The sequence below is a fragment of the Neopelma chrysocephalum genome, unplaced genomic scaffold (assembly GCF_003984885.1).
Source record: "Neopelma chrysocephalum unplaced genomic scaffold, ASM398488v2 Primary Assembly neopelma1_69, whole genome shotgun sequence".
Lineage (NCBI taxonomy): Eukaryota > Metazoa > Chordata > Aves > Passeriformes > Pipridae > Neopelma > Neopelma chrysocephalum.
In genome coordinates, this window is record NW_020897729.1 from 1,152,503 (window position 1) to 1,224,591 (window position 72,089).

At 43.4% G+C, this 72,089-nt stretch overlaps 3 long non-coding RNA genes across 4 annotated transcripts; 1 reads left to right on the forward strand and 2 right to left on the reverse strand.

Moving 5' to 3' along the window:
- Window positions 1–17,060: 17,060 nt before the first annotated feature.
- LOC113968755 lies at window positions 17,061–28,296 on the reverse strand. Its single transcript, XR_003534643.1, has 3 exons — window positions 28,214–28,296; window positions 18,654–18,785; window positions 17,061–17,143 (listed from the first exon to the last, which is right to left on the reverse strand). It is a non-coding gene; the product is annotated as an uncharacterized LOC113968755 (long non-coding RNA).
- A 4,379-nt stretch (window positions 28,297–32,675) lies between these two features.
- LOC113968754 lies at window positions 32,676–37,015 on the forward strand. Its single transcript, XR_003534642.1, has 3 exons — window positions 32,676–32,785; window positions 34,535–34,661; window positions 36,918–37,015. It is a non-coding gene; the product is annotated as an uncharacterized LOC113968754 (long non-coding RNA).
- Window positions 36,960–48,170, reverse strand: LOC113968753. Of its 2 annotated transcripts, none has more exons than XR_003534641.1 (3): window positions 48,007–48,170; window positions 47,743–47,871; window positions 36,960–37,040 (listed from the first exon to the last, which is right to left on the reverse strand). It is a non-coding gene; the product is annotated as an uncharacterized LOC113968753 (long non-coding RNA). The 2 variants fall into 2 exon arrangements; XR_003534640.1 differs by lacking the exon at window positions 36,960–37,040 and adding an exon at window positions 46,401–46,451.
- Window positions 48,171–72,089: the final 23,919 nt, after the last annotated feature.

Genomic DNA, 72,089 nt, shown 5'->3' on the forward strand with positions numbered 1-72,089 from the left:
CAATAAGGTAACTTCCCTTTTGCCTGCTCTTGTCCTGGGACCAGTGGAGGAAGCCAAGTCCTTGCTGAACATGGCACAGGCTGCCTTTTGAAGGCTGGTGGCTGAGGGCATGCATGTGGCTGGGTACAGCAGAACAGACAAGGTGCAGTAAATCTGTGCAATAACTGATCTTTTAGTAACTTTGCTCTCCAGTATAGATGGACTACATGTAGCAGCCAATGTCATAGAAATGGACACAATTTGGTGATCAAGAAGGTAAACAGAAAGGGCTGGAACCTAATGTGGATATTCTGTTTCATGATAAGAACAAATACATACATTAATAAATGCTTACAAATAACAAACAGTGCTCTAGTTTCCTTATACCAATGGCCCTATTGATGAGGTAGGGAAAAATGATGAACAAACAAGGGTTTCCCTCTCTCCTTTCTTTTCCAGAAAAACACAACTATGTGAATTCAGGTAATCTGCTTCTGGTGATCTGTCCTCTCTTTTTCATCTTTGGATCCTGCCAAGCAAAGTTCATAAACTTTCACTTCTGACTTGTGAAACTTGTTGTGGAGTGTGTTCCTGAAAAATTATTTAAAACCAGAACAACAGAGCTCCTATCCCAAATCAAGGATTCATCTGAGAGCCTGGCCTGAGTCTGTCCAATGCTAAGTGGAAAATCACTGTATTTCTAACTCAAGTCCATGGCATCCTGGAACCTGGAGATTTTTCTTTTCAACTCAATAATGATCATTGCAGGACTTTTCTTTCATCCTTTCCTCCCACTAGTTATTTTAATGAGGGGAGAGCTGTAAGTGTATTTCCTCTCCAGATTTTGGAAACTGCTGTTGTAAAAATGTGAATGGAGATTCACTGAGAGAGTCCTGCTACTGCTCAGGTGAGTGGGAGGAAGCTCTTGAGTTCTCCAGACCAGTCCTCCAGGGCAGGTCAGTGATCTTGATGTTCAGACCATCTCTACAATCTCTCCTTCCATTGGGATAGTTGTTACACACATTTGGGAAGTGAGAGAAAGAGACCACGAAGGAAGCCATGAGCCTGGTGAATATGGCAATCAACTTTCACTGCCTCCTCACAAGGGTGAGACTGCATCAGATGAGAGTGCAGCTTCCTTTGGAAGGGTGCATTATGCTCAGCAATAACACCTCTTCATCCTGAACAACCCTCTTCTTTCAGGTTGAGAACTAACAATCCCATAATCCAGGCTTGCCTCCTTCCCTTGTGGGCTAACCTGTAGATCAGGGCTGTAGGACTCTCACTGGTTCATGAGCACCTTGCCCAAAGCCAAACCATAAATATAACCTGTTTATATCCCCAAAACCAAGACAGAACTAAAGTACCTTTGCAGGGCCTGGCCTATGCTCTGTAAATTTTGCAGGCATTGTACAACTTTGTGTTTTCCAGGTGTGCGAGGTGGGAGATAGGAAGAGTGGGAATACTATGAATGCCCTTTCTGACCAAGAGCAGAGGGATGTATCTTGGAGCTGTCAAACAGCAACATGTTGTGGTGGGCACTGCTCAGCATTCCTCATACTCCTCGTGGAAGCAGGGGCAGGATGCAGATCCCAGCCAGCACACTGCCTGAAATTACACAGACATTGAATAGAAATTATGGTTCCCTTACTAGTAAAGAGTGACTCACATTTCTACTGTTGCCCAGCTCTACAATTAAGAAATATTGTTCTGATGGAGCACAAAATACTCTGACTGTCCCCCTCTCCTGTGGTTGTCCATAAGCATCTGTTTTCTTTAGGTACTCACTATATCAGTGTCTCAAGAGTTAAACTACCTGGAAGAAGGGGATTTTAGTAGAAGATCCGGAGTGGTGAACATTATCAGCAGTGTTAATCTGTCACATCTTTCCTGCACTGTACATACCACGCTCCATCACTCTGGCATGTCATGGCCTGCATTATTACAAGATGTACTGAAGCTGTAGCCAGCCATAGTTTGGCATCTCAGTGAACCTTCTGATCCAAGAAAATACGGGAAGGAAAAAATAATAATGCCATTTTCAAATACAAAAACCCTACTCAAACCAACCCATCTCTATAAAAATCAACCAAACCAACTCCAAAACTTCTAAGCAAGCACTAAAATAGAATTCTTCAAACACAACCGTAGAACAAAACTGTTGGAATTAAAGGTGAGCTAGCCCCTTGATTGCCCACCACTAAGGGATGCCAGATGGCTCAAAACCTAGAGTTTTTCTTTGACATTTTCCCCTCATATTCAAATACATACAAAGAAAAAAAAATATTTGTTTTCCTGTTTCCCATTTCCCAATTCTGTCAAGAGCTCAGCCAGCAGCCAGGCTGGCCTGAAAACTTCCCATGTTATCTGAGCTTGGAAATGCAGCAGACTCAAGCTGGATCAGTCTTTGGAGCTGACACCACTGGAGTGCCCAGAGTCCACACCCTAGAGCAGACACTGGACTGCAGACACCAGATGAGAGGGAAGGCTCTTGGCCCTATTGTTGTTGTTGAGCTCCTGGAAAGGAGCTAGTTAGAGGAAAAATGTTCTGGATAGGATAAAAAAGTCTCACAGGAATGGATGATCTCACTTGTCCACACACACACACCCAGATGTACAAATATATATAATTAACTGGAAAATACTGTGTGGTACAAAGGTTTCTTCAGCTTGGGATCATCACAGTTGGGCTAGTTAAGGTTAGCAAAGCCATAACAAAGAATACTTCCCACACATCTCCTGTTAAGAGCCCTTCTACCACATCATAGCATTTTAGTAGGCATTTATATCTGTTGATAGGTACCTCTATGCTTTTCACACAGAGAAAACTAGACATGTGATACAATTAATAAACGTATATGTAATAGCCTATATAGTCATCAGTAGAATAGATGGGCTCTATGCACACACATGCCCTTATATAGACAGATTTTGGACCCCTTTAAACTGGCAGAACAGAGGGAGAGCCATTGTAGTAGCTGGTATTATGGGATTTTGGGGTTTCTTAAGCAGCCCCATGACAACTTGGACATAAATCTCCAGTTTCAAAGGTGTCACAGAACATCTTCTGCATCCCTTTCCCTATTTCCTAGACGGTGCTTCCTAAAGGGCACAGCAAAGTGCTCCTTGGAGCACAACTGAGGCCTTACCAGCTCACCAAAGCAGCGAAGTCATTGCCATGCGTTACTGGGGTGCCATATTGTATAACAAACCAGTCCTTGCTCTATTCTGTTTCAAAGAGATATACTGTTTTTTTTTAATCTGGGCTTGTTTGTTTTAAATGAAGCACATATGCCTCTATTTGTTTTGTTGTTTGGATGGTTTTTGGTTGGGGTTTTTGAGTTGTTGCTTTGTTTTTTGGGGGGTTTTTTTGAGGTGGGGGGAAGGGGAGGGCAATTTTTTTAGGGTTTGGTTTTGTTTTGTTTTAGGAAATGCTATTAAGTATTCTCACATACTTTCCACTCACCCTGAAGATGAAGTTGTGTCCTTGAATACAGCTGGTGGTACCCATGGTTTCCACCTTGGAGGTGTACATGGGCATCCTCAGCTCTGGCCAGGACATTCTTATTCCTCAGGAGCTACAGTGTAAGAGAAATATCAAACTTTTTCCTTGCAAGAAGCCCCCACATCATCTCTTAGAATTTTGCAAAAACCAAAACTGTCTTAATATAACAAAGGAATGAGAGGGAGAGCAAGAAAGGAGCTGTGCTATCTCTGCTTAGATAACTCCAGAAGCCACTACATGCTTGTAGCATTAAATGGAAAAAGTTCACTACTTCCACTGTCCTGTTAGTGCAGGACCTGGTCTGTTGTTTGTCTTGCACTGAAGAAATAGGCCAGTGTTTCTCAACAGGAAGGCTTGTCTGGATCCCAGACAAAGAGGGCTCAGGAACACCAGCCCTCAAATAACCTAACCACTCACTCATCCCAACGCTTTACACATTCAAGAAAACTCACCACCACAGCTGCAGATTTCATCCAGCTTCCCCACAAAACAGTTAACATAATCCCTAATACTAATGTGAGAAGCCAAGAATGGTTATTTTTTAGGTAGCAAGAATGCCCCAAACTTTACTGGTGTTACATAACTTTTAGCTTCTTGTTCCAAGCTCCAAGCTACTGAAAAGCTTGTCTGTTTTTTAAGATTCCAGGTCATTCCTTTCTCTGTGTCCAAGCTGCTCTTCCAATATCTTTTTAAATTGTGTGCTTGTTTCCAGCAAGTGGACTCCAAGTGACAGGAAAAACTCTGTAAGAGAGACTGTCTTCTTGCATATAAATCTTACTTTGAAAGGAGACAGTATTTTTAAAATTCAAGGTCTGGATTTTTTTTTCTACAGTATTTTTGTTCTGCCACTTACAGAAACACTTTGTCTCTAGAAGGAAGATGCTTGTTGAACTCTAACCTGAAACAAGAGGCACAAGATAAAAATTCCCTTTCCTACACATTTTCTGTATGATTAAGGAATTTTCTTTTAGTCTGTTTAGAACTTTATTATTTGTCTACATCCACGTGCTCAGGATTTCTGGTTGGGAATGTTACATCCCCCTCAATACAATACAGCACAAATTTTTGGTTTTTTTGGTCTCACTCAAAGATGTCCTAAGATGCCTTTACCATGCTTCACTCAATCCTAAATCAGGAGCACTGGTACTCATTGTACAGACAACTCAGAGACACTTTGAGGTTCAGCTACACATTGCAAGAATCTTGACCAAAACATTATTTATTACTGGTTACTCAACAACAACAACAACAAATATAAGTTTGCAAGAATGAGTTGGGAGTGTCAAAGGCAGAAAAGTTCTACCCCAAAGGCTTATGCTTTATACAATCACAATGGAGAAAGAGCACAAAACAATAATGAGAAGCTCAGAAAATGACTTAATATCTCAGACAGTGGACAGGTTTCAGATGGGTGCAAACATACTATCTAAAGCCAGCTCCTCATCCTTGATGACTTCTTGCATCCATGCCTTGCTCTGATGGACTGGCTGGTAGAGCTTCTACTGAATGCCGTGTCTATCACCAGGATCTGGAAGCAGAACAGAGCTGGAGAACAGCTAGCAGGCCCCTGGCCACACACTTAAAAGTCACTTAAAAATTCCCCTCTGTGAAGCCTGGTTCTGTGGGCTTTTCTTTGTTAAGGGACCCAACTTACCCCCAGCACAATATGTTGTATTATGGAGACACCAAGATATTTGGGGACTTTGTGTGTAACTTATGGTAGCTCTTAGTAGGGTCTGACATCCTGGACAGAGGAGACACAATTTTTGCTCAGCATTGTGCCCAGCTGGTTGCACTGACCTTTGAGACACACCTCCAGATGTATAGTTCATTATAAGACAGAGAAGGAGATATAAAAATTCAAGGTGGGGCACTGCCTTGATAGCTGGCTGTTCCTTTCTCAACACCAGAAACAGCAGAAGATCTGTAAGACATGGAGACAAGTACAGAACAAATCAGCTTTCTCATCTGTTGATGCTTACACGACCACAGTCAACACAAAAACAGGGAGAGGGATTCAGTTTGCCTTATAGTGCAGGTATCTCCATCCAGCCTGAGCACTTTGGGCTCATGTCATAGCTGGTGGAAAAAAACAGGCATATTTTTAGGGGAGATAAGCCAGGCTTGTTTGGGCTGTCAGGTTAAAGTGACTCAGGCCCTAGACACACCTCTTACTCTTTGCTTCTTAGAAGGGATGTCTAGACAGCTCAGGTGTAGGCGTTGCCATGTCCACATTTGGTGGGATAAATCCCCATTGGAGAACCACATGCTGTACCAAGGCAGCCCTCTGATACCACCTTGGTAAGCAGGGCAGGGGGCTACAAAGAGGCAAAAGAGGTCTAGATTCCCATGGGGATCTAGTGACCTCACTCCTGGATGTCTTGCACGGCCACATGTGGCTGCTTGCAAAAACCAGTGCCCAAACCGCAGCTCTCCTCTGCTCCTGGTGTGTTTTGGTAACTGCTGTTCCCCTCTTGGAGCTCTGCAGAGACAGCAAGGAGCCATGCAGCACGGAGGGCTGGTGCTCCCAATTAACCAGCCTGATGGATGGGCTTCTCCAAGCAACTCTCAGCATCTGGATGAACACAGGCACACTGCCCTTGCTGTTGCATGGTCTCCAGGGCAACATCCGCAGTGTGTACAAAACAGGACCATCAGGTAGCTGCTTGTGTGACACTGAACATCATCACAACCTTTTGTTCCTGGCACAGGGCACAGAGAGATGAATGAGGCTGATATGAGAAATGCCACCACCCTGCTATAATGGATCTCATTCTCCAGTGTCATTCTCCAAAGCTGACTATGTGTCTACATACACACATACACAGACACGCAAACACACCTCGCTGCCCTTTGTCTCAATATTGTTCAGTTGTACCAGCACTGCTTAACTTAAAAGGAGTTAAGAAAGCCCTGAATCTGTATCTAACACATTCCAAGACACCATAATCTCTTTTACTTTTTTTTTTAAATTAATTTTCACTACTTATGGTCCAATCCTAGTGATGTCCACCTGTAGCAAAGGGCATCAATCATCATGTTTATATTTGGAAGTGGACTGAAATAGTTTGGGATTAAATACTGGCCAGAGTATAGTTTTCATAAGAATGTCTAAATGCAAACAGAAACTTGGAGTCCGGTCCTACGTCTCTTTGTAGTCAATTCCTTGAACAGCCAGGTTGCAGTAGTAACTCTGAAGATATTTCCAGTGAGAGAACAAGTGAGGTCTGGAAGATCCTGCAGACAAGTTGCCTGTCCTAAATGCAAAAAGGACTCCAAAGAGAGGATTTAACGAATGAGATTTAGTGTCTCACACAGTCAGCACTCATGTGAAGAACTCTACGCTCTATGAATCAGGTACAGTGATTTCGCCGAGCACCCTGGTGCTCTTGTCTGATGCCCAGTAGGTTCCCACTTGTCCAGATCATGGGAAGAGCTGTTAAACAGCTTATTTTAGTCTTGCCACATATATCAAAGTTCAAACAGCTGGACCCCTTTTGGTACCTGAGCCTATTATGATGACTATGAACTTAATCAATCAAAGGAATTTTCAACCACTGGGAGCCTTCCCAGAGGCATGAAGAAAGAGCAGCCCTGAAGTCAAGGGACAAGGAATGCACTGACAAGTAGGTATACAGGGACTTGCACAGAAATATCTGCATGTGCATGTGAGGGGAAAAGACAAGATGAACTAATCCCTTTCCTCGAGGCTATGTCTTTACTCTTTCAGACTGGCACGTGTCTTCTTTGTTTTCGATAATAGAGGTAATTACATCTGAAATGTTAAACTGTAAAGCCATCATACAATTAAGGGAATTCAAACTGCACAGACCTATGGGAACATTTAAGGATGGATTATGGACAGAGATTCTGAAAATCATGCTCCTTGTTTTCCATCCCTTGACTCAAAGACTCAGGCAGTTTACTGCTTTCCCCAGGGACTGTCTATCTTCCAACCACAAGATAAGAGAACCACACACTGATTCCAGTGAGAATCACTAGTGTACTGTGGTAAAACAAAACACTGTTCAGAGAGGGGTTTATGGTTTGGGTTTCCTTTAATTTTTTTTGACCCTTCTTATCACTAAACAAAAGCTTGTGGTCTTTCCTAGATAATCACATTTAAGCTCTTATAAAACCACATGCCTGGATAAAGCTAGTCTTATGCAACTTGGATGAAGTTTTTTTTTCCCCCTGTAATTATTATTGAAGAAATCTATCATATTTTGCAGGGAAGCCTAAAATACAAAGCACTTAGTTAAAAATACAGACGAAGCAGTGCATTTCCAAGTCCTCCCACCCTCTACTGCTTATATTTGCAAACAAAAGAAGGAAGAAAAAAGGAGTCCTAGAAAAGAAGACTCATTCTTTCCTCATGGGATCACCAATGACACTCACCTTCCATGGGCAGTGAAGGAGGGAGTGCCTGGGCTTACCCTGCAGTATTGCCTTCACGGAAGCCTCTCCAGTTCAATGCTGGAGCTCTGGCGCTGGTGAAATCAGGGATCCAAGCCATGGAGGCCTTAAGTACAGGGTCTGATGCCCTTCACAGCTCTCTGTATTGGTGGCTGCTGGCCAGGCTCAGGCCCAAGGCATCAGTCCTTGCTTAGAAAGAGTGAGCTTGGACTTGCTGCTGCTGGGATGGTGCCTATCTGTGCACAGCTGGCCTGGGCTGCTGGGTCAAAAGAGGGAAAGGCACCATGTCCTTCCTTATAGGAGGGGGACAAGAGGGAGGTTTAAACACAGCCTCAGACATGGGCTTCACTAGAAAAAAAGAGTCAGACATCAGGAACTAGAGATTGATTGGATCCTGCTGGGTCTCTCTGGTTCTTGGTGTCCAGGTGAACTGTATCTGACATTAAGAGCGGAGGAAAGAATCATTTGCACCTTTCTTTCCAAGAGCTCTTTCCAAACCAGAACAGAAAGCGATTTTTTGGGGGTGATCTTTGGGCAAAGAATGCCATTACTTACACCCCAGTCACTCGGGGAAATATTTATTACCAATAGGCTTTTGTGGGGCAAGCCCAGGCAAGGAAGATCAAATCGTTGCTTCAAGGCATCCCTTGACTTATAACTGCAGAAATGCCAGCAACAAAAAAGTCAAATGCAGAATGGAATATGAGTGTTCAGGGCTTGACTCAGGAACCATAAGGTTTGGTGAGGTATGTTTGTTTTACTTTGGGGTCATATTCCACATAAGAATAAAGGCTAGAAACACAGTTAGGGTTGTTTGGGGTTTTTTGTTTGATTGGTTGTTTTTTATGAGAACTGAATTTCTTAGATAATAACATCATTTTTTTGAAATAGCACCACTGCAAAATGCAGGATAAAATTATGAGAACTGGCTACATAGTAACTGCTATTGCCACTTCTACATTGCAAAAATGTTGATTAAAAACTACACAACTTTCCTCCATTCACCACATTTGGATAGTTAAACAAACCAAATATCTTCGTATTTAGAGTATCATCCAATCTTAGTTGAAACCTTTTGACTGTCCTGGGTTTGTTCCCTTGCTGGAATAAGTGGAACAAGTACTCCACCCCTCCTTTTAAATAGACTTAAGCTGTATCATTTAAGTTACTTGGAACAGGGTGCGGGGACCATCAGGAAAGGATTAACTGTAACAGAATCTTTCTGAGGTTAAAAACTGGGCAAGCTGGCCATTTAAACTCTGTGATGAGCCATTTGCCTGTAGCAAACCAACTTTCCAAAAAACCAGCCTAATTACATATGTCTACCTTCAAGGTGATGCATGAAGGTTTCTGTTGTTACTGGAAGGTGCCCCAATGGAAATGCCTCCACAAAGCTTTTAAGAAGCCACCAACTCGGACAGAGCTGATGGGTGGACTGCAGACTAGGATTTATTTAGTGAGAGGCGTGAAAAGCCAGCAATCTGGCCCAGCATTCCCTGGATTTCATCTCTGGCACAAGAAGGGTTTGCATGCTTCCTGCTTGTGGCTTCTATTTTAGCCTGTATTCATTGCTGGGATGCTTCGACACAGCTGTGCTGGTTCATTAACTGCCCAGCATGTCACTCAGCCCAAGCAAATGGCTTTGGGGCAGTGTTTTCCAACCACTCAAGGGAAGGGTAGACCACTCTGCGAGGAACGGAAGGTGTTGGTCTAGGAGATGTTTGAGAATCTCATGGGATACATTTCAAATTAAGACCATAGAAGAAGATTCAAGCAGGAGCAAGGCAGCTTCCCACAGCAAAATGGCTGGGACTGATATGAACATTTCAGGGATAATCCTCAGCCACTGAGAAACCCTACTGAGACACAGAGCAAGATCATTAAGTGATCAATGAAGCAAGATCTCCCTTTGTGTTACAGCTAATATCTCTAGTAGAGAGCTCACTGCTCCTGTGGCTTACCCTGTAGGCTCAGAAGCCAACAGTTTGAGGACACCAAGAACAAGGGAAATGGATCCACAGTATCCCCACCCTTTTCTGGTCATCACATCCCATTGTCAGGCAAGACCATTCACAAAATTAGAGCATGCTCAAGCCTTGCCCTTGGATGCTTCGGTTCAGAAGGTGCCCTGCCCTATTCCAGAAGCTGCGTCAGAGCTGTGCTGAGCTGTGCAGCTGCTCGTTGGGTGCTGTTTCCAAAGAAACAGGGTCCGTATTCTGCTGCAAGTGACTCATGTTGAGATCATCCCACTCAGGAAGAGACAGAAGGAGTTGTCCCACCTCTTCCTCCAGGGAGAGCTTGTGGTGTGGAGGAACAAAGCAGGTGCTGCAAGGGGGGCGTTTGGGGATTCCTGCTGCCTTGCTCCTTGGACTCCTGTTTTGTGCAGAGGGAAAGGGAGACAGCCCATAAAGAAGACACTGCCCATGCTATGGCATCCATCACAGTGACAGCCCTCAGCCAGAGGCAGTCTGGGAGAAGCATCCCCAGCATGCTGGTGTGTCTCTACTCCTCTCCCCAGCCTTGCTGTAACCCCTGCGCTGCCCCACCACAGCACAGTCTCCTTGCTCTTGCCTCCCCATGTGCATTAAAACAATGCCCTGTAACTGCTCACTTCTCCCTTCTCATGGGTAGTTTCTGGAAGACTACTATGGGCCCAGGTAGAATGAGGGACTGTGGTTACTTGGCTTTAAAGGCAGAAGATTAGGAAATCCACACGACTCCACAAGCACAAAGTCTCCATGACTAAAAGTCTCCATGACTATTGCCGTGCTGGTACCAACCCTATCTCAATAACCAGCCGGGGAGGGGTCACTCATTCCAAACATTTCCCAAGGAATCCAAAACTAGTTTTAGTTTAAAAATCAGGCTCAGACAGAAAGAAGTGAGCCCAGTACCCCTAGAGCTGTCAGTGCAGTCCCCTATTGTAACACAGCGTTGCTGAGCATGAACCATTGAGAGGCCTATCCTCACATCTAAATCTCTAGAAACACAGTTGCTGAAGAAAATAAGGACTTTGTAGTGTTCCTTCCCAGTCCATCCTGGTCTGCTTGTCACTGGGTTGTTCTAGCCTTTGACCTGTGCCATTACAGTTCTTCTCAAATTGGATCCCTGGTAGTCACCTCCCATGCTCATGCACTCACACACGCCTGCACCACGCAGGCTGCTTTTGCCTGCTGTTCCAGGCAGTCATTGCTGTTCCAATTGCCCATTAGAAACCCAGCTTGGCCCAAAAACTAAAGAGATTGACAAAAACACATTTTGCTGCTCTTCCTGCAAAACTCTTGAACTCCTGAAAGTTGAACACATGAAAGCAATCTGAGGTTAGTGCATAATACACAAACCACATGAAAGACTTAATTTAGCATTAGACACATGTTACCAGAAGCAGGTTGAAACTAATGCAGGGTTTGCATTCAGGTCATAAAAAACAGCCCTTACATCGACTTGTGAGGCGTCCCTATTTAGTGTACCTTGATGGGAGACTAACTGTAAGTGCTTCAATGCTGATACAAGTTAAATACAAAAAAACACCCTTCTCCTTCACTCTTTCTCCCCGCTTTGTGAAAAAGATACATCTGCAGGACAGCCTCTGAATGGTGACAGAGAATCCAGGATAAATATGTGTCAAAACCATTTTCTGTTCCCATTCCAAACCTACTAAAAGGCCACACCAACAAGCTGAATCCAAGCACTCTGGTAATCCTATAACACTATTTTTTAGCACTGCCGTAATATACCTTAAAAAGCTGTTGCCAGTGATCCAGTTGGTGCACTAGAAGGAAGACTATGTGGTGCCCAGTGTTGCCCACTGACTGTGTCTCTGGCATGGAAGGAGGAGGGTAGAGATCAGCCTCCAAGCAGCATTAAGGAGCCTGAGTTCTCTCTTCTGATCCTGGAGGAAGCCACACACAACATGATGTTAGAAACTTCTGTCCTCCTACAGGAGTCAACCATGTTAGCACTATTTTTATAGATCCCAAAGCCCAGCCTCTCACTTTAAGCCAGAAAAAACCAACAAATTCAACATATTTCAAACAAGATGAGATTCTGAAAATAGAGCTGTGTCGCACCTTTAAAAAGTGTGTTGGCAGAGGAACTGGATTTACTTTGAAAGTTAGTTCGGTATGAAAGAGCTACACAGCAAAATGCTAAATCCCTTTAGAGAACAGAATGAAATAAAAGCAGATATTTCTTCTCTTAACACCTTGTCAGCAAAATTCCCCTTCTTGGGCAAGACTTTTTTTCTTTTGCAAAATTATTGTGCGAGTTTGCCAATGAAGCTTTTCTAAGAACAACTACCTAAGCAACATAGCTGCTTTCTCACCCTGCCTCTCCCAACACTTGAACACTCCCTCCTGTAGGCCAAGTAGAAAATTCTTTCCCTTGGGGCCTGCAATGAAACTCATACAAGTTATCGGGAGAAAATGCTGCACTGATGTGGAACCCAGTTCCCTCTTTCCTCTCTTAAGTTCCTGACCCTGACTTTCAACTACTGTTCTAGTTGGAGTCTGAGAAATTGATTTATTTCTACTCATGTGCTTTAAACACAAACCTACTAAAAATATGAAGATTGATCAACTCAGAGTTAGGCTGAAAAAAATTCCAGTGTGACCGAAGGTCTAACTTCCTAATGATGAACTGGACAAACACAATTCAATTGATTTTGCAGTCTGCATTCAACTTAGCCTTTAAAAGAAAAAGCCTGGATAGATATGTGAATATTAATCAAAACACACTATCACTGAGAATGTTTATAGAACCTTTCTGTAAACTGAGCTATCAGTAAAGAGTACAGAAGAGAACAGTCTATATCCTATTTTTAACTCTTTATTCACCAGCTGAGAATAGCTGGAAGAATAACAGAGGTATCACACACTGACCTTAATTAAGACGATGATTCACCCTTTTCTCTCTGAACACAAACATAATAGCTTAGAGCTGGAAGGCTCACATGCAAAGAGACTTTGGGTGAAGAGGTAACATCTGCCATGCAGGGCCTCTTTTGAGGGAGAACATAGGGGTCCTGACAGACACATTATCCCAGAGAACACATGCAGTCTCATTCGTCTGTTTTTTTCTGGAAACCTAGAGAAATACAAGTATGAAAGGTATTGGTTTTTGAAAAATCTGGAAATCCCAAGTTAACACATCACTTTATTCTGACATTTATAAAATCAGGGCCTTCATCAGTCAATATATTTCTTTTACAAAAAACCAAACCTTATAACATCAAGAAAACAGAAACAATTTTTTTATTCTTCATCACCTAATCTTCTTGTTCCTGCTGAAATACCCTTTCAGAATAGCTCCAGAAAGAATGCTTGTCTTGTAAGAATTAACATGATGTATTTCAGTATTACTTTTGCTTTGGTTGTATCTTCACAAAGTTATTTTCAACAGCAACCTTTTGCTTGACTAAGGAGACCCAATATTGACAGTATACTGAAGAAGGGAAAATATCTTTCCAGTTTTATCTTTAATTTGTTCCAGAGGTCTCCAACTGATCCAAACTAAAGTCACTTCTCTAAAAAAAAGGATATATCTTAAAAGGTATTATTAGTGATATTTCTATCATTGCTTCACAAATATATCAAATGTAATCATCACACAACCTATTTTGAATGCCTAGAAACTGCTGATAACTAAAATATTCATATCACTTTACAGTCACGATAGCAAATACCTTCAGATGAACTACATCTCTATCTGCCACATTCATACACACCTTAGGTTGGTAAAAACATTTCCTTACTGCACTGCAAAGCTCCTGGATTTGGACTTTAAAAGGTGGTGAAAACTAAGAGTACAGAGTCAGCTTCAATCATAGCAGAGTCTGAGTCTTACAAAGGTGCTTTCGGAGAAAGCATATAGACATGAAAGTAAGCAAAAACCCCTTGAAATAAAACATTTCAGATCAAGGCTTCAGCAAAATTTCCTTGTTTCAGATCATCCTAGTGACAATACTTTCCTGTAGAAGAAAGCAAAGTGGCCTCTACTTGGTAAGCTCAAGGCTCAGAAATCAAAGCAGCCCAGAAGTGAAGTGGGAAAAGCCACAGATCTGGTTTGATTTGAAGGGTTTTGAGTGCTCCTAGAGAAGCAGGCCAGAAAGTAGTATTTCTAAAATGTCAAGAACCCAGATCCAAGGCTCAGACATCCTCCAGACTTGAGGTTTGATCGCATTCAAAGAATATTTGGATTCAATCCCAATTCAGTGAACACCGAAATGTGCCATGCCCATTTCTGTTTTTAAGAGGAAGATTTCAGGCAGACTTCTTCCTCACAGGGCATAGTGTGGGAAGTAGAAATGCAGAATTTCTCACTGTGCCATTGCAAATATGTTTTTTTGCTGCCCAGGAAAAAAAAATCTCTCTTTAGAGAGGTAGGCAGAATAGTGGCCAAGGCCACAGGGCACCACACAGACTGACTGGTAGTCAAAACTGCAAGGTCAGGCTTTGTTAGAGGGAACATCGGGGTAGGACCTGGCACCTACCAGAGAGATGGTTCTTCTCTTCTTTCCTCTCCCTTGTCCATTTCAGAAATGTTGGTGGATCTTCTGCCAGACTATGACTTTGAGCCTTTGAGAGAAGGAGCCTGACTCTCACTGTTCATTCAAAACCTTCTGTCCTGTCCCCTGCCAATGGCTGTGTGCTGATATGGGAACTGTAAACATGGAGAAATGGTTCTAAAATTAACATCCAGTCCCTAAGCTTTTCATAGGATCAATCAAAATCTCTCATACAAATTTTTCCACAAATTCTTCCTTTTCCTATCCAATCCTACAGTGAAACTGGAGAATGAAGTTTACGATCAGACAGCAGAATTTGTATCTGAAGGATGTTATGCCTCTAGATCATGAACAACTTGGAGTGAGAACTCTGATCTATAAATTAACAAAGCCAGAGGACAGCCACGGTCAGATAAGTTAATAGGTTTGATTTCTGAAAGGATACCAGCAACAAGACTGCTTTGAGTGAATATCCTGTATGAACTAGAGTGCAACTGATGGGAAAAGCATCCAATCTCTGCTGCAAATGATGGAATAAACCATAGCCCTGACTTTTGCTCCAAGAATGGTTTCCACTGTTAAATGTTGAAGACCTATATGCAGTATGAACTCGTCCAACTTCTAACTACCAGTTCTTACTGTACTATTGCCCAAAGAAGCTTCTGCTTCTGAATTTCTATTCCTTATATAGCATACTTGAAAACCAAACTTTTCTTGACTTGTTGTTTGGTAAACTAAGGAGATGGACTGCACTGTAAGGCGTGTTTGCCAATCCTTCAGTCATTCTTGTGGCTCCTCTCTGAAAGACAGCCAGTTTTTCAACATCCTTCTTTAATTGTGGGTACCACAGCTGGATGGAGTGTTCCCAAAGCAGTTGCACCAATGCCAAACACAGCAGTAAAGTGATCCCTGGGTATATAGACAGGGAATATCAAGTGGGCGTTAGAAAGGATCCAAGGATTGTTTTAGACCCTTTGGCCACAGCACTAGAGTGAGAGATGACACTCAGCCAATTATGCATTCAAACCCTCAATCCTTTTCCAGATTCCTGTTTCTCAGCTCAGTCTATTCCATCTGGTACACAGATCTCAGATTTTTAATTTCCTTTACCTGTAACATCCTGAAGAGAAAAATTATTTGCTATTTCCATTCTATCAAGAGATCCAATGAATGAACTAGAACAGATCCAATATGCTGAACTAGTCTTCCTGACATCTGCTAACATCAGCAGTGTGGCGTTCACCCCTTCTCACAGTCACTGCCACACCGTTAAGCAATTCAATGTAACAAATGGATGCCACTAGTAACTCAGTTATTTGATGTGTTTACACTTCAAATCTATTTACAAATGCCACTTTGAAATCTGTAACTGAAACAGTTGGAATCCATCTGCTATTTCTTATTTGGTACTGTATCATTTAAGTTTATGAAAGAATATATATGGGAGCAAGTTAAAGGCTTATAGGAACTTCTTACATCAATATTAGTGTAATAATCAGGCTGATGGATCTTTTTTTTTTTTAAATCTCACTGAAGCTGACCAAAGTTAGTTTCCAAAAATCAATACTAGATGCCTCTTCACGTGATACATTTCTTTAGTATGTCATTCCATATGTATTCCTTGTATATCCTTGAATTTCCTTGAATTAATATTAATGTTAATTATTAATGATCATAGCAATCTATTTAATATATTGATCTAAATTTAGATTTATTTAGCCTCTAGAACTTCCACTGTGTTTCTTATTAGAGCAAAAATAAAGATCTATCTATAAAAATAAAGATCTTCAACTTTGTACTTCTAGGATTTGGAGTTAGAAAACCTCAGTGATTTGCATATGTAACTTTAGAACCTAATTTTTAACATACCCCCAAGTTCCAAAGAAGTGAAAATTGGTCCACTATCCAGAGAAAACATTAATCTTCTGTTTATTCACAAGATGCAAAGAAGGCTCTTTTTGTGCCACTATTGTCAATTCTATCACAACCAGTCAACCAATTGAACTCCTATAGATTATCTAGTTTAAACTCTATTATTTTCTTTATTTATCTGATTTTCCAAGTGACAATGTCCTAATCAGACCTTCCGTGGGGCACCAGCATCGAACTCCAATTGGACATTTGTGGACAAAGGAGCAGAAGCAGTTTTCATGCTTATGAAAACAAAGAATCCAAGCATCCTGAAAGATCTGGTGCACAGTGCTTTTTTTCAGGCCACAATTCTAGTGTGAGTATTCCCATATTTCCTTACTCTCTAAAAAGCTGCAGGTTACCTTCTGCCTCACTGATGGCAGACCTGCTCTGCACTGCTTTGAGTGCTGCCCCCGGAAAACATGGACTTCAGATTACCAGGAGTCAGCTGCTGAGGGAGATGCTGTTCCAGAATTGTTAAGTTTGTGATTCTACTGAAGGTCATTTTCTCCCCATCTGCAGGCGAGCACGGCCCGACTGGCTGCTGCATTAGAATAAGCAGATGCTATCAGCACCAGCAACAAATTATCTTCTGAGGTTTTGTGATTTCGGGAGAGTAGCAGGTTGTGGCAAGTCAATTTACATTGAGAAAGGAGAGGGAGCGAAAAGGAGGTTATATCAGCATTACCAAGCAATCCAGTACAAGGGGAAAGGAACAATAAATTGAAGCTGGACAACTAGCGTGAAAGAAGCCATTACCTGTGCACCCATATCACTCCCAGTGAGGTACATAGAAAACCAAACGTGGGCATAGGGAGGTTTCACACCTGAAAAGGATTCATGTATTATGGTCAAGTGGTAAAAACCCAGAGAGAGCATGTGCATATGCATGTAAATGTTTTGGGAGATGTAACTGTTCACATGAAACAGTTCCTTGCACCAGGACTTGGGGGTGTGCTGCAGCAGGAGTGGCCAACCCACTGTTTGTTTGTTGTTTCCAGGAGAGCACAGTTCTATGGCTGAGATCCCAATCCCAGAACCAGAGTGGTGGCATAACTGCTTCTCTGCAAGAGTGGGAGAGCACACCTCCTTATATATTTTCAGATGTGCAAATATTTTAGCCTATAGTATTATGCATAAGTACCTGCACGTAAACCAGCAGAACTTGCTGAAAGACATGGAAGAACTTTATAACAAAACAAAGAATGGAGCTCCATGTTCCTAAAACCCAACTTGAGGTTCCAGCGAACAAGACTTGCTCTACCTCTGTGATCCAGGCTAGTCTCTGCTACTTTCAGACACAGAGCACACCCCTATTTGTGCACAGAACTTTAAGATAAGCCTTGAAGACTATGTAATATATTCAGGAAAAGTACCCATTAAAGGCAAGTCCTACACCTCTGCTTTTAGCCATTGTATCTCTCTATCCATTTCACACTGGCATGCAGAGTCTGCACTGCTTTTTTCCTAACATTTCCTTCAGTGTTTTAAGAACAATCCATATTTCTGATTGGGACTGGGGAGCAATGAAGCCATCTGCTGCAATATTACTTGCAGAAGATATCGGATACCAATTTCAAAACCAGTCTGGCTTTATTACCACAGTGAAATACACTATTTCAGCATTTTTCTGTCAGAACAGACAGACAAAGCTTCCATACATCTCCATGCAGGTGACTCTTCCTACCTCTGGACTCAAAAAATCCTGTGATCTACCTCCCTTCCCCTATGGGCTCACAGAAATATTTATCCCAGCATCCTAGGGCTTTAGCCATGTTGTTTATTACTGTCAAGCAAATATCTGCAGATATTGATGAATTTTGATGTTTCACTCACATCAATCCAGAGATTCCTACACAAACTGGCATTAGTTTTCATTTGCCCAGCCCAAAAAGGAAACGAACCTTACCAGTCCTGAAAGGCTTCTGCACAAATGTGAGTGGGTAAGCCACTCGTACAACTCAAAGTTATAGAAATTCTTTTAATTTTTCTATAAGATCACATTTATATTTTTAGACTAGAGGAATACACAAGATTTAGTCATCATTGACCTTTGAGGGCTACATTAGAGCTAGAGGCAAAAAACTAAAAAACCCACCCATTTGCATAGCATTACAAATATTACTCTGTGTTCAATTCATCTTCTTTTTTTCTGACATGACTTTTGATCATTGTCATATGACTGTGAGGTTTAAAATGAAGCTGTCTCAGTTAGTCTTTCTAAACACAAGAATTTGTAGACATGAGGCAGTTCAGCAACTCAGATTCAAAGCAGGGCATCAGCCTTTAGGTACCTATGTGTTTTCACCTGCTGTCCAGATCCATCAGTTCCCTTACCTGCAGAGTGCAATGAAACTTCTACTGCAATTCTTCCCCTAATGTTAACTACAGGTCTCATAGGGTTTCACTGGAGCAGAACCAATCCTTCCTTCAAATGATTTGAGGGATTTCTCATGCCTTCTCCTTTCCCTATTAAATAACCAATTCAGAACAAAAAAAATATATTCAATAACATGACTCTAAGAGTTCTCAACAATTTCAAGTCAGTAGCCTTTCAAATTCTAGGGCAGTTATGCATGTAGAGTTGAAAGCAATCAGTACAAATCTAGATTATTCTTTGAAGAGTCTGTTTGATGTCTCTTTTTCAAACTGCTAGGTGAACCATAATACAAACAAAATCAGGCTGCTGATTCTCTGATTTAAGAGCATTCAACATTAGAAATTAAAGAATCCAGTCTCCTGACTCATTCACATGCCTTTGGACTGCTATCAAACCTGGGGTGGGTGCAGCATCTCATCTTTCTAGCATAATGTTTACAATATTCTGCTCTTCCTCTCTCAAACACTGCTGAGGTTCCTTGATTTTTCAATTCAGTTCAAAACAGGAGCAGTACTTTTTCTTTCTCTTTTCTAATATCTGTTTATATTTTAGGGAAATCGAGGTGAAATGGCCCATGATTAGCTTTTCAGGGGCAGATATATAGATCATACTATAGGCAAATCGCTACATTGCTCAACATTTTAATCATGCTGAAAAAAAAATCTCAGCAGAGGAAGAAGTCCAAATATTCTTGCCAGAAAATTGGGCTAGCACATTTAAAGCACAAAAGTTTCCATAGCCAAGACATTCACATCTGGATGCTTTTAACTTTGTCAGCATGGCCAGACACCCACTTGTATCTGGATGTTGTGCAATTCCAGGATGAAACTCAAACTCCTACCATGAATCCAGAAGAAGCAGCCTAACACTGCCATCACACCCTTTCTTGTAAATCTTTGGTCCTAGAGAACTTCTTCCAGCTCTAGGGTTTGGAATAACTTGTTTTCAGACCAAAGCTGTCTTCTCCAAACCAAGTCCTGTATCCTGGCTGAGTTAGCTGGAGTTAAATCAGCATAAAACTAAAATAGCACAATGGAAAGTCAGGCTTACTGTTAAATCATGCTTCTATTTTTATCTGGCAAAGCACTTAAGCATGTGATTGAGATCCACAGAACTTAAGCATATGCTTAAAGTTAGTCCTCTGTTTACATGCATTGTTAACTCAGGGCTTATAAATCAATCGATTTTGTGAATCTGGCTGAAATACTGTGATTTTTAAAAGGAAACACAATGCTTATCTCCAAATATGAAAAGGGATCCATAGGCTGAGGATGCAGAAACTTGAACATCAAGCAGGGAAAACTGAGTACTAGCAGTTAGGCCAAAAGCTCACAAAAGGAAAAGGAATATGTCCAAGTGAACTGCTGGACACCACAAAGCAGGAAACAAATTTTGGAGTTAAGTAAGTTCAACCTTTGTAGAAAAAGGACACAAACATGGTGGCACAGGTAAAGCCAAGCTTTATCTAGCCCAGCAGTTGACCTGCAACACTGCAAAAGCAGGTACTTAACAGACACGATATAGTCCACACACAGAGTGGTCACAGTCTTCCAGTTTCCAGCCATAGCAATTTAGGGACTTGAAGCAGCTTCCAAGCCCACACAGGCCACTGTGTTTAGTAGCCTCTGATGAATGGATTCTACAAGATTTTGGCTGATCCTATCTTATATTTATTTCATTTTGCTGTTTCCAGTATCCATCATCATTTCCACAATAAAATATTAAAAAGTACTCCTTTGATTCAATGCTACTATGCATTCAGTTTCTTTAGCTCCCTTAGTTCTTGTGTTACAGGAAGGAGGAAATGATCAGTTCCCATTCACCTCTTCCATATCACTCATGATTTTATGAGCCTCTGTCAAATGCTTCCTCATTTTCTAGACTGAAAAGCAATGCTTTATTTAGACTTCTCCTTAAAAACGTGATATTTCACACTTCTAGCTACTCTTATTGTTCTTTGTAATGCCTTTTCTACTTCTAACACATCTTTTTTGAAACTGAATGAACAGTCCTGCATGCAGGAACACTACAGGAAGATCATTATCTCTGTCTCTCTCCTATACATACTGAAGTGGCATAAGCTTTTTGTTTCGTTGTCAATTATTCCAAAAAACTCCAAAAATTTGTCTTTGTAATTTATAGGACTTCTAGTACTTGTCTGATATTTCTGGAAAATGAGCAACAATGACTTTATTAAGCATTTTCCTGAACAGAAAAAACACAGAAAACAGCTTCCTAGAGGCATGAATGGTCAAGATTATTTTCCCTTGTAAGATTTATGTATATTGACACTGACTTTTGTCTGCCACTGTACTGCCCAGTTTCTCAAGATCCTTCTGCAAAGGACCAAAAAGCTTTATTTATCACCGTGACAGTGATTTTTTGGCATGACTGAATTCACTCCCCTCCCTACTAATTCTTTTTTCCAGGCAGGGCTGTTGAAGAACACAGTTGCCCTGCCCCAGAAACTCTACAAGGACTGCCCTCCCCCTCCTGCCCCCAAGGGATCACTATAAGGAACATAAAAATTTTCTAGTGTGAAAATTGGCTACTTACAGCTATCTTTTCTTTCATACCTTGGTGAGACCCTTTCAAAATTCATTCAAAACCCCAAGCACACTATATTAAGTGTCACATGCTTTTCCAGATGCTTATTCATTCCTTTGAAGATCTCCAGGGTTTGCAATGCACGCCTTTAATTTACAAAGGTCGTGTTAACACACCCGCAGTATATCGTATTTTCGTATGCTGCCACTAAATCTGTTGTAACTTCCTTTTAATTTTTCCTGGTAGAGAAGCCAGACTTCAGTCGCCTGCAGTTCTTTTAATCCCTTCTGGAACTCTTCTTGAGATTAGTGTCAAATTAGTTACCTCCTCTGGGATCAGGGCTGACTGAACCCAAAAGTTTCATACCAGAGTAATTTAGAACATTTGAGTGAATATCATCCGTTCTGGTGATTTGCTATTGTTAATTTCATTCATATCTGTTTTAAAAGCTCTTCTGTTAACAATTCAATTAGAGGCCATTCCTTGGGCTCAAACCTTGGAGGACTTCCCATTTGCTGTCCAGACAGTGCCTCTGCTTGCTGACCTCGACTGCTCCTTTCACACCTCGGTCACTTGCTGAACCCACCATTTGCAACCAGACTGCCAGCTCCTGTTGTATTTGGAGGAACTTTTGTTATTAGTTTCCATGTCTTTTATGAGTCACTCCTCAAAATATTTTGGTTTGTATTGTTACAGGTTTACATTTAACTTGTAAGAAATTATATTCCTCTATGCTTTCTTTGCTTAGGCATGTTTTCCACTTTTTAAAGGACACCTTTTTATTTCTAATAGACCCCCTTCCTCCACTCTTTAACACTAGTAACTTCTTCAGGGGGTTAGGTGAAGTTTGGGAACTGATGAGATATGTTTTCTCCACTTTACAGGCATGGTACTTACATTCTTAATTATTGCTCATTAATGCTTTTAAAATAAATTAAATTTCTTAAATATTAAAATGCTTTTGAAAGAAAAATACTGTCATGGTCTTTAAGGTTTTTCCTAATGTTATTATTACTAGTGAAGTATTGAAATCGACCATGCAGTGGTCACTACTGCCAAGCAATTCTTCAGTGCAACAGCTACAGTTTAAATGACACTTAGTCAAAAGTGTCTTTTCCCTTTTGTTGGTCTGTTTAAAAGTGTAAATTAAAATTTGCCCTTTATATCCTAAGTAGGATAAATCTTCTCCCATCTATTTTCTTGCATACTCTCTTTCCATTGCCTCTGAGCTTTCTTAAGAATTTCATGGATATTTTCACTGCCATGGTCAGATGTTTGAAAGGGTATGTTTGTGATAATGTTTTTCTTGATTTGGCATGGCAATGTTCAATCCATAGAGAGTGGGTGGTAAATGATGATACAGATAACTGATTTATCTTATTGGACTCTGATTTCCAACTGACTGTGAGTCACTCCTCCAACGGCAAAATCTATTCTTGTTATTTCCACATAATAATTATCCTGGTAGCACAGCATTGTACTGATTAGCTTCATTCAGTAAGATTTCTGTGAGGCCAGTACATTGAAATTCACCCATCCTCACTTTATATACATTTAATATTTATAGAAAAGCACGGATACTTTTGGTCTTGGTTTAGCTGCCCATCTGCATGTGCCTGGTTTAACTGTGGATTTGCTTACACTGTTGCATTATCTGAACATTATTGATGGCTGTTCTATCTTGCCATGAAGGCACAGAGGGAAACCTGTCATCAGGATGAGTGTATTCTTCTCCAGGACCTCATCTCAAATAATTTTAAAGACTCTCCCAGTACTTGTTTTCATTCCCAGTGCCATCAGCCTGGCTACCCCTGTTTCAGAAGAGACCATCCCTCCCATCCATTCCTGAGCATCTCTCCTGTCTTCTTCCCACACCGCTTCCTTAGACACACATTGTGTCTCTCATTGTCTGTGGCAAGTATTTCTTGAATGCTGTAATGGAGTTCCTGTTTTTTACCATCCCTCCTATCAAAATGTTGTGTTTTGCCTCCTGGACCTCTCCCTTGTATTTCCTTGGTGCTCACACAACAATGACCAGATATGACACACAAGGAAGGTCACCAGCTCCTCTCCAGTATCCTCTCAGAGGCTGCTCAGACACCACAAGATACAAAGCCCCCAGAGCATAGGCAAATCACTACATGCTCCATCCTGGCCTTGTATTCCCAGTTATCAGTCCCACACAGCTCCACAGCCTGGCCCTTCCTCCCCAGTGGGACTGTGGTTCTTCCAGCATGTGTCTTGTTAAGCGGATACACAAAGTTGCCTTCTGGCAAGAGAGAGGGGTCACATGGACAGTATCTTCTGCACACGTTTACTCATTCAGTCTGAAACACAATTTTATGATTTGTCTTATTGTCTTCTAATTCAAGCACCACCAACAAGACAAGCCAATTCTCCCAACCAAATCTCTTCTAAAAGTCCACTGTACATTCATCACCCAGAAAACAGAAAGCTTCTTTTATTGCACACCTAAAACCAGCAAAAAAACAGGTGAACATGTGTTTTCCAGAGAGAAACTCTGGTGCTTATACTTCCTATCACCACAGCCCTCACTTTCCTGTGCTTAGGGAAGTTTTCTTCTATTTAGAAGCCAGCCTTCTGGGGAACACAATTGTGGTTTTCACATTTTTATTTTTATTATTTTCTAAAGACTGACCCTGTGTTTAATTTGCAGAGAGCACATGGTACAGAACAGATCAAGGAGTTTGGCACAGAGACAGGAGGTACCTTCAACCCTCAGTCAATTAAACATGAAATGTAAAACCTGGCAAGTCTTGCATTTAATCCTCTTTGCACCCCTTAACACCCTGCCAAAGATCAGAAATACTTCTCTTCTTAAAAAGAATAAAAGATTTCAGAACACATCATCAACTCCTCCCTTCAGTCCTCAATACTGACAGTGTTATCTCTACACACAAAGCTTCTCCCCCTTTCTCCAGCTTGGCAACAAAACCCAAGCTCAATGAATATTTTATATGTGTGTGGTTAATGGAGCATTCTGGCTCCAGTCCATTAGGAACCTTACACAACGGTGTATTAACTGCCTCTCAATGTAACATTTTGAGTCTGTCCAAAAGGGATGTGAGTTTGCCAGTTGAGCCAACACACTATTATTGTCCTGTCAGCCTAGTTCCTGTCTTCAGTTGAAGAGCAGGGTCCCCTGCCACAGCAATTTGCCACCATTGTGCTCCCAGCAGCAACTCAAGAAGATTAGCCCAGATCCAAAATCTATTTTCCCCTCTATATTTTGAGGTCTGTATCTCATGCAGGATGGGGAATGCCTGCAGTCTTTCCCCTCAAAGATATACACAGGGATAAGCAATGACCTCACAGATTAACATAAGGGCAAATATAAAGCAGTTGAGATCTTTAGTTTTGATGGAAACCAGGCCCCCATATTCTTTGGTAGCCTTAAAATCCACCTGACTGATTGAAAAATTGATAGCAGAATGACAACATTTGACAAAGTATTTTTGACCTTCTCACTTTAAAAACCTCCTCTGTTCCTCTGGGCCATCACAGGCAGAACACCATCTCCATCAAAATCAGCACAGACATCTCAGCAGTTAGATGGGCACAGGTCACTCCCCTTAAAACATGGGACAGTATAATTCTATCCTGCACATAAACAATACCCCTGGTAAATGGTCAAAATAAGACAGCTGCTGGATTTCTCAGATGAAGAGCCCTGTGAGAGTTAGGGGTCCAGATCTGAATGCTCACCTATGCCTCCCTGACAGTTTGTGGAGTGCGCAGGAGCTTCCAAAGTATGAATCATCCCAAACTAAGGCAGATGTCTAGGATGGGTAAGGTGAATGGCATGGGCTGTTTATCACTCCTCACTAAGCAAAGAGAGAGTCTAGATGACAATCTTAAACTTTATGTCTAAGCTTTAGATAACCAAAATCAGGTGAGATGATTCCCAGCCCCAAGGTTTGCAGACTCATTACCAGGCAAGCCGCAGACCCTGACAGACTTGGGGCAGAAAATAACAAGATAAAGAAAAGTGCTGATGTGGAAGGACTGATCTCATTCCTTCCCTGCCTGAAAGTAGAAAGAGCTGATGCTTCAGAAGGCAAAGCCCATCCTTTGCTCTCATATCATTGTTGAAACACAGTGGAAGAAAGGGAACACTGTTGCTGGATTTCACAGGACTCTGTAGTGCTTTCTACAACACCTACACGAGGTAGTTACCACCCACGAGGGTCTTGGGAATTACAGGCCAGTAAACAAGGCCTAGAGGAGCCAGGGAGAGACTGTTGGCCAAAAAATAGATGAGGTGAAGGCTTTTGATAGGTAGAGATCGCCTCTAGACAAATAGTTCCTCCTTACCCAGTAGTCCCTGCACACCCATGACTAACCCAAAAGGTCTGGAGTTGAAGGATGTGGGGAGGGGTCTGAAAGACACATAATGAAGGGAAGCTCCATGCAAATTTTGAAGGCATTTCTTACTGCAAAGATTTGGAAGAAAAAGCAATAGTTTCCCCAGGGGCACTGACAAGATCACTGTGTCTCATGTCACACTTAAGAAAGGACAGGCACTGCACAAATGTAATCAAAAGCCATAAATCTGACTGACCAGAAGCTCAGCTGCTCTGAACCCAGCTCTGAAGTCAGGTTGTTTCTCTCTCCCGAGGCACAGGCAGCAAATCAGTCATTCTACCAGCAGATAATTCAGTTTCCAGCCCTCCCTCTTCTCCCTCCCCGATCCCTCAGCATTCCCCCCCACGCCCCTTAGCACTATCATCAATGGAAAGTTTTGAGAACTAGCTGAAAACAACCAAAGCACCTAATTGACTGAAGAAGGGAAATGGCAACTTCCATCATCTCAAAAAGCTGCACCTCTCTCCTACTCATCTCAAAGCTGAATAAAGGAATTAAAAACACAGCCTGGGGCAGCCAGCAGAGATTTACAAGAAGCAGACATTAGTTCTAACTCTAAAGGCTGGGCGTGTGTGTGAGCCAAGAGGAGCAAACAGAGAAAGGGAGCAGAAACATACAGTCTTTGGATTTAAAGAGGAGGAAGGAGAAAGAAAAAAAACGAAAAAAATAATCAGCAGACTCTAAACCCTTCCTAATAAAACAAAGATCATCCTGGCAACATGAAATGCTACCCTACCTTGTTTATTTATCGACACAAAGAAAGAAGCAAGTTGGCACCTCAGAGGGTATTAAATGCTGGTTTTTTTGCTGACTGAATGACCTCAGCTGAAATATTTTCCATGACAAGAACCCAGAAGATGCTGGCACAGTGTCAGACAATAAGATTTTCAGAGTGTATTTACATTCTATCCATGGCCCCAGGCTGTTCCAAACCCATAGGCAGGTGTTGCCTTTATCTGTTCTTTGCTCACCTGGCTCCCTAGCAAAATGTTCTGAGACCTGTGGCTCAGCTGCCTTAACTGTTTGCTGCCTGGTGCTTAGAAAGCTTCAGAGACATCTGGAATCCTGGCAAATAGAGATGGAGACTCCATTTGCCCCTCAAAGCTGATCAGTGAGTGGTGTGTAAGGAGTTTTTGCCAACAAGCAGAAGGAAAACAGTGGTGATGCAATGGTAGAAGACAGCTAAAACCCAGACAAATTCATGCTGAGAAAAAAGATACTTTTTAAAAGAGGATGGGAAAAGGTGGTTCTTTCAAGGATGCACTGCATTTTCCATCACTTGGAATCTTAAAGCTAGGTCTGAATAGTACTCTGAGAAGCAACACTCAAGATCCTGCAGAAGACCAGAGGAGAGGGTCACAATTACAGCTCCTAGCCTTGAAACCTGTGCAGGACAATATTCCATTGTCAAGCACAGGATGCTCACCAACCCACATCCCTACAGCAGTGGATAAAAGGGAGGGATCCAGGCTAAGCCACAAAGAACCACAGGATTCTGCCTTTCATCTCTATGGCACAAATTCACTACATCACAGGTTTCCAGCTTCCAGCTACATGTTCTCCCATAGACTAGCTCCTGACCTGGTCTTCAGAAAAACGATCTGTTCTATCCCTGCGGTGGAAACGGCCTCCTCTTTGCTCACTTTAATTTGGCTTCTAGTGCACAACTCCTCTCTCTTGAGTAATAAGCCTCCAGGAGATGCTGCGAGAGGATACGCCCTTCATGCCGCCCAACCAGGAAGAATGATAATTGCACTTTTAACAGCACTGTGTACAAGGCAGCCACCAAAGCAGAGGAAGCATGAATTAAAGCAGGATAAAAAGGAGGGGCTTTACCATCTACCTAATAAGGTATTATTCATGCTTTTGGAAAGCTTCCTTTCAGAGAGATAAAAACAGACATAATAGGCAGCCATAAGCAACTGCCTCTAGAAAAGGAAAGGCCTGCCTGCCATCTCACAACTGTATTGTCATGCTGGACTCACCTTCTACCTTCCCAACCTTCAGGTCCCCCTCCCTTTCCTATCTTCTTGCCGTGTGTCCTTGTTTAACCTGTTTTGTACTCAAGTCAGCTCCCCCTTGCCCATGTGCATGGCTCAGGTCTGGCCCACTCACACACACACCTTCACTCCAGTTCCCTCCAGTCCCACCACCTTCACCCAACCAAGGAAAATGTCTTTTTTCCTTTCTTCTTCCCTTTCTCTCACTCCTGTCTTCCCTGCAAAGTTCTTCAACTCAAATTCACTCCAGGCCTACTGTGTGCAAAGCATTTCCCCTTTCACATCCCTTCCCCAGCCCACACCCATCAGCTCACTCATGCCATCCCACATCAGATAAGAGGCAGTCATCTGCTAACTGTGCTTGTAACTGTATTTATGTATTTGTCTGGCCTCACTTTTCACCCAGGAAACAAAAATGTGACCTTACCCTCCAACAAATTTATAATAATAAACTTCCACTCATGAGCCCAAAACAATGCTCAGTTTTAAACATCTCCACAAAGTAAATTAACCACTGCTCACTTGCATAATGTGTCACTGTCCTTTTCAATCCTGTCCAACTGGTTATCATAATGTATAAGTACCTTGGAGCCTTTGCCATTTCTGAAGCTGTTCTATGCACGCTGTGCAGGATTTGCCATGCTGGGAAGTGCACCTCCAGGAAGCCTTTCCTGCCAGGCAGAAAAACAAACAAACAAAAAACACACCCAGATTATACTTCATAAGGATTTTAGGTTCATGGCAAATGGAATCCTAGTGGAAATTTCCAAGGATTCCAACAAAGTAATACAATTCAGTCCCATCACATTTGGCATCCAACAAGCAAAGGACCTGTGAAAGCTCTGTAGGCACCTTCAGGTACTGAAATGCCTTTGGAAACAAGGCATGGAAACTGCAAAAGAGGCATTAAATGTTTAACCAGGTCTGTGGGCAGCTCTTTGGTCTTGATCCCTGGATAAGATCAGATGAACACATATAATAAGACCACCACACATGTAGATGTACAGAGAACAACTTTTCAAAGCTGTCCCTTCCCTGGCTCTGGACTCCCAGCCATCATTACAGACTGGTTTAAAAACAAACCACAAAAAGATCTAACAAACAAACCCCCCCCCAATAACCAACCAATCTGTAGTCCTTTTGGGATGAAATAAATAAGCTATGAAGAGCTCCTCTCAGCTGTAACAGTGAGGATAGAAATGGAGGTAAACTAACCAGGTACTGCACATGGTATCTGCCACCTTCCATTCCCAGCAGGAGCTCTGAGTAATGCCTGCATTCAGTGTTGCTGCCACTGTCCAGCCCAAGGACATCTTTTATACAATGCCTCACCGATAATCCTGTAAGGATTTTCAGCTCTGTCTTGTACAGCATTTTAATTACTCACACTGTTTCAGGAGCTCAATCATTTACAGAAGGTATTTTCATCCCACTAATTGTAGGTTTCCCAGAGGACTCAGTACTGTATTTCATGTCCTCAGTGCTATTAAATGCTCTAGGAAAGCATCCAGACTTCCAGAACTCATTTTTTTGTGTGTGTGCATATAGTTTTGGAGAAGAAGAGGGCAAATCAGGGAAAGGAAAATTTTTAGGCATTAAACACTTTCATGAAAAAAAAGTCAAAAAGACAATATTTTAGATAATGTTACAATAGCCTCATCGAAGTTAGGTCTGGAACCTACAATTTCTAATACTAATAAGCACACAGGTACACCCCTGCACTGGGAGAAGTAATTTCTTTAGTTAGTAGCTAAAGGTTATATCTCTAGTGGCATCCACCCTAGGGAATGATTTCCAGCCTCCCAGGACAGGTAGTACAGAACATCTCATGCTGACACCACCCAGGGCTATCTTGGCTCTAGAGCAGAGCGACCATGCCCACAATGTGTGGCACTTGGCCTTGTGGCCATAAGACATAATAGTTGCTTCTGTGTGCGCTTGAGGTCACCATGCCTAAAATAATTTGAGTTGTGTGGCAGCCCAGGAAGGCAATGATTTTACTGCCTGACACTCAGGGTTGTGCTGCATGTCCTGCAGAAGGAGGGGGTGGTGGCAGGGTACAGCCAAAGAGCACAAGGTCTGGGATGGCTTGGAAGGACTGGAAGGGGCAGATGGAAGCCAAATGTCACAGTGCTGAGCTGCCTTCTGGGAGCAGTCCTGCAGGTCTTCTTTTGGTGGGGTCTAGCTGGTTCACCTTAACACCAGACATGGAAATGGGCTTGGAAGCTGAGATGTCTGGCAGTGTAGGCACATTTACTGCAGGCTGTCACCCCCCCTGAGCAGGCAAACCATTAGAGAGTCAGAGACCCACAGTCTCCGAATGCAACAACTCAAGCCGTGTATTTTGAAGGAAGGAGAGAATGGAAGTTTCCAAGTGTATCTGTATAGCATATCTGAAAAGTAATAATTGTATGGCACTGCATTCCCTGGAGTGCTGGTAACGTCATACCTTCCCTTGGTGCCAAGGAAATTTAGACACAGCCCAAGGAGAAAACTGCAATTCTAGTGGAAAAAGTGCTGACATCTGCCAAGTCCCTGAAGCTCACCACACTGGGAGGGTATGGAGACAGCAGGTGGGAGATCTATAGCCTAAAGGAGAGCCCCTGTTGCCAGCACCTTCCTATTGGGTACCAAGGGCTCTAAAGTCAAGACAATGTTCAGCCTTGTTTTCCATGATCCTGTAATGGTGGAAAAGGCTCACGAGTGCTGTCCCACAGATGAAGGCACTTGTACATGAGATGGGCAGTGGCAACCCTCGGTATACATGCTCTTAGTTATGTGAAAGGCAGTTTGGCACCTTGGCTCATAACGGCGGCTGTGAGCTGATCAGCAATAAATTATTAGATTGATGTACCTCAACTGTGACCTTGAGTCTTCAGGAAAAATAGTCTTCATAATTGTGATCTCTGGACTGTTGTGGTATGCAGATCCCAGAAGGCAAGTCTGGTTTACTCTGGCTCTTAGCAAATGAGGATCTGCGTCACAAAACCCATTATCACAGTTGGCATTAACCAGCAATCATCTTACCAATTATCTCTGCAAAAATACCCCGTTGAAATGGCCCAGGCAAGCCAGAAGACCCCTTTACCTTAAATAGCGACCTGTGGGTCCTGTCCTGACAGCAATTTTATCCTGAGAGAATTCACTTTCACTACCCACAACCCTGCACCCTGGCACTCTCACCTGGCATATCTGACTGGGGTGGACCAAGGAGTATTCCAAAAATGGAACTTTTACATCCCCCGCAGGGGTACAAAGCACAGTGCAAACGGCATGACTCAGATGCTGCCTGGAACATGTAATGAGGATATTAAACTAGATCATCATTTTATAGGTTACTTTATTTTTAATTGGGAAAAAAAAAAAGAAAACACACAAGCCAACCAACCTACATATTTGGCCTTCAGATAAATTTTTTGTTTTACGTGACAGCTTTTTCCTCTACTTAAAAATTTGCATAAATACTGTCAAGACAGGACACGCATGGTAAAGAATATGCAAAAGCCCGAGCTAAGCCCAGCTGCCTGCCTCTCCCACTGCACTTTGCCAGGACAGCAGAAATCAGTGGGGCTAGTACAGAGAGCAATCTCCTCGTCTGCATGTCACTAGGCCAGGGACTTGGTCCTGCTGGCACACAGCCTTCCCTTCAGTGAGCCCTTCAGTGACAGACCCCAAACAGAGAGCCTGGTTCCATTTCACTCAGCCCTTTTCCTGCATAGTCACTGTGATGGTGGGAGGGGAGTTGCTTATTTTCCTGTGGAAACTGAGAACAAGAAGCTTCAATGTGACCTCCCCTGCCAAGAGGGGAGAGCAGAGGCAACACAGGCAGGAAGGGCAAGGATGCTGGAAGGAAGGTGTCAACATGAGGTTGTGTTTACCCACACAAGGGCACCCTGCATGATTTCACACAGATTTAATTCAGCTCGTGCAAACTCCCGTGCCGATACTTACTTGTGGTTCAGGGAGGTTTATCTCTGCTAACAGGATTAGGAAAGGTTTAAGCTAAACCAAAAGAGAAGAATGCACACAAGTGCACTCACAGCTTTGAAAACAAACAAATACTGAACAAATCTGCCTTTAGACATGGCCAAAGCAACCAGAGCTCCATTCCCAGCAGCCCTTCACACAGAGAGCATGTTGTCTAATGACATCCTCTTTGCTGCTTTTCCTGCTGCACCCCTACCTTACCACCCACTCAGTACAGAAAATCGCTGCACTTTACACCTACATGCTGCTTAATAACTTACATCAGTCCAGAATTTGGCCCAAGTAGCCACACTGGCTTATGAAGAGGTGTGCAAAACAGCTAAGCAAATTTTTTTTGTCCCTTTAAGAGGGCAGTGGGCAGCAGAGTGTGCCTGTGCTGTAAGAGCCTGGCATTGTGCTGCAGCAGAAAGAGCCAAAGGCAAAGCAGAGGGAGGCTCCAGCTGCTACCCCGCATTCAGCACAGGGAAGCCATTGCTCAAACCAGGCACCACCAAGGCTTCCAAAAATCCCTACTGGTGGGAAAACACCTATTTAAACAGTCATTTTATACTGATAACACTGGCACAGGTTAATTGAAAGGGCATTTGCTGCCTGTCCGAGTAATACTGCTACCATCTGTACTGAGCTCTGCAGCGATTCAGCTGGAGGTACAATGTAACCCAGCAGGGAAAGCAAAGTTTATTGCATCCTCCTGGAAGGGCAGGGTGGATCTCCATCTGCAGGGCGTGGTTGCTTTGAGGTGGAATTTGGTTGGGACTTCGGTGTAATAGCAGGAGTCCCGTGATGTTCATTCTGGAAAGGTGAGGATGTTGGGTTTACATTTTTTCCAAAAGGTTAGGAGTTGTGGTGAGCCTAATCATCCTGGCATGTCAGCCTGTGCTACCTAGGGGGAAGAGCACCACCTTCTGAATTACCAAGTCAAATTGACTGTAGCAATCAACTTCTCCTTCTAAGTCCCCTTCCAAAAACAAACAGGCCCAACCCTGCTTAACTTATGAGATCATAGCCCAAGGCAGTGGAGCTCTCTGGGCCATCACTGCCTCACCCATCATCTACAAACATCAGTTGGGCAGGGATGGTATAGATCTCTCCCAGATTTTACATACACAGCGATCTCTGACCAATGACATTAGCCCACTAGAAAGTGCCTGCAGCAGCTCTCCAAGGTGGTAGGTAACCAACAGAGCCATGGAAATAAGGACAAAGCAGAAGAGTTGTCAGGAAAATGTACTGTGCAGATCTCTAACCTCTCCTGGCTGGCTCAGAGTGAAAACCTCTTGCCCAAACTGGTGCTTGTCATTCAAAGATGCCTTTCATGAACCTTGCCACAACCAAGGCTTTGCTGCTCAGCTCTACTCCAAGCAGCATATTCATCTCCTCATCATCACTTCAGAACCCATTTGCATTGTTAAAAGAAATTGGTTTTCCCTTGATATCTTCAAATCAAAGCTGCCTGAGCTAGAGATCTTTCTTTCATTAAGGCATGTTACTATCCTTAATGAGTTTCTCAAATGCATAATCCATACCTTACACTTCATAAATCACGAAGTCTTATTGTCCTACAATCCAGGCCTGGCTGAACACTGAAGTAAAAAGTTCTCATTGAGTTTTTCTTGAATGTGGCCTTTTCATAGCATTGGTTCTCTGACATCAATGCAGAAACCTTCACCACTGCTTACAGAATTAACTTTATTGACCCACGCTTTACACGTGACAAAACAGAGGTCTGACAATCTTCAGAGGTTCATGAAAGGTCAGACTGTGACTCTGCCCCTGAGCTGGTACCAGAAGGTCTGAACTCTGGACCCAAAACAGCTCTATAACCACTATCTACCAATTTCACTATCTACCTATTTGTTGCTTTGCAACACAAAGAACCATGAAACACAGAAAGACTAGGTGAAAAATAACTATTAATCTTCTCCTAGACAGGGCAAAAGTGTTGTAGCTGGTACATCTGATAAACATTTCATAAGTTGCATCATCTTGGGTGTTCTTCTTGACAGCCTCGTTCTTAGAAATTAGTTCCATTCAATAGTTTCACAAAGAAAATCAAATTAATTAATTGACAATATGTATACTACTCCTGCAGGCAAAAAAGCTGAGAAAAGCTGACATTATACAGAATAGAAGATCAGAATTCAAAATTATCTTGATAATCTGCAGAAATTGGGGAGGGGGAAAGTTTAATTTAGTAAAAATCAGTACAACATACTGTAATTGTAGAGGCATCCTTCCTCCCTCCTCAACATGGGTAAGTTCTCGACTGGTGGATTGCCTCTAGCCTCAGACTCACCCTTCAAAAAAGATGTGGACAGGTTGCAGAGTCCATGGAAAAGCAGAAGGTTGGGATACATGATCTCCAGCAACCACATGAGCTGGGGTGTTTAGGCAAGGGGAGAGCTGGTTAAAAGGGAGCAAGAAGAACATCTTCAACTGTGTAAAGGCCATGCAAAAACTGCATTAACATTAGGGCTTCCAATCAGTCCTCCTTCAGCGGCTGTATGATAAAGTTACTTTTGATTCCTGGACCCATCTCTGTAACAACTGTATGATTTATGGTTAAGAAGGAAGCTTGAAATATAGTTTAAGGGTAATCTACAGGTTAAAAAAGTTGAAGTTAAAAAAAACTCTGAAAAAAGTTTGTCTTATGTCATGATTTGACTTGTGCTGAATGAGAAGATCCAGAATTTTTGATCACAATTTGGCAATGCTCACTTACTTCCCTAAAGGGTTTTTGAATGGAACCAGCATTGTATCAACCATGTTACCTCTTACCACTGTCTGTTTTCACTGACATGGGTATCTTGAGCCTGATGCAGCTTTCCAAAGCACCCAGGCTGCACAGGGACATGGAGTCCCTCTATTATATTGCAGCTTAGCACCAAACTCTTCCGTATCTTCTTATCTTTCTGCAGAACTTTCTAAAACTCAATCTGATGTGCTCTGCACTGACTTACGTAGGTCTTGCAGTGCTCCTCACCTCTCAGATTTCATTCTCTGTGCCCTGCAAACATCAACATCCAGACTACGTTTTCCCTCCAGGTATGAGCTTGGCTTTCTCTCAGAGTAGTCTCATTTTCCTACCTAGATGCACACTTGCATTTCCTTAATCAAGAGCATGAACTTCCATTAAATAGGAGAGTCTGAATGACAAGTGTTAGAATAATTTTTTTAACCTATCTCATTCAGTAGGCGCCTTACTTCCCTGCAGACCGGGCACCGCCTCCACCCTACTCAAAAAGCTGTGCCCTTACTGACACCAGCATCTCATTTCTATCCTCATTTTCAGCTCCTTGTAGACAACAGAAAAAATAGCAACTTGTGCGGATCACATCTAAAACCACGTGCATAAGTTCAAAGATAATTAGCCTTTTAGTTGTTAAATGCTGTGCAAAGCACACATTTAACAGCTAAAACTGATTTTAATCTTTGCTTAATTCTTTTGCCAGAGAGTCCCATTCATAGTGAGGCAGCTGTCTAAATATCTTGGCCCCTTGGGGTGAGGAGACAGTGGAGCCTCTTGCAATGCTCGTGGGTGACCCCAGTTGGCTTCTTGCACTGAGAACTGCTTCCAAATCAGTTGGGTCAGAGGATGCTTGTGTGGCTAGACCTCTAAAGAGATGATTTATCTGTGAAGTGCAAAAATTCTCTCTTTCCTCAGTTCGGGTAGTCAGTCTTGAACTTGTAACAGAAATTTGGGTAGTGAGAGTGGCCAGATTAATAACAAGTAATGGCCATATTAGTGAGGAAGTACATGGATTTAGGCCCCATTGCCTTCATGCTGACCAGGCATGAAACAACCAGTCACTGCATCCTTTGCCCCATGTAACATTTTCCCCCTTGACTCAAAAAGGCCCTGAACAGCCAGAGGGCAACTGCAAACAGTGGGACAGTCACAGAACTGTTGTACCCAAAATGCAAGACTGATATGTTTTCTTTCATAACACCTATGAGTGCCTGCTTGTAATTAAACTCCCCCAAAAAATTAAATAGAATATTTTTTTAATCATCTCAAATTTCCTTCTGCAGAATGTGAGTAGACATTAGTGCTTTCTACAGCTAGGCAGTGTACACACATCCACACAAAGGGATGACACAAAAAATTATTGAATCTGCTCTCTGCAACAGGCAGTACCATACACCAAGGTTTATTTACCTCAGTGCCTTAATATTTTCCAGTATTTAGGGAACCAAGACAGTACTGTGTAATCAGATGATTACCCCTGCAAATGGGATATGTAATGTACTGCGATGGGAAGGAGCTGAACAAAGGAATTTGCCTACGTGTGCAGTGTGATTATATTTTTAGTATTAAAATGCCTTTTTTTAATTATTTTTCTATCTTAGCTTGACCAGTTTCTCTGTTATTGGCCCTCAGGTTCTAAAATATAGGGAGTGGCATAAAAATTGCATTATTTTCAATATGTTCCTGACAGCTAATCAGGCAAGGCTCTCCATTACAATCACTTTCCTCCATCAGACTCTTGGAGACCAAGGTCTTGTATGAGGAACAGAGATGAGAACTGTGAAGCATAGCTGGGAGAGGACACAAATTGCAAGAGACATTTGGAAAGCAAACAGTCACCACAAGAGAAGATTTTCCCTTCAGGCATATGTTCAGCCAGTCTAAATTGCCAGTCAGTCCCTCTGCCAAATATTTCCCAGTGGGTGGCTCTCAGTGGCCCCCTGCTCAGCACCATACTTCAGTCCCAGGTCTCCTCAGAGACATGGTGCCAACTGGGAAAACTGAGGGCTTAGAAGTTCAAATGCCCTACAAATGGCAGGGAGTGTTATTTAGCTATCACTTACCTAGGCTGTACAGTTAGCTGATACACTGCACAGCATGTTTAAGTGGGAAAGCTCTAGGCAGAGGAGCATTACAGTTAGCCATGAAAATTATCATGAAGAAATAGCTTTTTTATTTTCTACCAGGTTCCCTATAAACCCAGTATATCCAGATCTAAAAGAGTGTTAATTCACACAAGAATGATAAAAGACTGATCTTGAATAAAGAGCCAACAGGACTCAGGAATCACACCTAAGAAATTACAGAAAGACTTGTCTAGAAACTGGGATATAAAAAATAACAACAAATCTATTTGGGATCCTTCAGGCTTGTCTGCAAGCCTTACAGTCACCTTCATAAGAGTTCACACCCACACTATGATTATACAAGCCCTCTTCCATTGCAAAATCAAACAAAACCCACAGTCTATCACAAGACAGGTAATAAAAATATGAGTGAGAGCTGTGCTCCCCAAATTGTCACTATTCCCAATTTGATATACCTTTTCCCAGCTTGATCATCCAGGAAATTCTACTCTTTCCTTCTGGAGTGAGGTTGATGGTTGCTGAAGGCCTCCTACAGCTCACCAATGGGCTCAGCATTTGCAGGATACAGCTTCAGATCAATGTTCTCGGCTGGATGGATAAAAATACAAATAAATCAAACCACAACCAAAAAAAGCCTCTGGCAACCCAGAAGAAAGCTTATAGTCATTATATTCATCTGCAGGATGTGAACTTTCCATGTCCTTACGGATTTCTCTTATTAAGCAATCATCAAGCACTGATAGGAACTTTTTGCAGGAAATGGGAGTACAATGTGTTTGTAAGAAAAACACCAATAGAGCAGGCAGCCAGTATAAGCCACTTGACATTTCAGGAAATTAAGTTATATTGTGGTCCCAGCTTATAAGTTCAGCAAGACCCATGAGAGAACTCTTTGGAGACCTGCTGTGCTTTCATTTCAATAGTGATGGGCACACTGGCTCATTGAGGGCAGTGGCCGCGTGTGCTCTGTCACAGCCGTCCTGCTGCCCTTCCTCTCTCCCGGCAGCTCCTACGCTGCTCAGAGTCTGCATGCCCCAGCCAGCTTTGTCCTTTAGATGCTGAGCATGCTGTTCTGGGAGTGCAAAAAAAAAAAGAGGACTTGGAAGGTCAAAAAAATCCAGTGAAAACAATAATAGAGTTTCAGAGAAAGCCTCAGACCTCTGTCAGGCAGAGCCGAATGTATTTTTGGGATGCCAAGTTCAAAGCCCAAAGCATCTTACCCCTAGATGACAGATCACTTGGGGGTTGCAGGTATTACAAGTACAAACTGGAGATCCAGGGTCAGGCACTGAAGCTCACAGGGAACAGATTTATAGGCTGGTTTTGTCCACATCATTGCCAAGAGGGCAGAAAATAGGAGGTTGAGCAATAGCAGTACATGGGCCAGCTGTGTGGGATGTGGAGAGACACCCATCCTGGAATGGAGAGAACAGCCACCAAGCTGGTGTTGTTCAGCCATATTCCTGGTGGAATTCCTGCTGATAGACATGGGGGGAGAAGACAGTGAGCCACCTTGTAGAGATATATCTTCTTTTCCTAAGACTAGCTTGAAGCTGGCTGGGGAAGCTGTGAGCTGCCACCCGTGAGCCTGTGTCCCAATAGCCTCTCACCTGCTAAGGTGGCAAGAGAAAGACAGCTATAGCAGGCACAACACACCCTTCCTTTGTGAGGAGGACAGAGAAGAGGGACATCTGGAATCTGCTGGGGACTGTATTCAGGCAGCCCCTTTCTCAGGGGAGTGCCACATATGCTCTGCTGGTCGAAATTTGCCTTAAGAGACCAAGGGCTGCAGAGGTGCAAACACAACTCTGGTCCCCAAGGCTCTTGGAGGCTCTCCACATTTTCACATCCAAAAAGCTTGGTCGGTCTTGGAAAGCTTGCAGGATTGCAGCCAGGACCACTACAATTCCCAGTCAAAGGTACCTCCAAGGTGTCACATAGGAAACTGCTTTCTCCTCCTGTTAATTTGGTGTGGGCTTAGGGTCTCTCAGCCCACTGAAGTGATCAGTGCTTGCAGTATGTGGCTTTGGACTGTTTTGGGAAGGGCAGCTGCCCCACTACTACCCTGTGTACAGAGTTGGGCTAAGGGCAGCTTTCATACCCAGCTCAACCTTCAGCTCTGCTCTGTGACCTCAGGCATGCAGATAAAACAGAGCCCTGAGGAGATGTAAAGATCTATTTGAAATCACCCAGCTGAGCAAGAGAGGATCAAGAAGTAATCAGTGCCTCTCAGTCCCCATCCTCCCCACACAGCCCTACTCCTAAAAGAGGAGCAGTCAGGGACGAATCAAACCCAGCACACTCTGCCCATTGAACACTTACAAGACTGTAAAACAACCCAGCTACAGACCAGCCTAGTAAAGAAACAGAACCCTTTGTGGAAGAGCCATTGAGAATTCCATCATATTCTGACCCCAGTAGCATCTACTCCATCATTTGCAATGGGATCATATAGGGAACTGAGATTAGCTAAGTTAGTTAGAGCATGGTGCTAATAACACCGAGGTTGTGGGTTCAATCCCCATATGGCCCATTCACTTAAGAGTTGGGCTTGATGACCCTTGTGGGTCCCTTCCAATTCAAAATATTCTGCAATTCTATGAAAATCATGTGAAGGTAAAATAATTAAAACACTAATGCTGCAAGTATTCACCTCCATAAAGGTGTGGAAACCTTCAAGTTTCCTTTTCATTATACGGATGAGATCCTGCTTTTCACTGGCACAATAGAAAATAGCCACAAAAATTCCACACACACAGCATCAGACCCCGCGACCAGCCTCAACACGCAGAGCGTCAGTAATAAAACACACCCCTGCAGGGATTTAGCACTTTGGCTTGTGCTCAGCTGGGGGACTTGGGCAGGACTTTCACTCTTCAGACTTAAAAAAATATTAATTATAATCAGGTCTGTCATTATTTCAACCCCCGCACTCCCCCTTGCCTGTTAGCAAATGGAAAAGGAGCTGTGTGCTGATGGGATTGTGGGTTGCATGAACAAGATGGGGCTCTGTGTGTGTGTGTACTGCTTTTGCCCTGGAAATCAAACAGCAGCTTTAGCAAGGGCATCCTGGGAAGGGCCCTCAGGTGCCAAAAGAGAAATTCAGGGAAACATTCTTTTATTAAAACAATTACAACAGCTGCTGCAGGTACTTCCTTATGCACACATCCAGGCACCCCTCCTTCCTGTCCATTGCACACATTCCCTCTGCCACAGATGCTCTTGCACAACCAGATGACAAAGTAGTTTTCAACTTAAATCTATGCAGGACCCACGGCCCTTCTCTTACCAACCTGCCATACCTCCCTGGTGCATTTGTCCTCCTCACCCCTGTCCTACCCAATGAACATCCTGCCTTCTCCTATCCTCTCAGAAGAGTCTCTGAAGTGCACACTCGAGTGAGGTTTTGCTCTGGCACCAAGAGAGACATTGCAGCCAAGAGGGCTAGAGGCTAGAGAGTGCACAGGGTCTGAAATGACCAGATAAGGCAGGGACTTCTCAGGGATTCCTGAAATTATCTCCTTTCTTATAGAGTATCTTACTCCATTTCTAATTGTCTCTTTCCATGAATTGCAGTGGTGGTGTCCTGCAGCACTCACTGATCAATGGTTAAGTGAGGGGTAATGCACCAAAGTTTGAGAATTAGCTCTTTGCCAAACACCTTTGCGCTCATTCATATGCATGGAAAAATAAAACATCCACCTCCCCATAGAAGTTTGCAAGGCTGTTTCCACAACACCTGGAAACTTTCTCCCCCAGGGTCCTGGTTAGACTAGTTGCAAGGTGCCATTCCTGATTTTCCACTACACCCTTCCATTGCACTGTCACATTCTCCTTTCAGCTCTACTCCACCCACATGTCTGAGCTATCCTGTTTTGGCCTTTCATAGGGTATCTAGCCTCAAAGCTTGACAGGGTCTCCTTGTTAGCTGCCTGTGTAACCTACCAACATGGGGCTGTGATCCACATCTAAAGGCTTCAAGAGGGAAACTGCAAACCCATGATACCAAGGGCCATGCAATTATTCTGTCTCTCATTGGAAAGCCTGCAAAGAGGCAGGAAAATGCAAACACATTGGTGTATCTCCCTTCTTTTACACATACTCCTCTCCTTTACAGTTTACCTGCATTGCAAATGGAGTTTGGGAAGAGCATGGGACTCCAGGCAGGACCACTGAGCAGGCCAGGCCATCCCTGGATATGCTGCATGGAGCCATACCTCTATGTTTCCCACAGCTGGCTGCAGGGCTTAATCTGTAAATTGATCCAGATGGACAATTACAAGAAAGATTAGGCTCCAACACATGATGGAGGGACGACTACAGACACACAGCACTGGAGAGTGGTAGAAGACCCATAGCCTAAGACTGCTGGCTTCATTTTCACCTTCAGTGTTGCTGCCGTTCACACTTTGACCTGGCTGTGCACCCTGCCACGGTCAAACAGGTAGCAGATGTTGCTCTTCAGGTCTGTTAGCATAACATCTTTGCTCTGTGCAGGTGTTGGCAACCACACTTACCTACAAAGCAGGGCAAAATCCAGCCCAGCCTGGAGAGCACCGCTCTAAGGTGATCACTGGAGGCTACATTTCACCTGGCAGGCACCACCCTGCAATGGGGCACTGTGGTACTACAGCATGTATGGCAAACACCATCTTGCTCAAGGAAGGTGCTTACTTTTGTTATGCTCTGTAGCTGGTCCATCTACGATAATGGTTTGCTCCTGTTTCCACCAACTCTTTGTTCATTTTGGGAACAATAGGAGAAGCAACACATCATCATGCTCCAGGAAATTTCCATTTACCTTAGGGCAGGATGACCTCTCTCTTCACACAGATACCAGCAGGCTCTAATACCAGAAACAGAAGGACAATCTGATCAAGACCCAGGTTGATTAGCAAGAAATTTGGATTTTAAGCACTTTCTAGTTAGACTTGCTTGGGACAAACCATTGCAACTTGCTGTGCCTCAGCTTCTTCATATGAAAATCGGAGGGATATAAGACTTCTGAAGCTCCAAAAAATCTAAAAGGGACAAGGGTTAAATGTCTGCCAATAAACTCCCCACTTGCCTCAACAGTATCTGTCCAAATGCAACAGATATCCAGCTAGCCTTGGTAAAAAAGAGGTCAGTAAGCAGACAGAAAACCTTTTGACCTGCAAGGCAGACGTTGTTCTGTCAGTGGAGGCTTGCAAAACACTTGAGCACCTTTAACAACAGCACTTCAGCTCTGAGATTTGAACAAGGGTAAAAGCATATGCAGTGGGCTCATAGTGGGATGCATAAAGGTCTCCCAGAAACATGACATCTAGATGGGAAAAGCGTTAATGTCTGAGAAATGCTTCTGTAGGGGCAGAAAATTGGATGAAGCAGTGAAAGATGTAGCTCAGCAGCTCAGCCTATTGCCCAAAATAACCAGGTGGTGGCATGTGGGATCCTCCCCCACCAAGCCCCCCAGCAAATGCACCAGCAATCCCAGCGTGTGTTCACCCTGTCATCAGCTTTGCTGGGCATTAATGGTGGACAGCACCCCACCCTGAGAAAACATGGGGCATTCTTGGCACTTTGCACTGCAGGCAAGGTCATCAGACACGATGACGAATTCTTTGCCTGCCATATCCACAGAGGTATGCAGGGGAATACGATCCTGCCCTGAGCAAGTGCCAAGTTTGATTAGGGCTAATCAGTCCAAGATCCTTCCTGTGAGGATCTTGCAAGGAGGGGATTACTGGCTACCCAGAACAAACCCAGAGACAGGAACATGAAGGCTTGTGGGGAGTTTGGCCAAGACTCCCAAACATATAAAGCAGAATGTCAGAGCCCATGAGAACAGGCAATCTTTCTTTTAGAAAGTACAATGGAAAGTGGCACTTCTCCCAGTGCCCTACAACCCAGCATGCATAAGCCACCACAAATGGACATGGCAGAGCCTTCCAGGCATCCCTTGCAACTTGTCACTGACTTGGCCCTTGGAACACAGAAACTCTGGCCTTTTCCGAAATGATCCGCCTGACACAAGGCTCAAATAGTTGGCTGAGCAGAGCAGGGATCCACCCACATTCCCCTTCAGACACCCTCTGTGGAACCTTGACTGGGTCCTGTCTTCTCTACTCTCTGCTTCAGTTTCCATTGAGGACAACGGCCCTTTCTCACTTCAACAGAGAGCTGTGCCTAATGCATTAACACTGAAAGGACACCTCGGTATCATGGTGATGGCCTTAGCCCACCACAGCCAGCTCTGGGGCAAACATTTCACGAAGATTTCCCTCCTTTTGCTCTGCAGGAGCACAGCACTGCCATCACAGATGCCTTGCAGGTCTGCTGAGGCCCACAGGACTCCAGAGGAGTCAGGAGGGCAGAGCCAAGTCAATGTACAAGGTCTCCATGGTTCTTCTGTACCTCCACCAGCCCTAGGAAGTGGGAGTTCCACCTTGGCAAAGATGCCTACAAAATGACAGCTCAATTCCAAATTATATTTATTTTTCCCTACATGCAAAATGCATATCAGTTCTTATATGTTGTCTTTTTTCTCTCTGTGATGGAAACTCACCCTCCTTCAGCCAGCAAACAACAAAGGAAAATACAGAAACAGCAAACATTAAGAAAATCCTGTCCTAAAGCCTCCCCCCACACACATTTTCCCCACCACCATCTGTTTTGCAAATGGAACAAACTAAACAAGCTCCCGGTAGCTAAATTCCTTGCATCTCAGAAAGCACATGGATCCATGTGCCAATGTAAACAATCTCATGGATAGTTTACATCAAACAAGTGAACTAATTTCATCATAAACAAAGGAACAACAAATTGGTTCAAAGCCTGCCATAGTACATTCTATGGAAACATCCTCCAGCAAAGACAGAAGTAAAATAACCATAGTGGGACTTTCAACACACACCCAGCCTGGCACCCTCACCTTCAAAGCAGTGTAGGAAGTACAAACCAACTCTTCCTACAGCTCTTCTATACATTACAGAAGAACTAGCTTCCTGCTATCACTGCAGGTTTAGCTGGAAGTCTGATGCAAAAGGTAGCAAAGATCATCCATTCTAAAGATCATCCATTCTAAAGATCAATACAGGGAGAAGGGATGATGTGGCTCTGTTGGCTGGGTGCATGGGAGAACTGGTTTTGGGCTGGTTGAGAGCTGCATCAGGTGCAGGAAGCCATAGTAACTCAGTGTCCATGCACCCATTCACAGTAACGTGATGATGCAGTGATGGTGAAAAAAGAAGGGAAAGAATTGTGCTTTCTTCACATGGAGCTTCCTTTTTCCTTGGGCTCATGTGCATGTATTAAATTCTGGGACATGAACAAGCGTCCAACAACCCAACCTAAAACTGATCCTCAGCCAAAGCAAATCACCAACCTGAGAGAGTGATTTGAGAGCTGAGGAGGGAAAGATGGGCTCCCACTTCCATACAAGACTGGAACTGGCCTGGCTTTGTTTCCTGAATCTCCTTTGGGAAGAGTCCTAGAGCCACAGCTCCAGCTGGAGTCTCAGATTTGGCTAGGTGTAGGCTGAGGACATCCCCACTTAGACTAGAAGTCCCACCTGGAGTTTGATTTCAGGGGCTCAAGACTGAAGGTCCACTCATAAGCCACCAAACTCAGCTCTTTTTATAAAGAGTGTCCTAGGTGTCAATGTGTCCTGGGTGAATTCAGATGAAACCCCAAGCTTACACTGAAGAAAGAGTACTCAGATAGACTTTTCCATCAGTGGAGAAACAGATTCTAATGAAACCTGTGCAATTTTCCCAAAGAGGCAGCACTATGCAGCTTGAACTCAGCAGCTCCTGCCAGAGCCCAAAGCTGGAGATTCATCCAGTCACCCATTAACTGCCTCTAGTATCACCTTCTTTCAAGTCATCCATGCTCACAGCATGTTTCAACTACCAGGACCTATAAAAAGGTGCTTTTTGATCCAGGCTATAAAGAGTTGCAACCTAAATGCATGTCCCAGAGCATTCCCTCACCCATGTCACTGCCAGGAGTGCAAAAGGTGCCTCCCTTGGAGCAGAAGCAGCGGCTGGTGGCACTTCCCCATGGATCAGTACTGCGCCTTACAAAAGCTGCTACCAAGAAAAAAAAATCCAACTGAAAAATCCCTCCCTATAATCACTTCAAAGCACATTGATTTGGAATCAAAACCAGCAAACAGATTACTCTCAGATGACCCAGCTCCTGCAGAGACCCATGGAAATCCGCACAGCACCCCAAGGCGAGTGCAGAGACTTGGGAAACAGTCTGAATCCCAGGGGCCTTGCTAAGTATCACAGACAATTCTCTTTGGTACCAGCTACAGCAAGAGATCAGGGAAGATGACAAATTAAAGAAGGGCAATAGAAAAAAATATTTTTTTCCTCTCATTACACACTCCTGGAGGTGGCATACTGTGGAGAGCAACTGAATCAAGCAAATGCATTCCAATGTTTTAGACCTATTGATTATTTGATGGCCTCCTATTAAATCAGTAGCTTTAAAAGCTCTTATGTAAAGGACATAGCTGAAATAGATAGAGCTCAAGTTTGGATACAGTTTGTGCTGAAGTAAATAAAAAAGTAAGTCCATGGATAAGAACAGAATTAAAGTGGATACAATGAGTATACAAAAAATACTGAAATCAGCTTACAGATTTAATACATTCTGCTGACAGTAGTGGTGGGGGAGGTTGTTTATTTAATCCAGAGAGTTTTTGGGCATAGAGAAAAACAGAAGTCGGGAAGGCTAAATGTACTATTGCTAGATCCCACTGCAATTTGAGGTTTGCCTCTCCATTTCTATGGTTTGGAACACTTGCTTCTGAAGGCAAAGTTCAAATGAATATTGCCCAGGTGGCACTGTGCAGTCCCCACTTTGCTAATGTTCATGCTGGAACAGACAATAAATTGGCAAAACTAGTTTAGAGGGCAGTCAGGGGAGGGATGGAAGCAGCACACGGTTGCCTTGGAGTTACCCAGGTTTATCTACACATCATGCTGTACGCTCCCTGGTTCTCATAATTAAAGTGTCTAGACAGGAGATGATGCTGGTGAAGTAGCAAGTAAAAAAGGTTTTGCAGAGCTTTTCACAGGAGTCCAGCTAAAGCACAATGACAGACACAAGAGATGCAGAACCCAATTGAGATTGGAGCAAATTTTGACCTGAGTAACGGTCCTTTCATAACCCTTCATGTCCCAAAAGAACTGCTAAATCAAAGCACTCAGGAGGGCTCAGATCTTTTGAACCAGCATCAGATTAGAGGTTTCTGCAAAAGTAATTCCAGCTGTATCTCAGCTTCATCCAGATGCTGGCATTTAGCAGCCTCAACTTGTGTAAACCAGCCTCACTCCACTGAAGTCAACAACAATTGACACCAGCTGAGAATCTGGCTCTCCGTGTGGTTTAAATATAGTCTAAAGAAAGAGAACTTACAGAAGGATTGCCCAATTCCTCATGTCCATTTCCCCCTTGGGCTAGGACTGAACAAGATTATTTTTTTCTTTATAATTTAGCTCCAGTTATTTTTAACAATAACATTATGAGCTCGCATTTATTATAGCACCTTCCACCCTCCAGGAGCTAGGCTGCCTTTCAGGCTTTACTAAGAATCACAGAGAGAGATGGGCACAGCACCAGGATGAAGCCACCTCTGGATGCAAGAAAGCAGATGCTCAGCATGCACAGAAGCCTGGCCACAAACACGAAAAATCATTGGGGGTACTAAGACAATTCAGCTTCAGCACTGCAAGAGTGAGCCCCAGACATTTGCACAAAGAAGCAATCCAAGGAATAGTTTCAAATCCTTCCTTAAGCTGGCCATGAGATGGACATGATGTTTTTACAGCCATGCAGGGTGTCACGATGGCCCTACATGGCACAGCACAAGGCCAGATTACCACACATACTGCTGGGGAAAGGCAAGCACGAGTGACCTTTGAGAAAGAAAGAGTAGCTGGATCACTCCAACTGTGACAAACCAGGGGTCTTTGGCGTTCCCGCATCTCTTTGGCTCAAATGTCCCTGCAAAATCAAGGGATAAGGCTCTGAAGACAGTTACATGGTAATCTCTGTGTGCAGAATTACCAGGCTGTGATTCTCCAAAACTCCAGCCACCTCATAGTGACACGTATATTGACTGCTAACCAAGGCAGGGAGGTCACTGGTTTCAGAAAGCTCAAAGGTCTGACATCCCTGACCAACTCTTTTTCAATATGGGAGAGAAACTCAGAAAGAAGAACAGCAAAAATAAGTTGTCTCATGGGCTTAAATCCGTGTTGTTGTGCTAGAGGTAGTAACACCAAGTTTTGTCAACAGTGCTATTGTCCATTTTATCTGGAATCAGACTAGGAAACTAGTCAGATGCTACCGTGTGGGAACAGCTCGGAAACAATATCTTCCAGACAGTCCCCCTCAAGCTACCACAAAGCAATGGAAATGCACCAAGTAAAAGCTGTGGCCACCACTCAAATGCTCCATCAAAGACATGAACTCTGGCCTCTTTAAAAAAAAAGAAAAAGAAAAAAAGAGAAAAAGAAAACCAATACAAACAAAAAAAACCCCACCCCAGATCCATTAATGAAAAATAAAGCACAAGGCAAGGGGCGATGAAAACAAATAAAACTAAGGCTGTAAAATGCCTGGCATGTAAGATGTGCTGAAACTTGCTGCTGACAGCAGCTTGAGCAGACATTCACATGCAGCCGTTCATAAGATGCACAGTAATTACCTTCTCTAGGAGGCTGTATTATGATGATTTCTTTAAGCAGAGCACAATATCTCTAGCAACAGGATATAATTACAGCAAAGAATATGCATCTTAACCTCTTTCCACCCCCCCAGCCGGCTCAGGGAAAGGATCTGGGAGCCGGGGACTCTGTGGGGAGGGTGAAAGTAGTTTACCCTGTGCTACTGCCCTCGTTACCTAGAGCCAGGCACGCTTTTGATGGGAGCTTGTGGTGGCATTGCTCTCGCAGGAACCTGATCTCTCTCCCCCTCAGCTTAGGGTGAAACACTCCCAACACTGCAGGACATTGACAGAGCTGGCAGCAGCCACCAGGCCACCGAAGGAGTTCGGCACAGTCAGCCTGCTCTGGGCTGACACCTCGGTGGTAAATAAATAAATACCAAAAACAAACAGGCGAGGGAATGACTCAGAACTGGAACATGCTGGCAACACCGTGAGGCGGCAGGACTTCCCACCTCCAGACTGGGACCGTGATGGCCCCAAATACCCCACTGCAGAGTCCCTCTGGAGCTAGTGTGCCCTGAAAAAAAAAAAGCCAAGGCTCCCAGATAAGGGCTGGCACCATACCCAGCATGGGTCATGTTATCTTCAGAGGATGGATGCCACTTCCTGGTGATTACTTGGCTCACCTGCAGCAGCCGAAATGCCAGAGTTGGTCCTGTCAGCTGGCTGTTCTGCTCCACTTCCACAGCCCTCCTGCAGAGAGGCACAGGAAATCCTATTGCTACAGCTGTTGGATTAACTCATATAGAGTCCAGAAGTAGAGAAAGATCCAGGCAATGACAGAGCCCCAACATCTGTGCGCTCAGTTGAGGGACTTCCAGTACTCACTTCTCTGAATTCCTCTGGAATGGTGAAGTGGCCAACACAGTCAATGGTGGTCAGTGAGATTTGCTGTGCTGGAGAGGAGCTCAGTGTGGTGAAGTCCCATTTGCAGACCAGCAGGTAGGAGGCTGTGAGCACCACAACATGCTTCTTTTAATTATTTCAGTCATCAGTCCTAGGGGGAAAAAGCACAGGGTTAACCCCCATCCCCATGCCTCTCCCCCCAAAACCAAAAATGCAGTGCTAGGCCCTAGGCTCTGTTGATGCTAGCCCACACACTGATTATCTGAAAATCAACCTTGGAGCTCAACCTTCATTTTCCAAAAGCAGCCAAAGTAGCAGTGCTCAGTGGCTTGGGCTCTCCATGCCAGATACTGAGAGCAGAGACTCTGGGAAGCTTTCAGAGCCCTTTTTTGAGATCCAGACAGGTTTCCATTCCAAGGTAGAGGATGTTTTTTGTAGATGAGAGACTGGAAATCTTCTTTTTCTAATATGAAACCACTAAAAGAATAGCCAACATTTTCCTCACTGGTCTGGAAATTGCGTTACAAGTGAGAGTCTGCCTGGTGCAAGTTTGCAAGCTGTGATATCAGTAGGAGAATTTCCCTTCCCATTTACAAAAGGAAATGAATTTTGCATCCACCGGATGGCAGTGTGGGGAGAGCAATCATATTAGTCATAGTATTATTGTTTTTCTTTTAAGCCTCTCAAAAGTCATTGCAGACACAGCAATTCATTGCTTATTAAGATCTCCCTGCATTACAACCAGGGGAAAAAAAAAAAACTAGGTCTCATTAATAAACCATCTTCTAGGATCTCTATAAGAAGGCAGACTTTGATTAGCCAAGATCATTCGATAAATGATTTGGCTTGTCTGACAGAGGGAAATGATTGATTGGAAAGAGTATGCTTTAAATAGTTCACTCTTTATAATAAAAGCAAAGGCTTTAGATAGAAATACAAATAGTAAAAAGGCAGTATTTCTGCTTCAAGAGAAGATAACTCCATGTACCAGGCTGTCAGGTGCTGGCAGCACACACAGAGTTCACTTCAGAGTTCTGACTACAGGACTGAATTATTCTAAGCCTAAAACGGCAACATCTTCTGCAGTTTGTCTTGCCAAAACATTTCAATGAACAGGAAAGTCTGTTCTACTCTCAGACATGGCAGGACATTAGTTATCAATCGCAGAGAGCAAATCTTTGTTTTCTGCATAGCATAAAACTCTGAGTAATGAAGCTGAATGTTAAAATCCAGGTAAATAATACTACTGAAATCTGTCGTATCACCAAGACGATTGTCCCAGAGTAATAAACAGTGGAAAACCAGGAGAAAACAGAGCTTGGGAAGCCAAGCCACTGGCCATCCTATTTCCACTAGAGGGCAATAGCAAACAAGAGACAAAAAGCTGGAGGCAAGAAGTCGATTGCGAGGAACTGGTAAAAAATGGTCAAGTTGTGTTTCCCGAGGCAGGAGCCGCAGCTGCCCGGTGCTCCCCGGTCCCGGCCCCGGTGGCGCCGCACCTCTCCCGCAGCCCCCGGCTCGCCGGCCCCGGAGCAGCAGCAGGTACCGCCTGCCCTCGGCTCCGGGCTTGGGTTTGTCGAATTAGTCAGTGGAAAATATTCACAGATGGTTTTGGTCTAGAAAACAGCCACAAGTAAAAGAAGTACTTTCAGCGGGATGCATTTAAGCATCATCAAATAGGTGGTCAGATGCCGCTCTGAGCAGATGATTGATCCAACCTAACACATCATTCAGTTCCAGATGTTGTAGAGAGCAAGAAAGGGAGATGGAAAGACTTCAACAGCCTGATCTATTTGGGTTACTGAATGGAAGGTTTGGAGGTGATTTGATCTAAATCTACTAACGTTTCTCAGTGGGGGACTGTCAGAGATCCTAAAGGACTTCATGAATCTAGCAAACAAAACTATAACTAGATACAGAAGCTCAAAGTAAAAGCTGGATAAAATCAAACTGGAAATAGTACAAACTTTAAAAAATTAAAACTTGCAATAATGCCATTAGTTTATCAGTTGAACAAATCATGTAGGGGAGAGTTTTATTCTCCACCCTTGGAGCTCTTAAAACAAGATTTGCTGTCTTCCTGAAATATGTGCTGTAGCTTAACAGTGAATTATTAGCCTTGATGCAGACATTACAGGTACAGATCTCATCTGAATGAGGCAGAAGGTGAGACTAGATTAGCAGCATGGTCTCTTCGTGTAATTATAGTCTACAAATATCAAGGTTCTTGTTGCAGAGAATTGTCTTTCAGCTGCAGGGGCTGACTCCCACCTTTGCAAACCCACTTCACAGTCTGTGTCGACACAGCTGACAGCAGCTCCAAGAGCTCTGTCACACAAGGAGCAAAGGTGGCCTTCAGCTAATGGGGCAGCTTCTGTTGCCCAGTCATTACCTGTCTCTACAAAGAAAAAGAACATGAGCTTAAATAAACTGTTCTCTACACCAAACTGTCCAGGGACAACACAGGCCATTCTGTACCCCAGTTGAAGCATTCATTCCTGGGCTGTGGTACCAGCTGAGAAGAGACTTTGGCAAGAACTAGTACGTGAGAGTGACAGAGGTGTGGGCCAGTTTCAGTGTTTTGAGCCTCCAGAGATGTTAGTCACACAAAGGTCATGTAGCACAGAAAGTAACGTCTGCAATGCCTACCCTTTCTCTTCCCAGTTCCAAGCCACAGAGATCTTCGGTGAAAGGAAAGGAATTTATAGTGGATACAGCTCCCTGGGAGTTGCATGTTGCTCAGACAGCCAGAGACCTGTGATTCAAGTATCCAAAAGCATCATACCACTGAAACACCCCCAGCCTCAGCCCAGCCCTTGTGAGCTTCAGGACAGACAACACCAACATAGAAAAAGCTCAGCCTTTCCAACCAGAGACATGGAACAGTGCTATTGCAGCTGTAATCTGCTTCCAACCTACACCAAATGCCACCAAGTGCTTTACAGGACTGGACAGTTATAAAACGAACAGAATGTGATGACAGCACATTGGCCTTTACAATAACTTGGGGGCATTTCTCTTGGAAGCAGCATGGGGAGGTGCAGGACTGGGGCAGGTAGAGAGCAGAAGCTCACAGCCCTCAGTGCTCACACTCCTCTGTGTAGGAAGGGCTTGCAGAGGTTACTGAGTGTTTTTTCAAGGCTGAAAGGTGTTGCCAGTGAGCTGAGGGAACACGCTGGGACACAGCATAGACGTGGCACACTATGCCAGGCAGAGGACAATGGGAGACTCTGCCAAAATGGGAGTGCTGTCCCAGGGCACTACACCTGCCAGGCCTCCAAAGGTCTGCCTGCCTGCCGCAGCTCCACATGCTGGGCTGACGGCTCAGTTTTCTAAATCGGAAAAAAAAGAAATCCCACCAAATTAAAGCAAGAGGATTTGAAGTGTAAAGGATAGTAATATATTTGGACATTCCACTATTTTGTAGGACAGGTTACAACTGGTCCGACTTCCTCCAAGCATTGCCCCCGTGACTTGTCTGCAGCAAGTCTCCCCCTCTTCTTCCCCCCACTAACCTCAGTCACCTGCACAAACTCATATGTGTCACCTCTGCTTTCTTCAGGCTTCAATTCTCATGTGCCTGTTCACGTGTGACCTGTCTAATATCTGCAGCCTACCCTTGATAAGGACACCACATCTGAGAGGCATTACTGTTTACCCAAAGTGATAAGCAATTAAACCCCATTTCTTAGGATGAGCCTGCAACACCGTTCTTCTTCTGGCATATAACTAGAGCAGCTCTACAAATCAACAGTTTGAACCACTTTCCTGGGCAGGTCATCCCCAAAGCAGGGGGTCTGGAGTGACTGTGGCTCTCCCCCTTCCCAGAGCCAAGGGCATATGGGATGCACCTTTATTCTCACTCACACATGTGAAGGAAACACTGTGATCTCAACAGCAAATGCTGGAACCAAGACCGTGCTCCTGCACTTCCTACTCCATTTGCAGAACAGGAAAGAGGAGGTTATGGGGCAGCAAGTCTGATACAGGCAGGTGTCAGACTAACACAGGTAGAGGGAGGAAAGTGAAAGCATCTAGGTGGGAGTGGACAGCCAAATTACAGGTCAAAGGGTTAAGAGAAGAGAGCCTATTATTCATCACTACCACTGTGTTCCAGGCATAAGAAACATTTGGAGCTAATTAGAGGGAGAGCAGAACAATGCACTTGAGAAAGCGACAATGCCCTGGTTCAACCCAGCAGATGAGCTCCGTGCTCAGAGCAAATTGGTCTAAAATGAGTATTGCTCCATCTCAAAACCAGAAAGGTGTGACCTACTTCTCTGACCCTGGCATCAGCTGGCAGGAAGAGAATTGACAGGCTGATTCTTTGTTCCCATCATTGGAGATGAGAACAGTTCCATTTCAGAAATAAAAGCCAACAGCTTTTACAGCTGATTTTGGGTAACTAATAACACAGAACTGCACTCATTAACTAAGCTGGCTTGTATTGTAAAGAGCTCCAAGGCAACAACTAAATGGACTTGATATTAACAGCAATGATAGTGTCAATGTGACTTAGAAGCCTTAACTAATAGCCTTAACATTTTCAAATGTAAAGTATATTCAATTTTTAAAACTATCTCAATGGACTTTTGTGAGAATTTTGCTCCAAAATAGTAACTGAGACTACAGCACCTGAATGCTATGCTCTGTGCAAGACCTGGGAAGTACTTGGGTCCCTCTCAGAGGAACATTCCCAGAGAATTGTAGTTACTGAACTGTAGTTCTGGAAGTTATTTTCCAAGGACACTTTGAAGGTGCAGTGTCAAATTAGCTTGATTTTATTGTGAGTTGATTATTTGGGTATCGTCTTCTAGTGAAGAAATGCTCACTCAGCTTGCTGATCACAGGGCTCATGCCCTGAAGAAGAAATAAATACTTCAAGTTTTGATGTCTGGGGAAGGAGGGAATATTTTGAAGTTTCAAAAGAAACTCATTTATCAGTGGACTTTTGGGCTACAAACTATGTATTTTTAGGTATCCTGATTCCCCAGTGTTTGCCAACAAAGAAATCTCAAAAGCTCCTGGGTCCCAGAGTATCTCAGTGAAATTTGCATTGGCACTACTCCTATCTGGTAGTCACTGGACAGGCAGCTGTAAAAATTTCTGTCTATAGGCAGAAATTAAGGCATTGATATCTAACAAACAACAACTACTCTTTATAAGGAATGCCCCCCAAACATTTTCAAACCTTATACGAATCACCACTTCAGCTGAACTAGCTTGAAAGCCACTCTGCTGCATGTTGTGAAGACATGTTAAAGTGCAGGACCTGGAGGATGGAAGCAGCCTGTCCCAAAGTGAAAACGGTCATGTAAGCCAGCCTGACATCCTTAGTAACTCAGCTACACTTCACATCAGGAAGAGCAGGTCACATTGCATCTGCCCTGAGCCACTCTCCTTTGCTAAATAGGCTATTTAAAAAAAAAAAGCAAATACACACAATTGCCAGGACAGACAAGTACTAACTTGAGTATCACTTCTAAAAGGAGGTATTACGTCCAGTGGTCAAGGAAGAATAAAGATGGGCTGACAGCAAAGAAGGGCAAGAAACGAAAGCAGGAGGCAAAACTCAATGGCAGGGACAAAATGCCAAGCAAGAGAGCAGAAAGCTAGTCTTTGTGTTTGGAGGACTCCTCAGATCTGGATTCCAATCTTCTGCCTGCATCTCAGGGTCTGTCTGGTACAGTGATCCTGGGGAGCAGACATTTGAAGAGATGACTGAACTGAGGATACTGTATTCCCAAAGGAAGTGGAAGAAGCCTGTTGACAGCGTATCTTTTTTTGCCAAATGATCAAATCAGTTGTTGCAGGAACCTAGATATATTCCCAATGCTGTCCACGTCAACTGGAAAATAGTAATGTTTTTGAGCTCCCTGTGTGCCCACACCAGCTGAAAACTGGCTTTGGAAAAGGAGCTACTTCATCCCCACTTTGTCTGGTGGTTCCAATCATAAATTCTTTGGAGAGGGGACTGGCTAAGGCTCAGGGCATGTGTGAACATCACCCAGCACTTCGAAATGCAGCATCAGGTTTGGCCTTTTGCAGCCAAGACCACATAAAAGGCAGACTTGGCACCTTCAACCTGCAATTTAACAACAAGAAGGTATTTCAGTGACATCTGGGAAGAAAACTCTCTGGCTGTGTAGTAAGGCTGTCTGCTGGGTTCAAAGATCTTGATACTGTTTCAGCAAGACCAGCCACTACAAGTGGGAAAGACATTTATGCAAACTCTTCCACTCTACTCTGCTTTCACCTGCTCCAACAAGATCAATGGATGCTTGTTATGTGAAGTATCCCTTCTTGCAAAAGCAGAAAGTGATTTTTGGTTATGGACTTGGCCTGAGCAGCTTGGCCAGCTGCAAAATGGGTTGGTCCAGAGGTTCACATCCAACTCTGGAGAACAGTGGGAAACATTCACCGCCACAACTTTGTCATGGAAATGGATACCTTGCAGTAATTCTGACCTCCTTTCAACAGTCTTTTCAGGCACCTTGAATAACAAGTGAGTATATCAATGCCAGTTCTCTATCAGTGATGGTGACTCCTCCAGCAGTTCTACATTCTTTTGCTGGTATAAATGACCACTCTCCTTCCAGCCACATTAACCTTCATTAACGCAAGATCAGATAGGGACTTCTTTTCTCTCCTCTTTAGGATGACAAATAGGAACATGATAAGTTTTTTGGAAAGTATCAAGAAGGGAAGCAGCATGTAAGACTTAAAAAGAAATAGACCTTCTCTCAATGGATGACATTTTGAGGATGATGTCTCAGGCTGATATTCAACTGTTTTGTACATAATGGCTTTCCAAAGCACCTAAGCCTGATCCTCCAGTATTTACTTCTACACTTTTCAAATGGCTCTGTGAGACCTCAAAATTTTCAGGAGTGGCAGTAAATGTTATTCTTGCCTCCACTAAATCGAGGGTGCCACCTGCAAAGATTCTTAAGTACAGAACATTTACACTCCCAGACAAGAGTGATGTGCCACCTATTAGACTGAAGAGTTGTCATTTACCAAATGCTAGGATTCTCTTAACTAGAAATAGGCACTGCATAGAAGCGCCAAGTCGCAGCAAAAAGAAGAGCTCTGGCATAAACCTTTATTGTTTCCTTTAAAGAAATTGCTAGCAGAGACCTTTAAAGTGAAACAAATAATGATTCAAGTTTCCAACTCCCCTTGCCTGCTCTGAACAGATCACAGATTCGCTGATGTTGACATGTCTGTTATTATTATTATCTTGTCTAAACAAAGAAAATAGTAATAGCTTCAAAAATGCATCCAGAACGTGTAATCAGTAGGTCTCTGAGCACTTTTCAAAAAGGACAGCATAATTATCTCAGTTTTATGAGTAATTATCTGCATTTTAATAGTGGGATAACTAAGGCACAGAAAGAAGAATTAACTTGCTCAGCTGGCCAATGAAATACCAAGAAACAGAGTGAGATATCCTGAATCCCCATCAAATGCCCTCCAGATAACACTCTTGCTAATATAATCAATTAGTAACATTACATATCGCCCATCTTCAAAGAATTTCATAAACAGTGAACAGACATCCTCAGTGTTAAACCGCACTGTGGATCTCAGTATCCCATTGCATCATCTGCTTTGATAATCTTTGCTCTGTGCCTATAACTTATGTAATTAATAGTTCCCATTCTAAGAGGAGTGAGATAGTTGACTTATCCAGCAATCACTTCAGAAAGATTATTATTAGAAATAGGTCTGCATTCTAAATATACATGTGCCTCTAGATGAGCTAGGCCAAATACCAGCTCCATGAAGTGACACTATCACCAAGGCTGACATAATCCAACTGCTTGGCCATTTGTTCCTGTGTGCACACACCTCATGTGCACCACTGTGCTGCACCTCTCCCGGCCTTGCCAGGTCTTCTTTCCAACAATCCATCACCCACACTATCACCACAGCCTGACCCCACATGTACCTTCATGCTCTCTCAAATTCCAGAAGCTGAAATAGTTGTCTCAGTACTCTTGACGACATGGACTTTCCCTGGCTTGCTCAAACACCCTTGGCTAAAATAAGGGAATGTTGCAAAAGAATGGTAAAGTAAACCTGACAATAAAAGACCATAGCCAAAATATAACTACTTCTGCTTAATTTCCAGATCATCAGTTCAATGTCACATGGGTAGGTGATGCCTTCATAGAAAGCCACTAACAGTAGTTTGCTTTACATACTGTGCTCTTATTAGCCAAGCAAAAATTACTCAGCTAGCATATCACCTATTTTCTATCTGGCTAAAATGGATTAAAAAAATAATAATAATAATAAAAAAATCAGTGTCCCAACATGTCTCATGCAGATGGCAACAAGGCAGCCATGACATCCTCACTGACAGTCTGTCATGGAATTCATCACAAGAAAAGACCTACGAGCTCTGAGCAAGCAATATTTCAGTCACCAAAAACAAAGCACAGAAAACTACCAAAGTGATTTGAAAGACCTTGAGTTGTTACAACAGAAACTGAGGTGAAAGCACAGGGAGCCTCATGGGTTACTACAGTCATCTATTGATTTATATAAGCTTCTAGCATGTTTAAATGTTGTTGCACATGTGTTATTTCAGCAGCTTTCCTGAAGCTACATCAAATTTAATGCAATGTTAAATGAAATAAGAAAGAAAAGAAAATCTGGCTGATTCTGCATGAAGCATAACTATCAACAACTGACACAAAAGGCAGAGCTGGAGGGGAAGAAAAATGTGGGGCTACTGTAAGAGCTGTGTAAAGGCCTCACACCACACATTCCTCTGCCTAGAAAGCCCACAAGCTTCAAGATGAGTGTCTCTTCATGTCATAGCAAAACACATAATGAGGAGCATTTTAGATGGTTTCAGCCTCCCTAACATTCCTCCTGCACAGCTCTGATTTAACTATATTGATCGTCTTCCTCAGAAGAGATAAAGTTACCTTCCACAGAGAAATGGAAAGCAAGGGAATTAGACAAGAAAGGACTGTAGTTAACATAGTCAGATATTTTTTCTACTAGCAAGGAGGACTCAGTTCTGCAAGTTACTGTCTATACCTTTATACCAAAGCACCTCTGATCTGCCTCCTACCATTGGATTCAAAGCCAGTAAATAATTACTTTCTCATATAATCATTATGCTTGAACTGTCTGAATACTAACCTCTAAAATGAAGGCTCAGTTATGAGCATGCTTATATGACTGATTTCATACATTCCTATTATTTGACTCATAGAGCCAGAATATTACATGGCTGAAATCTCCTGACTAGTTTTTGGGAGTATGTAACAAGCCTGAATTGGCAAGATCCAAACCTAAGCACAGAGAACTTGCCTATTAGAGTGTGCTGCTCACAGCAGAGTACAGACTATGGCACAGTAACAAAGAGCCATTAATTAGACAGTACCAATCCCATGGGTTTAGCTCCATTCCTCTATACATCACATGTTCTGAACTGTCAAATTCAGGGATAATTATTTCCGCTCCCCCTTTGTCTTTTAGGTACAATAGCTCATGGACAGCCACCGATGGCAGCTTATGAATATCTCTGCTGATGAGCATGGCTCTCCTGAGGTGATGTTTTAGAACAGCAGTCTCCAAGACAGAACTAAAGACCATGTTCACACTGTGTGACAGATTAGTGGCTTTCAGTGCACCTTTTTTCCTTCCTGAAAGCCTCTCTGCCCATCCCTTAGACTGGCAGAGAAACTAAGGACACAGCCTTGTAAGGTGGTTAGCAACTTCTCAGTGAAGGTGGAAGGAGTTTAAAGCACTTAGAATTAAGCTCTTAAAATAATTGATTGACACAATAAATGGCAGTGATTGACCAAGCACATCCTAATACCATCCTTGTACATTCCCGTATTACAATTACCACCATTAAAGAAGGAGTTTCAGTTGGTCACTCCAAGGTAATTTCAGTCTTCTTTACTGTACACTGCTTCAAAAACATTAGGGAATAAACCCCCATCAGTATAAAAAGTTAGATGGCAACATACATTAGGAATTTGCTGCAGCTCCAGCCCTCAGTGACTAGCACAGTTTCAAGTGTAAACAAACAAAAGCTGCAATTTGTGCCAACTGTTTACTCTGATTTTAAATCAGGGTTAGCTTTGGCAGTTCAAATTATGCCTCCCTTTGTCTTCAAGAAAGCTGGTCGTAGACTAGAGGAAGTGAGACCTTTTTTTTGTGTTAAATGAGCTGTCTGATTAGATAGATCCCTTTTTACCAGCTTTTACTTTTCCATCAATGTCCAGGGATTTTACAGCATTTATTATATGTCTTGTCTTCCATCATTACTCAAATATAGATTTAGTCTATATCCCCACTAGAAGTTAGGAAGGCAGAGATTCATCTGCTGGTGCAAATAACAGCATGAGCACCAGTGAATGAGATCAAACTACTGGGCAATTATTTGCCCTGTTAATGTAAGTCAAGAAACCCCAATTCAAATTTGGGGTCATTAAAGCAGAGTGCTTATGATTTTCTTGGCTGCATAAAAGCTGAGTATTCCAGATGAGATTCCAGCTCCCAAACAATTCCCAGCATGGATGGACTAAAGAATAGTGAAAATAAACTGTTACTGGCTTTGCTTACCATGGTAATGAAGAACTTCCTCATGGGATGCTGCTTTTCACAAGAGCTTGCACAGAGAGTGGGTTTGGAAGCCACAGGTGGGGACTCCCAATCCCAAGCATGGGACTCCCAATCAAGTGTGAATCTGAAGTTTTCCCATTACCATCTTTGTCATGTTTCTCATCCAGTTGCTCCATCTGGAACTCTTGCTTGTTTTTGCCATCTGACATTTCAACAGCCTAAAAACAAGCAAAACAACCCCTCTAAACAACCAAAATATTTGATCAGATCCTCTATATAAATGAAATGCTAGTGTATGCCAGGCATCTGAACTTGGTAAAAATAAATGAGTGCTTCAAACCCACTATTGTTCTCAAGGTCCCTGACCTTCAAAACATCATTCTATTCTATTTGTAAACAACAGACATAAGAGAACATGTGAATACCACTTCACCCTTTAGTAGCAGTATCTATCCCAAGACCTCAAAGTGTTCTGCAAATATTAGCTAAGACTCTCATGCCTCTAAAGAACTCCTACTCTTCTACAAATATTAGCTGAATCTCCCCCCCCGCCACTCAGCTCATAGGAGGTTAGTGCTGTTTTCCAAGTGCAGAAAGGTTGAATGCTCTGGCTAAGGTTATTCGAGAGTTCTGTAAAAGACTCGGGCACCAGAAATACAAGTTTATAAGACTTTTATGTATGTCTGAACCTTTGGAAGCTTGTCCAGATTATCATCCAAACCTATATGCCACTTTTGGAAACTCTAATAACACCAAACTCAAATCTAAACCAATCCAGATTCCATTTATACAAGAGAAAGCAACCGGGAAAACTAGAGCAATAGCTTAACCATTCACCTTCTCCCCCCCTCTCTTAGTCTTTGAATCTCTTTAGCCATTTATCCTTTCGTGCACACCCAGATAAAACAAGGAATAGGAGGCCTCAGCTTGCATTTAGCAGGGGACACAAAGTGGCACAGGGGCTGGGAGCAGCACACTGCACACTTAAACACCATGGTGATGAACCTAAACTGAGCTCACAGAGGTTTCAGGCAAATACCAGCTTAGCACAGCTGCACTGGTACAGCTGGACTGGTTGCTAACCACAGATGTATGAACACAAAGATAAGGCCGTGGTAACTTCCATATGGTAAAAAGCATGAACTTCCTAGGAGGGCTCATTGGAGACAATTCATTTCCAAGGCACAGAAAACGTGCTTGGCTTTGACTCATGTCTCTCTCTTGCATCTTTTGCAAAACTGGTCATGGACATTTATTTAATGGAAGTTTTCAACACATCTTTTTAAAGGGCATCACTCCAAGCTCTGGCCAAAACTGCAACTTACAATGATTTTGATTCCCTCTGGGCTATGCTTCCATCAGAGGGTAGGAACACCTTCCACCTGTGTTGCTTTGGGTCATCCAGACTTACTAAGCAACTCATCTACTTCAGTATTACCACAAGAAATAGGTATCAACAAAGATAGAAGCTCAGAGTCTTCATGTTGCAGAATTGAAATACAAAGTAAAATTTCCAAGTATGCTTTTATTGCCTGTACGTGACAATTTATTTCCATTAGAGAATCACTTAAGAATATCTTCCCAAAGAAGGGATACTACTCTGTATTAACACAAAATTGTACCCAGTCTAAAATGATAAATACAATGTGCAGTCTATAATTATAGATAATGTGTAAGGTTGTTTTTTCCCCCCAGAATTTTCTCTTCTATATTTTATGCAGTCTTGAATCTGAATTGAACCTAAGCTGGAAAAACTGAGAGATATTGACAGGAGAAAGCAATGATGTTAGCAGTCAGTACGAGGTTAAAGTTCTCCAGGGGTTATTCTTTTGTTGGATAGAAGGGGCCAGTCCACACGGGTGTGGCTTTTGGCTTTTCTACAACATGTTTTTGACTCTTGGAGTGCACTATGACCATTACACAACACTGATAATGAGTATTCCCAGAGCCTTTTAAGCACTGCAGGAGCAAAAAGAGAAGGTCATGGCAGCCTAAAAGTACTGGTTCCCTCAGTATGGAAAAATATTTGCTACTACAGTGCACTTAAAGCCACAGGTGAAATGCAGAGCAAAAAGTGAGAGCTAGGAGCCTGAACTAACCAGACAAAATCAGAAGGAAAACCAAACCTCCATAATTAACTTGGAGTTGGGCAGGAAGGTTCAACACAAGTGAAGTGATGGATTTTTTTTCCCTGAATATCTGCAGCCCAAGACCAGGTACCTTTCTGGAGGTAGAAAAGAGGTCCTGGCTTTTGATGGAAGAGTAACCATGCAGATTTTGGTGGCATAACTTATGGAGTTGACCAAACCACAATAGCCCATTTCAGTCTTCAATACAGTGGTTCAAAGTGGGTAAGAAAAAAAAAATCCAAGAGAGATCTGAAGCCCACTTTCCTCATTCTGTGATTCAAACTGCTCGAAGGAAGAGAGAGTTCTTCAATCAATAGAAGTGATTTTTCAATCAGCAGAACTGGCTCACAGGCCAAAAGGGTTGAGAAACACTTAAGAAGCCTCCAGGATTCTCTCTTCCAAGAGATCTGCTGGAGGTCATGCTCTCAGGCTGGTAGTATGCTCACTTCCCAGGCACTTTTGGCAGTTCTCTGCCCTGCTCCCATCACTGCACCACCGCTGTCTTGAATCTGGGTATGTGGTTAAACACTACACCCCTGAACATGGTTACCAGTCTTCAAGCTCTCCAAAGGCTTGAAATGCTTCTGAGGCAATATAGTAGGGCAGAACCTCACAATACTGGAGAGTTTCCTTTTCTTCAAAAGTAGGTTAGGAAAGTGAATCTGCCTCCCATCTGAATAGGCTTCTCCATCTCATAATTCCCTGACTAAAGAGCCGCTCTAAAACTTCCTCTTAGCCAGTATCATGGAAAGTCTCCCTCTACTTGTGCTGCCCTACTGCAGATGGTGTAGCAGAGTGCTCAGCTGGAATTACCCTGGCATAAGGCACAGGGAGAAGGAAGACAAGTTGGTTGCTGTATTGCTCCCTCATCACTGCACGGAGCCCCAGAGGCTCCCCCGCGTGACTCCTTAAGCTGAACTGGCTCTGCAGGCTCCAGGCTTGCCAGGTGAATCCACCCACCCTCCCATGCACACAGGTTACATTCAGCACTGCCAAGAGTCGTCAGTACCATGGGCAGGTTCCTGTTCTGCAAAATACTGTACATATGTAAGCTAAAACACTCCCTGTGAAACATTTTATGTTTAGGCAAAAAAAAAGACAAAAGGTAACAAAAAAAAGGGGTGCCCTTAACAAGCAACAGCCAAAAACCTGGCCTTTTTTGGCAGAGCAAAAAGTTTACCATCGATGCTGCCAGTGGTGTTTCTGACAGACTAATGGAGTCAGAACACACCTGGTTTGTCTGGTGCTTCCCACAGCCCATGTGTGCATCCAGGGAGAGCTTGGAGCTGGGCAACCTCATCTTTGATGCTGGGTGTCAGGATGAACAGAAGATGAATCTGATTTAGAAATGCTGTCTTCATACTTATCCACTTATGTCACACCACAGACTTCTTCTGAAGCAAGAGTAATTGCATAGCACTCTCATCTTTTCTTTTCTGCTGCCCATCCAGCCAGCCACGAGGAAGTCACATCCCCTCTAACAACTTCCTTGCTTTGCAGCTTACTCCTACTCATTTCAAAGGAGCTGCCAGTGTTGCATTCTTTTCATAGAACCCCAGGGAAGTTCTAACCTCAAAATTAAGCAAAACAAAGTCCTTTGAATATTTTCCAATTAGCCTAAGATTGACACTAACACTTTTCTCTTCATGTTCCTGCTATTTGAACAATTGGGTTTCTCCTGTATGGCCCGATTGCATGGTCTTTTGCAGCATCAAAGGTCTAAGTAATTCCTTTCTCAAAGATCACTCTGGTTTTAAAACTCAAAGTTAAGTTCACTTCTAGGTTGCATCATTTAGTGGAAGAGATCAGAGAAGCCTTGCAGCAGCACAAATCCAGGGAAGATATCAAAGAAGAGACAGCATGGCAGGTTTCTCAGACACTAGCAATGAGGGTAAGTTAATACTACTGAAAGCATTCAGGGTTGCATTCTGCTCCCAGTCTCACAGCATAAATATCCAGAGAAATCCCTTGCTGTCATGACAGAGGGTTGGTTCTGAGTGTCTAGAGCCAGCAGAGAGCATAATTGCAATGCCATAAAAAATGTCAGCATTTGTAATTCGTGCAAGACACTGTCCCATTCTGGAGCTTGCAGAAACATGCTGGCCTTTAGGGGCCTGAAGGCACCATGGCCTGTTAGTAAAACTTTGTTTGAGTTGATGGTGGTGCTGGAACACAGGAACACTCTTGCCCAGCTGAAAAAGCAGTTCCGCCAGCAAAGTTGCAGGCAGGCTTCTGTGCAACCTGGAACAGAGGGAGGAGAAGGTTCCCAACACGTAGTAAAGGAGCAGCACTGCCCGCAGATTCACAGACCACACAGCACCCAGGGAGCAGCCAGCACATTAGAGACAATGTGTTTATACCATTTGTCACCCACTGTTGCTTAGGTAAGGCACATCTAAAAGCTATTGGGCAAATTGCCAATGTGTCCAGGCTGCCGAGGTGGGGAGTTTCTGAGCACTTTCTGTCCATTAGCTTGGAAATGTCCCTCTGAAGAAGGTAAAATATTGTCGCCCACACTTTACAGATAGGAAAAGTGAGGCACAGAGGGCCAAGCATCCCAGTTCTCTCTCCCTACTTTCTAAACCATAAACAACAATAATCCTTCCCCCAGTTACTGGAAACAACAGGCTCTTTCAGCAAAAGGGGAGCTGCCCCTTGCCAGGAAACAAGTAGCCAAAAGCAGCTGGAGGTAGCAGCCTGCAGCCTATGCAGTGCCTGACACAGCCCTGAGGTCTTTTCCTCCAGCACATCTCTGGGGTCCTTGTCTGTACTCACAAAAACATTCTGTGCTCTGTATGCTCAAGGAGTTCACCTTCAATAAATAATCCGAACAAAGGGAGTTAGTCCTGGCACAGTTGCATGGGTTGCTTCAGGGAGAGTTTGCAGCAATGTCAAACTCACCTTTGCTGGTGGCTGCTGCCACTTGCTGGGAAGGAGTCCAGCCCCCAAAGGGGAACACTTAGGAATATCAAGAGCCAAAAGCAATTTCGTCCCCATTAGTTAATATCAAATATAAAGGTCACATTCCAGTACGTAGCAAGCAGTCATTGCCTCCTTGAAGCACAGTTAAGAAAGATCTGGGGTTTAGGATCCTTAAACAACAAAACAGAAATATAGAAAAATAAAATTTTTGCAGAATAATTGCAGGATAATATTGCTCAGACAGCATCAGTAGCACTCAGATTACTACCTGGAAAAATCCTGGGTCAGAGGCATATTGTTGACCCAATCCAGAGGGCAAGCAGTGACCCCCATGGCCAGTATTGATGAGGATGTTGGGCAAAATGGCCAACAGCATCCTTTCTGGTTTTAATAAAATGAAGTGTCATTCATTCTCTCTGTTGTGGAAAAACAGAGAAAACAGCAGGTCATTCTGAAGGAAGAGCAAACTTCTTAGTGTTGGGTTAATGTACCAGCCTGAAGCTGTCCAGAGAATGCTGTTTAAGTCTACAGGTGTACTGCAATAGTCTTCAGCAGCAAAGTGGTCCTTCCCAACACCAAATTTAAGAGGATGAAGGAAAAGATGCGTTTGCCTCATGGCCCTCAAGAAATGATTGCAGCCCTACAGAAACGTGGCGAAAGGAATATGAAACTTTGTAAGGGTCATGAACATCTAGAACAATAGTAGTCAGCTTATCTATTAAATTACCGGTCTGGCCAGCCCAAAGCTGATGGCAGAGACCAGGCTCATCCATTAACTCCTTGGGCCCTCCTTGGCCAGCAGCTGTGCTGCACCCCTGGGACCAGCCCTGGGACAGCACACAGCCTTTGCTTAGACCAGGTTAGAACAGAAAAGCTGGTGGAGGGTACGTGCAATGATGGCAGATGTTCATAGAGCAGGGATAAGGGACCCAGAAAATTCCTGTCTGACTTTGGCTTTCCCATAGATTCTCCACGTGGCCTTTTGATAAATATCTGCCTCACCTTCCTTGTCTATCCTCTTCTCTGCAAAGTCCTTTGTTTCTCCAAAAACTCAGGAATAAAAGAACTTTCCCCTCTTCCATGAGTCAAATACACCAGTGATAGCAGAGCATATACCAAAAGTTTTATTGCCTAGAAAAGGCAATAGTTCTCCCTTAAGATCGCCCCCACCACCATGTTCCTGCCACAGTTTCTAGTTCCTGGCAAAACCTGGATCAAAAAACTACTTCACTGCTAAATAAGTGCTAGTAGAAATAAGTAAACAGCTTTGCACTCCGTCATATTCCCTAAAAGACTGAGCATGCCGGCAAAGGCAGCACAGACTCTCAGAGCAGTAAATAACCAAGTAGGCAGAGCAAACAAACATTTGAAACTCCATATGTCAGAAAACCTCTCTTTGGAATGAGGGGGTGAGAACAGTTTTGTCAGAAAGGAGGAAGCTTTCTCCCCTTCCCTTCTCCCCACTTCCCCAGCCCTTTCTTCCCTTGTTTACTTTGTTTCCCTGTTTCAAACCAAGTAAGAGAAAATCTAGTATTTGTGGAACTGGGCTCTTTCTGTTTAACTCCAGCTGTGCCCACAGCCCACATACTGGCTTGGTAAAATTTGCCCAGTCTGACAAAGTGGTTTCTCAAGCTTGAAATAAAACCATAGTGATTTTTACACTAGTAAAATGACTGGCCCTTGACAGGACTAGCAATTATCTATGAATTCCAAAGAAAAAGCTTGTTGCATGGCACAGCAACGTGCACAGCACCATAGCGGGGGATTCTGGGGCTTTCTGTGCTTCTTTGCTCTGGCTTTTCAGCCTCTTTCGAAATATGGCAGCACTGGGAGCTCCACAGCAAGAAAAAAAAAAAGAAGAAAACAAAAAATATCCCACAGGAAAGCAGCTCAGAGGATTTTTACCTGTCACAGGCATGGGGCTGGAAGGATCTCTCTGCTAGTCTGAAGTCAAGGAAGAAGCAGCATCTGAATTCAGAGGAAAGCTGTTTCCAGGAATATGAACCATGAGGTCCCTTGTGGGAGGGGGGCTCCTGCTGTGGTCCCCCCCACAGAGTAGCTGTAACACTTCTTTATGAGGAATACCTGCAAGCATAGACCTGGACATGAAGAGGAAGGCAATTGGCTTCCTTATGTTTGATTTAGGAGGAGTGGCTGCTTTGGGATCTAACACCCAGTTGTTATCAGAGAGGGGCTGGGGCCTGCAACTGTGTTATCAGGTATCAGAGAGCCCCCTTGGGCAGGGACTGTGGGAACAGATGCTGACCTCAGCCAGGCAGCATGAAAGCAAACCTCAGCACAAAAGGGCAGGACGCCACGAAATAAGACTCCTTGAGAAAGGAAATAGGGAGAAACCAAAGCTGAAATCCTGATGCTTCTAGGAGACATGGAGAGGGATAACTGAACAGGAAGAGACATGGCCAGCACAGGGTTGCACAAGGACAGGCTGAGGGTCTGAGCAGTGCCAGCAGCCTGGGCCAGCTGGGGAAGGAGCAGCAACACCTCTGCTGCAACCAAGGGCTGCTTCCAGGGCGGCAAGCAAAACCTGTCAGTGCCAGCCACGCTGCTGCTTTCTGTTTGTCTGCTCACTGAGGTCTGGCAGACAGACTCATCCTTCCATGTCTGCCTGGTCAGTGCCCAGCATAGCACCAAGGGCCTCTCAGTCCTGTGTGAAGTGAGAGAACAAACCTTTGCCTGCGATGAGACCGATGCAGGGAAGGTAGGTGGCAAGACCATCCTGCTTTCATGTCTTTTCAGACTGAACATTTTGGAAGGAAAGTTTGCCTCAGATTTAGCCTCTGTCTGGGATTAATTCAGCTCAAATTTGTAGTCACCGCAGGCAGCAGGGAGGCTGCAATAGCTATTAGAGAACAAGCCAAAGAAGTAAAAGCAAGCAGGGACAAAGAATAGCCCTTGCCCTCCCCCCAAAAACAGAAAGGAGGCACAGGGATCCAAATTAAAAAGCAACTAACTAGTCACCAGTACTAGCAAGTCACCTCAGACTGGCCAGCGTCAGGACAGTTGCCTGGCTGCCAGCAAGCAGCTCTGGCACAGGACTGTGGCACACCCTGCTCTGGTGTCCAGGCCCCAGCCAAGCAACCCAGAGCTGACTGGGAAGGCCAATGGAGTTGGGAGCTGCTGTGATCTGCAGTGAGTGGAAAAAGGGAGAGGAGTCCCTGCTCCCCACTGCTGCCCTGACGCAGGGATGGAGGGAAGTGGTCAGCTCACCTCCTCCTGCTAGTGCTGCTGGCCGGGTGCCTCCAAGGTGTTGGTGTTCGTCATTCGTTTGGTTGGGGGATCCAAGCGGCCAAGACACCCAGAAAGAACAAACTGCAAAAGGAAACGAGGCCCTTGCATAGCAGAGACAGTAAAAATGCAACGAGAGGGGTCAGCAGCCGGCAACAGCACCCACGACCGCTGACATCCTCCCTGCCCTTGCAGACAGCGGCACCACGGTCAGAATCTAAAGGACATGACAAATCTCATATGTGAAGGCTGGAGGTGGTTTCCCATGTGCCCGCCGTCCCTCCCCGCACGGCACCTCCGGTCGGACGGGAGGTGGCAGCAGATGGCCGTCGACAGCACCCGGCCGGCACCGCGAACATCTCCCGGGGACAGCCCGCTTCCCGGGGGAGAAACTTTTCCCGACTCCCAGGGGCTGGACAGGGATGACAGAAGGTACTCCCCGAGAGCATCCGTCCTCCCGGAGTGCGCCGTCTCCCCATCCTGCCCCGCTGGCTCTGAGTCCCCATCCAATTCCACACACGCCACACCCTGGAAGCGCTTTGCCACAAATTGAGCTGTTTTAAAACCAGCCCGTATTGAGAAAACAGATGGCAGCAGCTAGGAAGCTCTGATTATTATTGATTAATACAGGATTACAGTTGGCAATAGGAGATATTGAGAGCAGCAGAAATTAATGCAGATATTACCAATGGAAGGGGGGGGAAACCATGGAGCAAAAGCACAAGAAATCATAGAATCATTCAGGCTGGAAAGGACTTCTAAGATCACCGAGTCCAACCTTTAACCTAATACTGCCAAGTCCACCACTAAACCATATTCCTAGGCACCAGATCTACATGTTTTTAGAACAGTTCCAGGGAAGGAGAAAGATGTTGTCCAGGTCTCAATATGCTCCCAACAGTCAAGAATCCTGCTCAGATAACATCAGGATCCACAAATGTTTGTCCCCTGCATCATCTGTCAGTCTTCACCAGAGTAAAACTTTTACTGACGTTTAAAAAAAAAAAAAAGTAACTGGAATTATTTTCAAAAAATTTGTAATTTCCATTTCCATCTGCCAGGTTAGGAAATACCGATGGTCAATCAGACCAGCCCAGCTGAAACAGGGAGTCCCAGAAACCTGTCCCCTCTATATCCCTAGGGCTACCTTCCTCAGCCCAAAAAAACCTGAAAAACAGCTGGATTTTAGAGCTCCTACAAGTCATCTCTCCAGAGCCACAAAGGAAATTGGAGGGTTTGGTAATAGTGCACTGAAACAAAGACATGAAAGAGTCTAGACACCAGTACAAGGAATGGACTGGGGCACCCTGTCAGCCAAGCCCTACCTTTCATCCCATCTCCAGAGACTGGTGCCTGGGTCACTCCAGTCTCTGTCCCTATTCAGATGCCCATGTCACACAGCCACCCTCCAGGCAGTGCACTACTGGCTTAATTTGCTCCTCTACCCCCGAGTGAAACTTGAACTTTCAAGCAGTGATGTTTGAAGCCACTCTTCAACCATCCTTTTTTATTTTCTTGTGCTGGACCTCACTTCTGTTACAAAGTATCTGCCCTTCTGACAGGAGAGATCTGACAGAAGTGGCATCACACAGAAAACAGCAGCCAGCTTTCATATTCTCCTCCCCAAAAAAAGCATACCTGCTTCCTAGGAGAACCCCCTAGGAAACATAATGGATCACAGAGTGGAGCACTGAATGGGAACTCAAAAAGTCACCAAACCATACCCAGTGTCTAAAGAGTTGATTATCTCCACTTAAAGAGTTTCTGGTGTGTTTTTTTTTGGAGTTGGGTTTGGTTTTTATGGGGGGATGGGTGTGAAGTGTGTCCATTTGTTTTGATTTTTTTTTTAAAGGTTCTCAAGCAAGGAAAATTGTATAGTCTTGTCAGAAATCCATTAAATATTAACTCCTCTTACCCTCAGAAAATACTATCACATGTCTAGGCTTGATCACATTTTCTGTCTCAAGGTAAGCTTGAGACTTTTGGCCCTATCCACAGGCAATAGGAATGTTTTCTCTTCACAGTATCTGTTTGTATGCTTAAAGACTATTTACAGCACCCTGTCTCTTCACCCGCAGAAGAACCCTTCAGGTAGAGACCCCTTGATGTAACAGCAATTCAAATCTGTTACAATTTATTGGCTTTCATAGATCATTTCAAATGTAACAAATACCGGGAAGCAGAGGGACAGATCTTGAACCCAGCAGCTCTTCAGTAGTAATGGAAGTCACATAATCCAAAAGTGTGGTTTATTCTGTTTTCTCTATTTTTTTTTTTTTTAACCAGATGTACAATCTGTTTACTGAAGACTGTATCGAAGTAGAAGAAGTAGACTTGCCTGCTTTGCAGGTTACTATGGAGACATCTTTCCTTTCATTACTCTGTAAACAGACCATGCTACACAGAAGTGAGAAGTTCTTATTTTTGGTCATTCAAAAATTGCCTGTGATTAGAGCATTTCATGTGCTACACACTAGTAAATATCTCTGAGTAATTCATTTGCTTTATCCCAAGTTGGCCAAGGGGAACTGAACTGACCAAGAGATGAAGGTCAAAGATACACATTTTACAGCCTTACAATTCTTCTTTTGAAGTCCCATCAGAGAACTAAGTTCCCAAAACCTTTGATATTTTATCCCCAGAATAACACAGGAAAATCCCATCAAGCATGAATAATCACACGCCCTTCTCCTCAAACATGTTTCTAAGAAATTATTGTGAATTACTGTGCACAGCATCAGAGTAAAAGAATGAAGGATATCAAATATTTGTTATCTATAGTGCTGGCCATTGATTTCCAATGGCCTTCAGGTCATGACTACTGTAATTTTTTTTAACTTTTTTTCTTTAATTTATTTTAGATCATTACAGGTAAATTAACAGCCCTTTTCTGTAATCAAAACCATGGCAATGTCATTATCTATAGTCCATGGGTCTACAAAAATATGCCTTCAACTTCACCCTTTTTATTTCACCAGCCCTCTCCAAATGCCCAAGGTGTAGCACCTGTCTGTCTCAGCCCTTCACATTGCATCCTCTGTACTGACTTCTTGACAGTTCACTACAGTTTGCAGAAACTACAAAAATTTTTATCTATTTCTATTGCTGAAACTGCAGTTTTCTTTCTGTAAAGCTAGAAATCAGAACTAGAAATAGGATGTTCAGAGCTGCAGTAATGGGTGAGGATAGAAACCAAATGAGAACAGGCAGGAAAAGATCAGCAAAGTAGAAGCAGAAATGTCAAAGGAAGACAAAGCCCAAGCACTTTTGGTCATCAGAAGTGCTAAGATCACCAAGCTGACCAGCAGTGATAGGACAGAGAAGGTCTCTGTCAGACACCATGAGGACACCATACATTGGCAAACCAGACCTCTCGCTTTTCCAGACAGGGATAGCATTTGGGCAGGGATCTAAGTCATCTGAAATGAACTTTGCCAGACTAAATCCACAAGCATTTGAGGTCTGAGCCCTGCAGGTACTTCCCCCCTCCCAGCACACAGTGGCATCAATGCGAACAGAGCCTTGTGCAGAACCTTGTCTGTCCTTGTCACGAGGCACCAAAGCACAGGACCAGAAAGGAGAACAGCCCAGCTTAAGGTCTCTGGTGATGGAATCTGAGGATATAGGTTAAACCCAAAGAAAATGCCTCCCCAAAAAATAATCCTCCCTTCTTCCCTTTCCAGATGCATAGAGTTTCTGCTCAGTTATTTACTTTGCAAAACCACAGTTATTCCAATGCTATTTTTTTTCTTACATGGAAATATGGATGATTACCAGAAAAACAAATAATTGGGATGAAGCCCAGTTGGATATCACTGAGGCAACTAAGTGAGTATGCTGTGTGGAGGAGGAGAAGAGAGAGTTACACAGTTAGGAATTGTCTGTTGTCACATTTAGGGTAAACATGACAAGCAAGAGCTGCTTGTCCTCCTGCTACTGAGGACAAACTAACCACTCACAGTCAGGAAAAAATTGACATCCGGGTTTTCTCAGAAAGAGATTTAAGAATCTGAAATAGGAAGTTACTTGGAAATACTCCCTTTTCTACCCATATTCACATAAGCACATAAACACACAAATTTATTCTTAAATTCCATCATGTTTTTCAGATTTTAAACCTGTGCTAAAATACTTTCTTAAACTGCATTTTTATCTTCCTGGATTAAGTTTGGATTAGTCACCTCCCAGGGGAGATGAGATGTCTCTTGGTCTACTCAGCTCTCCTGATGAAGATTATCCTCATTTTCACTAGCCACAATAAGTAAATACTGCAATAGCCTAAAAGTCAAAAATGAGACCCTACCAGGCCAATTTTCACATTTTTATTTGAAGTAAAATAAACAGAAAGATGAGGTTGTGTGGAGGCTGGGATGAGCACACCTATTCTCTGTCTCCATGTAAAGTACAGAGTTTCTCCACAGGAGCACACATGAAATATTCTGGCCATCTGGAACTGAGGAAGGTCCAAAGTCTACCTCATTTGCTCTCTGGTCCAGGTCTTTCTCCTGTCTAAAAGCATTCTCTGAGAAAAAAAGAAAACCACAAACCTTCATTAGCCAACAGCCTGTTTCTATTTTTCTCACAAATCTGCTTATAGCTGTTCCCATCTCAGATTGTCACAGCACAGTGGGTCAGGACACTAAAATATTCACAAAGGGATATTACACATATGAGAACCAATGAAGCCCAGAGCCCAAGCCAGGTAACGCACAGTTTCCCACGTCTTAGCTCTACCAAGAACTATGGAGAAGTGTAATAAAGAAAGAAGCAGGTATACCCAACAGGCACATTAGTCTTATTTAAACATAATACTGACAGGAAACACTTTAGGATGCTACAGTCACTTATAGTTTCAGCCATACAGACTTGAAGCTTCCAGGATGGAAAAGTAGCCTTTGATCTACAACCACCTTTCCCTCCTACATCTCGGGATTTGAGGTAATTGTAATCACACTCTTGAGCTACTGACACTACTTCTGTCCCCAGTTCTTCTCAACAGCCAGATACAGGCCACTCATACAAAATTTTCAGCGAAGTATTTAAGAAAAGGCAGGTGCTAAGATCAAATGTGTTCACTCACTAGGTTTTACTTCTGGCCACAGCCCACAATTTGGGATTCTTCACACATCAAAGGCTTAGGGCACCAAACAAATTGGAGTTTTGCAAGTAACA